The 72,089-nt window shown below is 40.1% G+C and overlaps 3 protein-coding genes across 4 annotated transcripts; 1 reads left to right on the top strand and 2 right to left on the bottom strand.

Annotated features, from left to right (window-relative positions):
* The first annotated feature begins 31,431 nt into the window (after window positions 1-31,431).
* LOC122723991 lies at window positions 31,432-32,661 on the top strand. The gene has a single exon (XM_043958137.1). The coding sequence runs from the start codon at window positions 31,432-31,434 to the stop codon at window positions 32,659-32,661; it is 1,230 nt and encodes a 409-aa protein (XP_043814072.1).
* Window positions 32,662-37,045: 4,384 nt separating this feature from the next.
* LOC122723990 lies at window positions 37,046-41,386 on the bottom strand. Its single transcript, XM_043958136.1, has 2 exons — window positions 38,227-41,386; window positions 37,046-38,155 (listed from the first exon to the last, which is right to left on the bottom strand). Exon 2 carries the CDS (start codon window positions 37,766-37,768, stop codon window positions 37,046-37,048), a length of 723 nt encoding a protein of 240 aa, XP_043814071.1. The 5' UTR covers window positions 37,769-38,155; window positions 38,227-41,386.
* An 836-nt stretch (window positions 41,387-42,222) lies between these two features.
* LOC110619664 (probable E3 ubiquitin ligase SUD1) lies at window positions 42,223-51,245 on the bottom strand. Of its 2 annotated transcripts, none has more exons than XM_021763196.2 (9): window positions 50,698-51,245; window positions 48,768-49,460; window positions 47,343-48,098; window positions 47,040-47,251; window positions 46,574-46,936; window positions 45,000-45,160; window positions 44,745-44,908; window positions 44,495-44,641; window positions 42,223-43,335 (listed from the first exon to the last, which is right to left on the bottom strand). In XM_021763196.2, exons 1-9 carry the CDS (start codon window positions 51,055-51,057, stop codon window positions 42,829-42,831), a joined length of 3,363 nt encoding a protein of 1,120 aa, XP_021618888.1. In that variant the 5' UTR covers window positions 51,058-51,245; the 3' UTR covers window positions 42,223-42,828. The 2 variants fall into 2 exon arrangements, with proteins under 2 accessions (XP_021618888.1, XP_021618889.1); XM_021763197.2 differs by having other exon boundaries at window positions 45,000-45,157; window positions 50,698-51,244.
* Between the last annotated feature and the right edge of the window lie 20,844 nt (window positions 51,246-72,089).

The following is a 72,089-nucleotide window of genomic DNA, read 5'->3' as shown; positions in this document are numbered from 1 at the left end:
GCATCAAACCATAAACATAAAAACCACCACTAGAGTCCTCATCAAATACTCTAGCGTGGTAAACAACACATGCCACCAGTTTGGTTCAAACTTAACTCAACATTAAAACATACCATACTTCATGTACAAAAAGGGACTAACCAAGCCTTAGGGCCAAGCACAATACTAATCCATAACATAACTCTACTTTATGTTACCTTACGTTACATTATCTTGCAATACATTTTATCAATTTACATTACATGTCCACACTAAAACACTAATCTATTACATAAGCTTGACATTACCCTTGACGTCTTCCTGAACTACCTCTGACCTGCAAACCTGGGGTTAGGGGAGAGGGGTGAGCTAAAAAGCCCAGTGAGCAGAACGTGGAAATCAATAATAAATCATATGCTTTCATGGAATGCGTCACAGCACAAACATTTCACATAACGGATGGACATGACCACCAAAACTCCCTCTGTCTGTAACATATCATGGTGCCCGGCCCTCAAAGGAGCTCCTCAGAACTTCTGTAACATAACATGGTGCCCAGCCCTTCGGGCTCCTCAGGACTTCATTATGCCCGGCCCTCAAAGGGGCTCCTCAGGACTTCTGTAACATATCATAGCTAGGGCTATTGGGGTCGCCTTGGTCCATCCACATCAACAGCAAATTATGCAATGCAGCACATTTGTGATTTCTGATGCAAGCAACCTACTACATATACATGGTATTCATGATGTGTGAAACATGCTTAAAATATTTGAGTTAGTTCTACTCACCTCTGGCAGACGCTGGACTGACTCTGCAACAGCTAACACTGCTGGCCTCCTCTGTCCCTCAGGTCCGATCCTACACATGTGGACTCAAATGAGGTGCCAAACACAATCTAACAAGACTCTAAACAACTCATAAATAACTCCCCAAAAACCCCCTCAAACAATCTCAAAACATGCATAGAAAACAACCATGAAAAGGCTGGACAGGGTACTTTCGGCGGCACCTTCGACGGCCGAACGTCCCTTCCAGAGCCGAAAGCCATGCAGGTTCGGGGGCACTTTCGGCGGCCGAAAGTCCTTCCAGAGCCGAAAGTCAGGCACCTTCGGCGGCAGGTTCGGCGGCCGAAGCCTCTCACAGATCCGAAAGTCCTGGCCTTCGGGGGCACGTTAGGTGGCCATAGCTGCCTTCCATGCAGGTTCGGCAGCCGAACATACCTTCAGCGGCTGAACCTGATCCCCTCTGAACAGCAGGTCCGAATCTGTCGCAAGCAAAACCAACCTCCAAACCACCCAAAACCTCACATGCTCTCACCCAAACATGCAAACACACTCCCACATGCATATAGGGCACAAACTAGCTTAAACCTCTCAACATAACATCACATAAACATACATTGGGCATAAAACCCGCATAAACCCTAACATGCATATCTACCCATACTCAAGTATTAAAACTTACTTAAAACTTACTTAAAACTTTATTAAACATAAAGGAAAGCAAGGATCTACACTTACCTCTTGAAGATCGAGGGTTGGTACGATCCTAACTTGAAGATATGGAGAATCCAAGCTCCAAAGATCTCCAAGCTCCAAAACTTCGATCTAAGCTTTAAAACTCTTCAAGACAACCATAAAACTTATAAAAACCTTGGGAGATTGAAGGAAAAACATGAAATCAGCCAAATGAGAGCATGAACACACCTGAGCTCGAGAATGGGGAGAAAACTCGCCCATTTTCGGTCTGAGGGCCTTTTATAGGTGGCCAGTCAACCACCTTCGGCGGCCTAAGCTACTTCCGCAACTTCACCAACTTCGGCAGCCTAACGTGCCTCCTAAACTATCCCATGTTTGGTGGCCGAACTTGAGGTTCGACGGTCGAACCTGGTTTGTGCCCTCAAAGCTTTCGGAGGCCTAAAGCACTCCCGAAACAGCCCCATGTTCGGCGGCCGAACTTAAGGTTCAGCGGCGAACCTGGGTCCTTCCTCCTTGGCCTATTCTTTTCGAAACTCAATTTCTTTTCTATTAAAACCATAAAATCAAGTGAAAACATTTTAGAAAACACATGCTTTACCCTTCTAGAGAGTTCCAATATCCAAGATTCCGCCGGACGGTAGGAATTCCAGTGCCGGAGTCTAGCCGGGTATTACACTTAGTAAATGGAAAGTTCTTTTTAAACTCATATCTTGCAAGATCTTGGCACTTAATGAAGTACTTCATGTACTTAATATGAGAGCTAATTTAATTTCTATAGCTCTATTGGGAAAAGTTGGCGAGTCAGGCAAAATTGTACTGACTAAAAATGATATTTTTATTGAAAAATGTTATTATAATCAAGGACTCTTTGTTCTCAATATTTCTGCAATAACAAATGAAAATGCATTTTCTTCTGCTTACTTGCTTGATTCTTTTGATTTATGGCATGTTAGATTAGGACACATTAGTACTTCTTATATTAAAAAAGTGCAATATCTTGGTATAATATCTGGTACTAGTAATGTATATTTAAATAAATGTGAGATTTGTGTAGAATCTAAGTCAACCAAAAAATCATGTTCACTACACATAGAGAATCTGAATTGTTTGGTTTAATACACATAGACTTGGGGGATTTAAAACAAATTATGACTAGAGGTGGTAAAAAATATTATGTAACTTTTATTGATAACTATTCTAGATATACTAAAGTATATTTGCTTAGAAATAAAGATGAGACATTTGATATGTTTCAATTATATAAAGTTGAAGTAGAAAATCAATTAAATAGAAAAATAAAAAGGATTAGATCAGATAGAGGTGAAGAATATATCTTATTTAATGACTTTTGTGAAAAATAAGAAATAATTCATGAATTTACTCTACCTTATTCACCTGAATCCAATGGAGTAGCAAAAACAAAAAATAGAATATTAAAAAAAATGATGAATGCTTTATTAATAAGTTTCTCCTCACCTAATAACCTTTGGGGGGAAACTTTATTATCTGCTTGTCATCTACAAAATAGGATACCCTATAAGAAAACTGATAAAACCCTTTGTGAAGTTTGGAAAGGTTATACACCTAACTTAAAATATTTAAAAGTGTGGGGGTGTCTTGCTAAAATAATGCTTTTTGATCCTAAGAAATAAAAAATAGGTTCAAAAACTTCTGATTGCATGTTTATAGGTTATGCTGAATATAGTGCTGCATATAAATTTCTTGTTTTGAAAAGTGATGTGCTTGATTATAACACTATAATTGAGATAAAAAATGTCAAATTTTTCGAACATGTTTTTCCTTTAAAAGTTGAGAAGATTTCCCATGCACCTAATGAAAATATTTATGAAAATGATTTTGGAAATAATAATGAAGATTTAAGAAGTAAAAGATAAAGAAAAGAGACTTCTTTTAGAAATGACTTTTACACTTATCTTGTTGAAAATGAACCTTTATGTTTTCTTAAATTGTTAAATCTCCCTAATCTCCTTTTTGGAAAGAAACAATTAAAGCTAAAATTGATTCTATTACTCAAAATGGTACCTGGACTTTAGTAGACTTGCCTCCAGGAGCTAAACCTATTTTGTACTAGTTTTACTGGTTTACTGGTTTTCTCAAACTACAAACCTTGGCTTTACTGGTTTTCTCTTTGCTTTTGATGATGTGATTATTTCTGTTGAAGCGTCAGTACTAGTTTGATTGGAATCACTAGTACTATTTTGGAGCATCTGACCATTTTGTGACTCCATGGTTCACCTAACAAGTAACAACAATATTCAATTAGACATAAGCTTAATAAATAATAATATAAAAAAAAGGAAAATCTTTAAACGAAAGTGTTAATGGTGTTGTCTTATCATCAAAATCTTTCCTTATAATTTCAATATGAATTTCAATGAATGGTTGTGATTGTGAGAAAGGTCTTTAAACTTGGAATAAATCAAAATTTCTAAACTTTCTATTTTTTAGAAATTATTCCCATGCTTCCCTTCAATATCATATTAATGCCTTCCAAGCCCTACCATGTGAAGTTGTAGCTAAATCCTAATTTATATTCAATTGGAAGAACTAATATATATACATATATACATATAAATAAATAAACAAAAAAAGGGAAACTGAATAAGGAAGGTAAGCATTTCTATGAAGCAGGAGTGGCACCCAATGAGAAAAAGTTTAGAAGATACATCAAAACTGTGGCGCGCGGCTGCAGGTGCAGTCTCCCCCAAAAATTCAAAAACTTTTGTTGCTGGTTTGATCCTCTTTTTATAGCTGAATAAGCTGCCCTAAGTTTCTTGATTTGGATGGAGTTCTTTTCCTATTTAGAGTTGGATTTTCTTGAAGGTAATTGAATCTTTTTGAGATTTGGCTTCCTAAATAAGTGGGATAGAGTGTTGAGTTGTCTTCACATGTTTTGGGAGGGAAAGACTTCTTCGAAAGTTTGAAATTTAAATTTTCCGCGTCTCTGCTTTAGTTTTGTTTGGGCAAACGGTCTTGGGCAAACCAGGCTTGATCTCATTTGTTCTCTTTTGAGCAGTTTTAAGGTCATTTTTACCAAATTACCCTTTTACACCATTTTCTGCAAAATAAGATCAAAACTACAAAATTAGGTAGAAAATGTGTAAATTAACATTAATAACAACATGAAAAATGGGTCTAAATTTGGCTTGATCAAATACCCCCACACCTAGCCATTTGCTTGTCCTCAAGCAAATAAATTTAGTCAAATAAGCTCTCTTTGCTATTTGATCCTTTATTTCCACGTAAGCTTCTACTCTAGACCCCTACTTTGAAGCATTGCAGTGAAGTGTGTATGCATCTAGGTTACTTTTCTTCTTTCCTTGTTTCCCTTTACCTACCATGGTTATTAATTGTTTTCCTCAATAGAGAGATTTAGTTATACATGCACATGTTCTTTGTTTATTTTAGACTCTTTCTAGCTCTCGAAGTGATTTGCCTTTACTTGAAGCACTTTATTCAGCTTTTTGCACTTTTATCCTTACCTGAAAAAGTCACCAACTTCTTAACGCGAAGCTACATATTTGTGATATCCATCCCCGGTTACTAAGTTGGTCACCTGTTCAAGTGGATACTAGCTTTGTTCATAGTCTTTGAACATTGAAATAGTTTTTATTTTGTGCTTTTGAGGTCTTTGCCTTTGCTGAATTTTCCTTTTCTCAATGATTTGGACAAATCAACACCAATTGCTAAAATAAGTCATGTTTGTTTCGCACATCTTTCATTTTATTATTCTCTTCAATGAGTAATGAAATTCATTTTTCACCATAGCAAGTTCAAAGATTCAATTGAAAAGAAAATTTCCAAAAATGAATACAACTCACTGTAATTGATTCAGCTTAGGTTTAAAGAGTCATCACATCAATGGGGTCATGGAAAGAAAGCTCATTCAACATAGCCTATGTGTTTGAGTAAAGCATACCAAAACAGAAAAAAGAAAAAATTGTGGCTACATGTGTGTAAAGATTGTGGCTGTGTGAAAGCAGAAATGAAAAAATTTCACCTAATGTATGCTAATTAAAAATTAAAATTTAAATGGATAAAAAAGAAATAAAAAAGAATGCATGAAGCATCAAAATTTAGAGATATGCACCCCCACACCTAATTCATGCATTGTCCTTAATGCAATAGAAATATTAAAGCTTAAGAGAAACTGAGTACTCCCCTAGTGTGGTTGTTTGGGCAACTGTTTAGGCAAACAGCTGACCAAACTAGGTGTCTCGGTGTGCAGATGGTAGTATGTGTTGCACCTGTAGCTGCAGCATGTCTTCCATTGCGCAAGTTGCCTCCGCTGGATTGCCTCCTTGTAGCGCCCTGGTTTAAAGTCACGGGCTGGACCTTCTCGACTTGGTCAAGGATCAAACTCTATCACCTTCAACTCCGTTGAACTGTCAGGAAAAACCCATCCTGCAAATTCATTTGCAAACTGTTCCCAAGATAGGCTGTCCAGTCTCGGGTCGATATAATTTATGAACCACTCCTTTGCCTTCTTCCATTTAAGAGTGAACCCCACCATCTGAATGGCTCTACTGTCACTAGCCCCCAATTCATCAGTTATCATTATCACCGTCTTGAGGTACTCAAACGGATCATCACCTGTTTTATACTTAGGAGCATCCAACTTCAAATAGTCCGTCATTTTCACCTTGCTCCCTGCTGATGGGTTAGGTTTGGATGGTTGAGTTTCAAAAATTTCTGGTTCTGCTGGGGGAGGAGTTGGTGCAGCATTCCCTGGATTAGGATTTGCTGGATTCTGGTAATAAAAGGGTGGAGGTGAAAACATAGGGTAAAGTGGATACGGTGGGTAATAGGGAGGATAGGGCATGTGTGAGGGGTACGGGTGGTAGCTAGAGAAATCCGATGGACCTCCCATCGGATACCCGGGTCCCCGTGGGTAGGGTGGATACTGAGGTGGATAAGCAAAACCCGAGGCCTGAGCGCCTCCTTCAGATTCTCCCATACCCTCTCCTGAACAACTCACAGCCAGACTTCCATCTCTTCTCTGATCATCCTCCACTATTTCCCTAATATCCGCAGACATCCTTCCCGAATCTGTTCTCCTCCTGTTCACATCAAAAGACCTTCTAGGGTCCCTTGACGTTTCACCTCTATTGGTCCTACTCGACCGTGCCCTTGACGGAGCAGTAGGAGGAAGGGCATCCATGCTCTCATTCTCAGGGGGAACTCCGATCAATCGTGCAGATCAACGTGAGCCTCGCATCCTGTCTTCTGAAAAACAACATATATCGCATAACATTAGCATCATATAGTTCATGTGGATACACATGAACCCACATCACTGTTAGTGTATTTGCCCTAGGCCATTATCTTGGACTTTTTTGTATGTCGTTTTGGTTATTAATAAAAGAGGTTTTTACTATCATTATTATTTGTTTGCATGTTACATAATAATAATTAACATCCCTGGTTATTTATTATTATATTGATAATAATAAAATATAACTAGTATGGTTATTGATTGATAATCATGAGATGATTATGTATATGTTGATATAATTCAATAATCATAGATACTTGTTAGAGAACAAAGTATTAGATGGACCCGCACTGAGATCACTATATGGGTTATTGTCATAAGTGAATCTCAAAGTAGTTATGTCTTAATCCTTTAACTTGAGATTGTCATAGTTTCCAACATAAGGACTGTTATGTTTTGACATAACCAAACATTCTCTTTAATCGGATAATCATAAAGTTTATGATTGAGCATAATAGAAATTATGTAGAGGATATTGAACAATCAAGATAGAATTTGTCCCTCTCTTTGAGAGAGATATCTTCTGGGCCCCTCAATAAGTGAGATTGAGAAATGCATGGCTGATAGAGCATAAATTAGTCCATTTTATATTAATATTATTGATGAATATTTACATGATTTCTGCTTAATTTATTGCTTTTAATATTATTTTGCAGAAAATGGTGTAAAAGAACAATTTGGAGAAAATCCCCCTAAAACTGCCTTATTTAGAGCAAAAGAGAGCAAGCCTGCCAAGTTGGATTCAAGTCAAGCTAAATGAGGAAAGTATTTTGAAATTTAAATCTTCAAAGCGCACTTGGACAGCCCATTCCCGCACATGGACCAAGTTCACGCACATGGGACTTCACATGGGCCAAGTTCACGCACATGGGACTTCACCTTGGGCCAGGCACATGGACCCGCACTTGGACTCGCCAGCACCTCACCGTTCAGCGCAACTTGGGACCACTTCACCGTGGACCAAGCACTTCACGTGCTCAACGCTCACGCAGCCCATTCCTACACATGGACCCGCACTTGGACCCGCCACTCACGCTCAACACTCACGCAGCCCACTCACGCCCATTCTCCCGCACATGGGACATCAACACACGTGGACAGCAATTGGCAATTAAGGCGCACACCTCTGGACCTATTTAAAGAGCCTTAAGTGGCCAACGATTGAAATTAAGCTTTCAATTCGGTAATTTCTGCAAGGCAGAAGTCGGTCTCTTCGGTTCTTCTTCTTTTCTTTTTCCTTTTATTTTTCTGTTTTTAATTCAGCTAATGAGTGGTTGATTTCTTTAATCTAGTTGAATATTGGTTGAAGCTTTAGTTGATTAATGGGTTGTGAGACTTGATCAAATATTGTTTAACTTTTGGGTGTTCAATATTCATGCAATTTCATACTTAATTTTCATATTACTTTGTTATTGAGATCTACGTTGATTTTTTATTGCAAAATAATTATTTGTTAGTTTGAATGATTTAAGTTCGTAATTGCTTAGATTATTTTTACATAAGAACACTTGGCATAAAAATCAAGGAAGTTGCATGATCTAGCATTATCTCCATACGTTTGGGTAGCTAGGAATGGATCTCTCTATTTCTTCATGCAATTAAAAATTGTTTGATGCCTAAGGCCCAAGGACGTTCCTTGGCAATTTGTTAATTAGTAATTAATTAGAAGATGTTCCCTAATTGGTTTAATCATAAGGAGAGACATGGTGGTGAGAAGCGTCTTCCATCTCCATAACTAATCTATTGAATCAACCCAAAAGAACAAAGTGTATGTGATCAATCCCAATAACTAAAGTAGATCCAATACTTCAACTAGAGCTTTCTCATTATTGATTACTTTTTATTTAATTATTTTCTTTTCATTATTATTCTCATTATTAGTTTACTACAATCAATCTCAAAACCCCCCTGTTATTTTGTTGACAGTTTTGATCCCAATTTTCAGTTTATCTCATTTGATCCCACTTTCAGTCTTTTATCTCATTTTAATTTATTATCGTTTCAGTTTATTTTATTGGTCTTGATAAGGAAAATAGATAAGTTCTCAATTTCCTGTGGATTCGATCCTTTCACCACTATCTACAGTTGTAAATTGTTGATAACCAGAAAGGTTATTTTTGACCGGCCTCGACAACCGCGATCAATGGCTGTGCTCAAATGAATTGATAGTGTGATCAATATCATTTGAATTTATCAGTCTACTTAGAGATCGAGAAATCATAAGTTTGAACATTATAAGTTTGACATTGACCATGACTTATGTTCAAACTAGATATCGTGTGACAAAGAGATTAATACATATTCTTGGATAGTCATAATGTCTTGTTAGAGGCCGCTTATGATTTATGGGTCTTGTGGGACTGGGCCTATTGCCAATTAATATGAGCCTATTGGGTCACACACAAAAGAACGTTGTTGATGTGTTATATTAATGGGCTAAAAGCCCATTAGTATAATTAATAATAATAAAGATGTTATTATTACTAATATTAATTATTATTATGAGATAATAATATTTAAAAGATCTACAGTCTATCTGTAACTGTTACAGATAAAAGATTCTTCAGTTTTCCTTATCAAAATAAACTATCACGTAAGATATTAGAGTATCTGTGAGATTGTAATAGTGGGTTATGCACACAACTCTTTTACGAAAAGAAGTGATGGAAAAACTGAAAGACTTAAAAAAATGTATATAACTCCTGCTGCGAATTGTGGGGGACACTTTTTTTTTAGAATTCATTTTGAAGCTGCAGATTGAAACAAATAGTATATCCATCAGAGAGAGCTAGCACTCTAGAAGGATAAGAGACGTTCATGTGGATACTATAGCGGCTGTTCGTTGAAAAAGCAGCACTTTGAGTCTGAGATTGTATCTTCTCGTCAAGTCCAACAGGTTAGTAGCTTATCCTTCCTTTCGAATTAAACGAAGTACACGGATCCAAGGAAGGAAATAAGAGATTTTAATTTTTTCACTGCGTGTTTGGGTTGCAGTAAATCTCTGGGTTTCTTAACAATCACGTGCATAACATATCATTAATGCACATGCATAATATCATGGCGTTACACATCATCATACATTCGTCAAGACAGGACTCTACATCCTATCCTAGTGAACATGATTTTTCCTAATGTGCTTGCCCTTCTATGACATCTATGAGCCCGACACTTTCTAGGTCCGACCATATGAACCTAGAGCTCTAATACTGTAATACCCGGCTAGACTCCGGTACCGGAATTCCTACCGTCCGGTGGAATCTCGGATGTCGGAGACCTCTAGAAGGGTAGAATCATGTTTTATAAAATGTTTTCATGTTTTTAATGGTTTTAAAGTATGAAACTAAATGAGTTTTTGCATGAAAAGTCTTTGGAGGGAAACCCAGGTTCGGCCGCCGAAAGTCAAGTTCGGCCGCCGAACATGCATGCGTTTTGGAGGCACGTTAGGCCCCCGAAAGCCTGAGTGAGGAAAGTGCAGGTTCGGCCGCCGAACCTCATGTTCGGCCGCCGAACATTGCATGGATGCGGAGGCACATTCGGCCCCCGAACGTGGCCTGGCCAGCCACTATAAAAGGGTCCCTTAGCCGAAAATGGGCGAGCTTTTTCTCCCCATTTCGGCCAAGGTGAGCATTCCGCCATCCTTCCCCAATCTTGAGTTTTTCCTTCCTTTTTCCATGATCTTTACAAGTTTATAACATTTGTTTTGAAGATTTACAAGTTTTAAGCACGTTTTGGAACTTTGAGGTTCAAGGAGCTCAATCCTCCCATCTTCGAGTCAAGGTCGTTTTCCTCTCGTTTCTTCAAGAGGTAAGGGTCGATCTTGAACTCTATTTATGTTTTAAACAAGCTTTGAGTAAGATCTATGGGGTAGAATGCATGTTTAGTTCATGATTAGGTTTATGGGTATATGTTGTGATTTTGAACAATGTGGCATGTTTGAGTATGCTTCAAGTGTTGTAGTTGGGGTATTTGATGTTTTGAGGCCCCTAGGAACTTGTATGCATGATTTGGTTGAGATATATGCATGATTGGTGAGTTTGGAGGCGGAAATGCACAAAGGAGCCAAGTTTCTGCCCTTTGGCAGAAACCAGGTTCGGCAGCCGAAGGCACGTTCGGCCGCCGAACATGGCTGGGGAGGCAGGCCTTTCGGCTGCCGAAGTTGCCCCCGAAAAGAGACCTTCGTCTCTGTCTGGCACTTTCGGCCGCCGAAGGTGCCGCCGAACCTACCTGAGTTTCGTCTCTGTCTGGGACTTTCGGCCGTCGAAGGTGCCGCCGAAAGTGCCCTGTTCAGCCACTTCATGCATATCTCTATGTGATATTTTCAAGATGCTTTAGGGGGTTTTTGGGGAATATATTAGAGTTATGTTTATGTATGTTTGGTCCCTCATTGGAGTCCACCTGTGTAGGTTCGGACCCGAGGAACCAAGGACCCCAGCAGTGAGCCAGCTGCTACAGAGTTTGTCAGAGTCAGCCAGAGGTGAGTGGAACTAAACTTAACTTTTTAAATTTAGAAATGAAATGCTTTTATCATGCTTCATGCATCATGATCATATTATAGGTTGTTTGCATTAGAATTCACGACTATGCCGCATTGTATTGTTGTGATAGATGGTAGTGGATGGACATTAGGATGATTCATTAGCCTTCTGAATACGAAGTCCTGTGGTGCCCATAATAGGGCCGGGCAATAACTCCGAGTACGAAGTCCTGTGGTGCCCATAATAGGGCCGGGCAATACGAAGTCCTGTGGTGCCCATAATAGGGCCGGGCATGGAGTTGAGGGATTTTTGAATCAGTCCATCCGTGGTGTGATTTGTTTGTGCAGTGGCGCATTTCATGATAGCATGTTTTAAATATTCTTTTTATAGTTCTACTCACTGGGCATCTAGCTCACCCCTCTCCCCTAACCCCAGGTTTGCAGGTACGGGATAGATAGAGAAGGCAAGAAGAGAAAAAGTCATATGTATGTAATAGTTAGATTGTGGACATGACAAATGTATCATGATGAAATGTAAAAATATTCAGTATGTTATGTAATGAGGTTATTGAGGATAGAGTTGTGCTTGACCACAGTGTATTGTTAATCCCTTTTGTATGAACATGATCTTATGTTATGATGTTTATGTAAACTAACTCAACACAGGTTGTTTTGCCTTTGAGGCTTGATGAGGTCCCACAGAGGGACTATGTTATGTATATGTTCAGAGTATGCACAGGTTGAGTTAGTTGATGACAGTATGTATGAAGAAAGGTTTTATCTTTTTATGTATATGGTTGATCATGTATGGGATTAAACATGTTTACAGGTTATGTTAGGCTTGCTACGGGTCCCGGCGGCCTTATGCCGATCTGGATCCTAGCGCCGGTAGAGGTCCGGATTTCCGGAGCGTTACAGAGTGGTATCAGAGCCCTAGGTTCACATGGTCGGACCTAGAGTGTCGGGCTCATAGATGTTATAAGAAGGTCGAGCACAATAGGAAAAGTCATGTCCACTAGGATAGGATGTAGAGTCCTGTCTTGATGATGATGTGATATGCCATGACTATATGAATGTGCATAAATGATATGCTATGTTTGCTATGTGTGTGATGAGGGTTCATGTGTGCCCACATGAACCATATGATGCTAATGTTTGCTTGTTATGAGCTGTTTTTCAGAGAATAGGATGAGAGGAACTCGTCGATCTGCGCGATTGACTGGAGTGCCACCTGAGGATGAGGGCACGAGCGCCCGTCCTCCTACATTGCCTAGGGCAATGTCTTGTAGAGCCAACAGAGAGAGAGTGTCAAGGGACCCTAGAAGGTCTTTTGATGCTAGCAGAAGGGGGACTGATAGAGGAGGAAGTTCTTCAGATGTGAGGGAGGTTATGGAAGAGGATCAGAGGAGGGATGGGAACCTGGATGTGAGCATGCAGGAAGAAGGGACAGGGGAGTCACAGGGAGGCGTTCAGGCCTCGGGGTATGGTTTTCCACCCCATTATCCACCCTTCCCACAGGGTTCAGGGTATCCGATGGGAGGTACATCGGATTACTCCAGCTTTAACCCCTACCCTACCTACATGCCTTATCCACCTTTCTACCCACCCTACACACAGTACCCAGCTTATCCACCCTCACCTTTCTATCCAAACCCGGCAAACCCCACCTCGGGGAATGCTGCACCTCCACCTCCACCACCTACAGAACCAGCAGCCCCAGTTACTCAACCTCCTAGACCTAGCTCAGTCGATGGGAGCAAGGTAAAGATGACAGATTACCTCAAGCTAGATGCTCCCAAATACAAGTCAGGGGATGACCCCTTTGAGTATCTGAGAGTAGTGAAGACAATAACTGATGAGCTAGGGGCAAGTGACAGTAGGGCCATTCAGATGGCAGGGTTCACTTTAAAGTGCAAGAAGGCACGGGAATGGTTCAAGTGTTATGTGGACCCGAGACTAGACGGTATGACATGGGAAGAATTTGCGAATGAGTTCGCTGGATGGGCTTTTCCAGACAGTTCTAGAGAACTGAAAATGATTGAGTTTGAGCAACTGAGGCAGTCAGAGCACATGAGTGTAGAGGAGTTCATGGATAAATTCTTGGAGCTATTGCCTTTTTCAGGGCAAGCTCTAGATTCAGATACGAAGAAAGCCAAGAAATATGTTATGAAGCTGCATTCCAGGTACTCCTCGTTGGTTCAGTCAGCTGAGAGAGAAAGTTTCCACACTGTGGTGGATATGGCTCGAAGAATGGAGGCAAGTGCTATAGTTGAAGGGTCAGTGAAGCAGTCAGTGACCCAATCTTCAGGGGTTAAGACCCCAAGCAGAGGAGGACCAGGGTTCTCTTCTCAGAGTTCAGGTAAGAAGAGGTGGGATAGCACCACCAAGAAGCCGAAGAAGAATAAGTTTTGGAACAAGTTGAAATCCGGTCTGGGATTCGGCGGTGGCTCGAGCTCAGGCTCAGATGGTACAGAATGCCAGAGATGTGGAAGACCGCACAGGGGAGTGTGTCAAGCTGGGACTAATGCATGTTTCAGATGTGGACAAGAGGGACACATAGCTCGGGATTGTCCTAGAGCGCCTTTTATGGGCCAGCCCCAGCAGACAGCTTCTGGTAGTGTGGCACAGCCAGCAGTTCCAGCCACAACTCAGGGCAGTGGCAGAGGTAGAGGGAGAGGGGCAGCCTCTTCTTCTGGTTCCCGAGGTGAAGGTCCGTCAGCTCCAGCCAGGATCTTCACCATGACACAGCAGGAGGCTAACACATCCAACACTGTGGTGTCAGGTAATCTCGTCATTGGGTGTTCTGATGTGCATGCATTAATGGACCCGGGTGCATCTCATTCATTTATTGCTCCGAGAGCCGTTGAGAGGTTAGGTCTGATAGTCTCTGGGTTAGAGTGTCCCCTATGGGTCAGTGGACCCAAGTGTGACCCATCGGTGGCAGTGTCAGTTTGCCAGTACAGTCCAGTTTTTATTGAGGGAAGATGCCTCTCCGCCGACCTTGTGGTTCTAGATTTGACAGACTTTGACGTCATTCTAGGGATGGATTGGCTATCTACCCATGGTGCTACCTTGGACTGCAGGGACAAGGTAGTCAGGTTCAGAGATCAGAACGGGTCAGAGGTCGTCTTCAGAGGAGACAAGAGGGGCACACCTAGAGGTCTGATATCAGCTCTTCAGGCTCGTAGGTTGCTTAGGAAGGGATGTCAGGGGTACTTAGCTCATGTAAGAGAGCTAGACAGTCAGGTCAGGGAGCCGGCCTCGGTGCCAGTTGTCAGAGAGTTTCAGGATGTCTTTCCTGATGAGCTTCCAGGTTTACCACCTGCTAGGGAGATAGAGTTCGAGATAGAGTTGGTGCCTGGAACTAGACCGATCTCTATCCCTCCCTACAGGATGGCTCCAGCCGAGTTAAAGGAGTTGAAAGAGCAATTGCAAGAGCTGGTAGAAAAGGGTTTCATCCGACAGAGTACCTCGCCTTGGGGTGCTCCAGTCTTGTTCGTGAGGAAGAAGGATGGATCCCTTAGACTTTGTATCGACTACAGGCAGTTGAACAAAGTCACTACCAAGAATAGGTACCCATTGCCTAGGATCGATGATCTATTCGACCAGCTAGCCGGAGCGGGTTGTTTCTCCAAAATAGATCTAAGATCGGGGTACCATCAGCTAAGGATAAGGGATGAGGATGTGCCGAAGACAGCCTTCAGGACCAGATATGGGCATTTTGAGTTCCTTGTAATGCCGTTCGGGTTAACCAACGCCCCTGCAGCATTCATGGATCTCATGAACAGAGTATTTAGCCAATACCTGGATCGCTTTGTTATTGTCTTCATAGATGATATCTTAGTGTATTCCAGGAATGCAGAGGAGCATGCCCATCATCTGCGGTTGGTCTTGCAGACTTTGAGGGAACATGGCTTGTATGCCAAGTTCTCTAAATGTGAGTTCTGGCTGAGGAGCATTTCGTTCTTGGGGCATGTAGTATCAGAGAATGGTATTGAGGTAGATCCCAATAAGACAGAAACTGTAGCTAACTGGCCTAGACCCACTTCAGTGACAGAGATTAGAAGTTTCTTGGGTTTGGCAGGTTACTACAGGAGGTTCGTTCAGGACTTCTCGAAAATAGCAGCTCCTCTGACCAGACTGACCAGGAAGAATCAGAAGTTTCTGTGGACCGACCAGTGCGAAGAGAGTTTTAAAGAGCTTAAGAAGAGGTTGACTTCAGCACCAGTGTTAGCTCTGCCATCTAGTGATGAGGACTTTATAGTCTTTTGTGATGCGTCCCGTGTGGGACTGGGTTGTGTACTGATGCAGAACGAGAGGGTGATCCCTTATGCTTCTAGGCAGCTGAAGAAGCATGAGTTGAATTACCCCACACATGACCTTGAGATGGCAGCAGTAATCTTTGCACTCAAGATGTGGAGGCACTACCTCTATGGGGTAAAATGTGAGATCTTTACAGATCATAAGAGCCTGCAGTACATCTTGAGTCAGAGGGATCTGAATCTGAGGCAGAGGAGGTGGGTAGAACTGCTGAGTGACTATGATTGCAAGATTCAGTACCATCCGGGTAAGGCGAATGTTGTGGCAGACGCCTTAAGCCGGAAATCACTCGGTAGTCTATCCCACATCGCGGCAGAGAGGAGACCAGTGGTGAAGGAGTTGTACAAGCTTATTGAGGAAGGTCTACAGATGGAGTTGTCTGGTACAGGTGCCTTGGTAGCCCAGATGAGAGTGGCACCCGTGTTTCTGGAGCAGGTGGCTCAGAAACAGCATGAGGACCCGGAGTTAGTGAAAATTGCCAGGACTGTTCAGTCGGGCAATGATAGTGAGTTCAGATTCGACAGCAAGGGAATCCTTCGCTATAGGAGCAGGATATGTGTACCAGATGACATTGGGCTAAAAGGAGACATTATGAGAGAGGCTCATAATGCAAGATACAGCATTCACCCCGGAGCCACCAAGATGTATCAAGATTTGAAGAAAGTTTATTGGTGGCCAGCGATGAAGAAAGAAGTGGCACAGTTTGTGTCCGCCTGCGAAGTATGTCAGAGGGTGAAGCTGGAACATCAGAAGCCGGCTGGAATGCTTAACCCGCTACCTATTCCAGAGTGGAAATGGGAGAATATAGCTATGGATTTCGTAGTGGGGTTACCGGCAGCGTCCAACAGAGTGGACTCCATATGGGTGATTGTGGACAGACTCACCAAATCTGCTCACTTCATTCCTGTCAGGAGTGGCTACTCTGTGGACAAGTTGGCGCAGGTATATGTGGATGAGATCGTCAGGCTGCATGGGGTTCCTGTTTCTATAGTGTCAGATAGAGGGCCCCAGTTCACCTCCAGGTTTTGGCGGAGTCTGCAGAATGCCATGGGTACTAGGTTGGACTTCAGTACTGCCTTTCACCCCCAGACTGATGGACAGTCAGAAAGGACCATCCAGACCATCGAAGATATGCTCAGAATGTGTGTGCTGGACTTTGGCGGTTCTTGGAGGCAGCATCTACCTTTGGTGGAGTTTGCCTACAACAACAGCCATCATGCTAGCATCGGGATGGCTCCATATGAAGCTTTATATGGGAGGAAGTGCAGGTCACCTGTTTGCTGGGAGGAAGTTGGAGAAAAGGCCTTGGCAAGGCCTGAGCTAGTAGAGATTACCAGCAGGGTGGTACCCATAATCAGAGAGAGAATCAAGACTGCTACCAGCAGACAGAAGAGCTATGCAGACGTCCGCAGAAGACAGTTAGAGTTTCAAGAGGGGGATCTGGTATTGCTCAAGGTGTCTCCAATGAAGGGAGTGGTTCGCTTTGGGAAGAAAGGTAAACTAGCCCCACGATACATCGGACCCTTTGAAATCTTGCAAAAGATTGGGAATGTGTCGTACAAGCTGGATTTACCTGCTTCGATGGAAAGAATCCATCCGGTTTTCCATGTTTCAATGATGAGAAAGTTTGTGTCAGATCCGAGCAAGGTTCTTAGTGAGCCTGATGTGGAGGTCCAAGAGGATCTCACCTATGTTGAACAGCCAGTGCGGATCATAGACACCCAGATCAGAAAGTTAAGAAACAAGGAAATCCCGATGGTGAAAGTCCTGTGGAACCACCACAATTTAGAGGAATGCACTTGGGAGACACGGGAGTCTATGCTCCAGCAGTACCCTCATCTCTTTTAAGGTTAGATCCCTATGTGTTGATGTGTTTATGTGTTATGTTCTTTGCCACGCTTTGTGTGCTAGTGAGGAACATTCGGGGACGAATGTTCTTAAGGGGGGGAGAATGTAATACCCGGCTAGACTCCGGTACCGGAATTCCTACCGTCCGGTGGAATCTCAGATGTCGGAGACCTCTAGAAGGGTAGAATCATGTTTTATAAAATGTTTTCATGTTTTTAATGGTTTTAAAGTATGAAACTAAATGAGTTTTTGCATGAAAAGTCTTTGGAGGGAAACCCAGGTTCGGCCGCCGAAAGTCAAGTTCGGCCGCCGAACATGCATGCGTTTTGGAGGCACGTTAGGCCCCCGAAAGCCTGAGTGAGGAAAGTGCAGGTTCGGCCGCCGAACCTCATGTTCGGCCGCCGAATATTGCATGGATGCGGAGGCACATTCGGCCCCCGAACGTGGCCTGGCCAGCCACTATAAAAGGGTCCCTTAGCCGAAAATGGGCGAGCTTTTTCTCCCCATTTCGGCCAAGGTGAGCATTCCGCCATCCTTCCCCAATCTTGAGTTTTTCCTTCCTTTTTCCATGATCTTTACAAGTTTATAACATTTGTTTTGAAGATTTACAAGTTTTAAGCACGTTTTGGAACTTTGAGGTTCAAGGAGCTCAATCCTCCCATCTTCGAGTCAAGGTCGTTTTCCTCTCGTTTCTTCAAGAGGTAAGGGTCGATCTTGAACTCTATTTATGTTTTAAACAAGCTTTGAGTAAGATCTATGGGGTAGAATGCATGTTTAGTTCATGATTAGGTTTATGGGTATATGTTGTGATTTTGAACAATGTGGCATGTTTGAGTATGCTTCAAGTGTTGTAGTTGGGGTATTTGATGTTTTGAGGCCCCTAGGAACTTGTATGCATGATTTGGTTGAGATATATGCATGATTGGTGAGTTTGGAGGCGGAAATGCACAAAGGAGCCAAGTTTCTGCCCTTTGGCAGAAACCAGGTTCGGCAGCCGAAGGCACGTTCGGCCGCCGAACATGGCTGGGGAGGCAGGCCTTTCGGCTGCCGAAGTTGCCCCCGAAAAGAGACCTTCGTCTCTGTCTGGCACTTTCGGCCGCCAAAGGTGCCGCCGAACCTACCTGAGTTTCGTCTCTGTCTGGGACTTTCGGCCGCCGAAGGTGCCGCCGAAAGTGCCCTGTTCAGCCACTTCATGCATATCTCTATGTGATATTTTCAGGATGCTTTAGGGGGTTTTTGGGGAATATATTAGAGTTATGTTTATGTATGTTTGGTCCCTCATTGGAGTCCACCTGTGTAGGTTCGGACCCGAGGAACCAAGGACCCCAGCAGTGAGCCAGCTGCTACAGAGTTTGTCAGAGTCAGCCAGAGGTGAGTGGAACTAAACTTAACTTTTTAAATTTAGAAATGAAATGCTTTTATCATGCTTCATGCATCATGATCATATTATAGGTTGTTTGCATTAGAATTCACGACTATGCTGCATTGTATTGTTGTGATAGATGGTAGTGGATGGACATTAGGATGATTCATTAGCCTTCTGAATACGAAGTCCTGTGGTGCCCATAATAGGGTCGGGCAATACGAAGTCCTGTGGTGCCCATAATAGGGCCGGGCAATAACTCCGAGTACGAAGTCCTGTGGTGCCCATAATAGGGCCGGGCAATACGAAGTCCTGTGGTGCCCATAATAGGGCCGGGCATGGAGTTGAGGGATTTTTGAATCAGTCCATCCGTGGTGTGATTTGTTTGTGCAGTGGCGCATTTCATGATAGCATGTTTTAAATATTCTTTTTATAGTTCTACTCACTGGGCATCTAGCTCACCCCTCTCCCCTAACCCCAGGTTTGCAGGTACGGGATAGATAGAGAAGGCAAGAAGAGAAAAAGTCATATGTATGTAATAGTTAGATTGTGGACATGACAAATGTATCATGATGAAATGTAAAACTATTCAGTATGTTATGTAATGAGGTTATTGAGGATAGAGTTGTGCTTGACCACAGTGCATTGTTAATCCCTTTTGTATGAACATGATCTTATGTTATGATGTTTATGTAAACTAACTCAACACAGGTTGTTTTGCCTTTGAGGCTTGATGAGGTCCCACAGAGGGACTATGTTATGTATATGTTCAGAGTATGCACAGGTTGAGTTAGTTGATGACAGTATGTATGAAGAAAGGTTTTATCTTTTTATGTATATGGTTGATCATGTATGGGATTAAACATGTTTACAGGTTATGTTAGGCTTGCTACGGGTCCCGGCGGCCTTATGCCGATCTGGATCCTAGCGCCGGTAGCGGTCCGAATTTCCGGGGCGTTACAAATACCACTCTGTAACCACCTGAAAATCGGATCGCTACCGGCGATAGAATTCAGATCGACTTAAGGTCGCCGAAACTCGTAGCAAGCCTACTATACATCCTGGGTACTTGATAAAATCCTATATATGATCATACATTATCACAAAAACTTAAATATTCCATGAAACCAAGCTCAACCTGTACATGTATCATACTAAAAACATAAAACCCATACTAGAGCTCTCATCAAATGCTCTAGTATGGTTAACATCACATGCCTCAAGCTTGGTTCAAACATAACTCATAACAAAAAATTTTACATAATGATCATGTTAATAGGGAATTACAAAGGTAAAGAAAACTAGGGCTAAGCACAATTCTAATCCTTTAAAATTTACATGTCCACACTATACTATTACAAGAACTATACCAGCTACTACGCCAACTTCCCGATGCTATCTTTGACCCTGCAAACTTGGGGTTAGGGGAAAGAGATAAGCTAAAAGAGCCTAATGAGCAGAACATAAAAATAGTGTAATAAACATATGCTCGTATAAAATGCGTCACAACACAAACAATTCACATCAAGATGAACTTGTCACCAGTAACCCTCTACATAATCCAATGTGCCCCGCCCTCGACGGAGCTCCTCAGAACTTTCGCTTAAACATAACATAACATATCTAAAATGCCAGGGGTGTAGAATAGACAAGCCCTGGTCTTTCCTTTACATCGTGCCAGGGGCGTAGAATGGGCAAGCCCTGGTCTTTCCGTATCATATCATATCATAACATCTCGAGGGCTAGTGCGTCATCCAATATCCATCCACATCAATAGTAAATTATGCAATGCATCATATTCGTGAATTCTAATGCAAACATCCTAATATATATAAACATGGCATTCGTGATGCGTGAACATGATAAAAAGTTTGATTACTTTAAAACAATATATTAGTTTAGTTCTACTCACCTCTGGCTGAAGTTTGCCTATCAATGACGCAACTAACTCACTGAAGGCCTCTACGGTCTCCCTGGTCCGATCCTACACAGATGAACTCAAATGAGAGACCAAATATAACTATTACATGACTCTAAACAACTCTCCAAAAACCCCTTTAAACATACCAAAACATGCACATTAAACAAGCAAAGGAAGTTGGGTAGGGGACTTTCGGCGGCAGGTTCGGCGGCCGAAGGTCCCTCACAGATCTGAAAGTTAGGGACTTTCGGGGGCAGGTTCTGTAACGACCCGAAAATCGGACCACTACCGGCGCTAGGATCCAGGTCGGCTTAAGGCCGCCGGGACCCGTAGCAAGCCTGACATGTAACCTGTAAACCTGTTTAATCCCATACATGATCAATAACATACATAAAAATTAAAATTTTTCTTTCATTCAAACACCAAACTCAACCTATGCATGTACTGAACATGGACATATCATAAACATCGACCCCTCTGTGGGATCTCATCAATGCCCCAATGGGCAAATACAACATATGTTGAGTTGGTTTACATAAACATCATAAAAGATCTAGGATCATGCATTAAAAGGGATACCTTACACATAGGTCAAGCACAACCTCTAATCCTCAATATCAATACATTACATAACTATTCATAACTTTACATTTTATCATGTCCACATTCTATCTATTACATACAAATGACTTCAATACTCTTGCTGACCTCCTGGTCTACCCTGTACCTGCAAACCTGGGGAATTTGGGAGAGGGGTGAGCTACTAGAGCCCAGTGAGCAGAATAATAAAGCATTTAAAACACATGCTATCATGAAATGCATCACATCACAACTAATCATATCAAGGATGAACTTGTCACCATTTAGCCCTCTACATATTCCAATCATGCCAGGGGCGTAGTGCAGGCCACACCTGGTCTTTCTCTTATACATAACATAACATACATAACCAATGGTGTCGGGGGCGTAGTGCAGGCCACATCCGGTCTTTCTCTTACATAGTGCCAGGGGCGTAGTGCAGGCCACACTTGGACTTCCATATCATATCATCACGTCATAACATATGAGGGCTAATGGATCATTCAACATTCATCCACATCAACAACATATTATGCAATGCAACATATTCGTGATTTCTAATGCAAACAGCCTAAAATATCACATGGCATCCGTGATGCATGAACATGCTCAAAACTGATTTATTTTCTTGAAACATAAAGAGTTATTCTACTCACCTCTGGCTAGCTCTGACACTGACTGAAGCAGCTGACTCACTGCTGAGGTCCTCGGTTCCTCGGGTCCGAACCTACACAGGTGGACTCAAATGAGGGACCAAACAACTAGCACATAACTCTAAAAACATCCCCCAAAAACCCTCTAAAACTCCTCAAAATATCCATGCAAAAACATGCAAAGGAAGGCTGGACAGGACACTTTCGGCGGCAGGTTCGGCGGCCGAAAGTCCCTCCAGAGCCGAAAGTCAGGCAGGTTCGGCGGCACCTTCGGCGGCCGAAACTCCCAGATAGAGGCGAAACTCATGCATGTTCGGCAGCACTTTCGGCGGCCGAAACTCCCAGACAGAGACGAAAGTCTCCTTTCGGAGGCAAGCTTCGGCAGCCAAAGACTGCCTCCACAAGCGTGTTCGGCGGCCGAAAGTTCCTTCGGCTGCCGAACCTGGTTTCTCCCTTAGTGGCAGAAACTCAGCTCTTCTATGCATATTCGCCTCCCATTCCATCCAAACATGCATAAACCTATTCTACAACACACATACACAAGCATACAAGCTCCTAGGGGCTTCAAACTATCTAAAACCCCATCTACAACACATCAAACATGCATTTGCAAGCCACATTGTTCAAAAACACAACATAACCTCATAAACCTAACCATAAGCTAAACATGCATTCTACCCCATAGATCTACTTAAAACTTACTTAAAACATGCAATGAGCTTAAGATCGGCTCGTACCTCTTGAAGATCGAGAGAGAGACGACCTAATCTTGGAGATGGGAGATTTTCAACTTCCTTAGGTCTCCAAGCTCAAAACTTGCTCAAAACTTGAAAATCTTCAAAACAAGATGAAAACTTGTGAAAATCGTGAAAGATTTGAAGGAAAAACTCAAAGATTGGTGAGAGACGGCGGAGAGCTCACCTTGGCCGAAAATGGGGAGAAAAGCTCGCCCATTTCGGATAAGGGACCCTTTTATAGTGGCTGGCCAGGCCACGTTCGGGGGCCGAACGTGCCTCCGCATGCATGCCATGTTCGGCGGCCGAACTTGAGGTTCGGCGGCCGAACTTGGACTTCCCTCACTTATGCCTTCGGGGGCCTAAGGCACACCCGAAATGCCTGCATGTTCGGCGGCCGAACTTGAGGTTCGGCGGCCGAACCTGGGTTTTCCTCCAAGGTTGTTTTCATGCAAAAACTCATTTCCTTTTCATTTAAAATCATGAAATACATTAAAACATTTTAAGAAAACATGTTTCTACCCTACTAGAGGCTTCCGACATCCGAGATTCCACCGGACGGTAGGAATTCCGATACCGGAGTCTAGCCGGGTATTACAGGTTCGGCGGCCTAAACTCCACACAGATCCGAAAGTCAGGGATTTTCGGAGGCAAGTTCGGTGGCCGAAACCTCATCACAGATCCGAAAGTCATGCTTTCAGGGGCAGGTTAGGCGGCTAAAAGGTTGCTTCCACAAGCAGGTTCGAAGGCCGAACCTTGCTTCGGCGGCCGAACCTGGGTTCTCTAGCAAGGTATAACCCGATTCTTCCCTATGCATACAGCCACCCAACTCTCCAATCCTCACATCTAACTCCTAAAAAAAAAAAAACATACTCACTCAAACATGCATAAGGGAGATGGAAACTAGTCTATTTTCCAACAAGCAACAACAAAACAACACAAGAGCAAACATTATTCATTAAAGCTAACACAAACCTTAAGACTTTTATATCTAACCATTCCATGCATTTTTAACCCCTTAACCCCTTCTTAAAACTTAATTAAAACATAAGAAAAACAAGGATCTAGGCTTACCTCTTAGAGATCTAAGGGTAGCAGCAACCCAAATTTGGAGATGAGAGAAAAACGATCTCCAGAGGTCTCCAAGGTTTAAAAACTCGGATTCAAGCTCAAATCTTCAAAAACAAGGCAAAACACATGAGTTTCTTAAGAGATTTGAAGGAAAAAACACAAAAGCATCAAAGGGGGCAAAGACTCACCTCTGCTTGCAAATGGAGAGAAAAACTCTCTCATTTTCGAGCTAAAGGCCTCTTATAGGTGGCTGGATAAACCACCTTCGGGGGCCGAAAGGGGAGGTCCTGCGACCTAGTTTTTCCCCTACCAAAACTATTTTCTTTAAAACTCTTTTCTTTCTTTCTTAAAACCTTAAAATTTTCAAAATTCATTTAATAAAAACCTTATTTTACCCTTCCTAAGGAGATTTCAGCTTCAAGATTTCAGGTTGCAACGGAGATTCCGTCAGAAGATTGAAATTTCGATGCTGGAGTCTAGCCGGATATTACATCTTTGATCTCCATATTGTTTTGAGGCTGCTGCCATGGTGGAGATTATGTCCCTTATGGCCTAAGGTGTCTTGTTCTCAATTGATCCTCCACATGCTACATCAATTAATCTCCTTTCTGAAGGTAATAAGCCTCCATAGAAATGTTCAATAAGGGATTTATCAGAGATGTCATATTGAGGGCAGCTTGTGCACAATCGATTGAATCTTTTCCAATATTCATATAGCTCTTCATAATCTTTTTGCTTGATATAATTGATCTCTCTTCTGATGCCAATAACTTTTGAGGTTGGGAAGTATTCATTCAGAAAAGCTCTTACCATACCATCCCTAGAAGTGATTGATCCAGGTGGTAGGTAGAATAACCAATCTTTGGCAAAATCATCAAGAGAAAAGGGAAAGACTCTTAATTTAACATGCTCTTCAAAAATCCCTTGAGGCCTCATTGTTGAGCATACTATGTGAAATTCTTTTAGGTGCTTGTATGGATCTTCATTCTTCAAACCTCTGAATTTTGAAAGCAGGTGAATTAATCCGGTTTTAAGCTCAAAAGGGGCTGCCAAAGGTGGGTAAGTGATGCACCATAGTGCTTGATCATCCACGGGTGTTGCTAGTTCGCGAAGAGTCCTTTCTTGCGCCATTGGAGCTCTCACCTCAACATATTCAGCTTCAAATTCAGCAAGGACAGTAGCTGGTTCAAGAGCAGCAGCTTGTGTATCAGTTGTGGATGAATTTGTCACCTCTATAGCAGATTGTGCATTAAATTCAGCAGCTGGTTTAGCAAGTTCTGTAGCTGGTTCTTGTGACAGATTCAGTAGGTACAGCAGGTGCAGCAACAAATTTTGCAAGTGCAGTAGGTATAGCGGGTGTAATAGCAGGTACTGCAGTGTTTTGTGCAGTAGATACAATAGCAGATGAAGCAAATTCAACAACAGGTGGCACAAATTGTTCTGTTTCTTGGACAGCAGTCTTGACAGTAGATGCAGAAGGTGATTCTTCAGCAGCATTGGTCTGAATGTGTTGTGCAACAAATTGAATTGCAGCTTCCAAGTTGGTGGCTGCTGTTTGATGAAGACTATTTTGAGGTTTGGTTCCTCGAATTGGCTCGTCTTAATGTGCGCTCAATTTCTGGATCGTAAAGTAGAGCTTCCTTGCATCCAGTCCTGGTCATGAAAGAAAAATAAATTAGTTAAATCAACTCCTCGGCAACTGCGCCAATTTTTTACTGTGCGGTTGTCAAAGCTGATCAAAAATAACATTTTTTATTATCCACAATTTTACAACTGTAGATAGTGGTAAAAGGATCGAATCCACAGAGAATTGATACTCACCTATTTTTCTTATCAAGACCAAGTAAATAAATAGATAATAAAAGTAAAATGGGGGGTTTTGAGATTGTTGAGCTAAACTAGAATTAAAAGCAATAAAGCAATTAATAAAGTAAAGAGAATTCAATAATGAGAAAAGCCTAGTTGAAGCTTCGGATCCACTTTAGTTGTTGGGATTGATCATTGACACTTAGGTTCTTTTATTTGACTCAATAAATTAGTTATGGGGGTGGAAGACGCTCCTCACTACCATATCCCTCCTGAATCATAGATTAACTAGGGAACGTCCTCTAATTAATCACTAATCAACAAGTTGCCAATGAACGTCCTTGGGACTTTTAGCATCATACAACTATCAATTGCATTAAGAAATAGAGAGACCTAATTCTTGCTACCCAAACGTATGGTGATCTTGCTAGATTATGCAATCTTCTTGGTTTTTACACCAAGTGTTCTTGTGTTTAAATAATTCAAGCAATTACGGACTTAAAACTACTCAAACTAACATATTATTACTTTGCAATCAAGAATCAATGGGCCCTATTGATCTAAACAACAAAGCAACAATAGAATTAAGCATGAAATTGCATAAATAGTGATAAATAAAAGATAAAAAAAACATGTGTTCAGATCTCACAATCCATAAATAAACTGAAGTTTCACCTAATCTTCAACTAGAAAAAGGGGGTTTCAACCACTCATGGCTGAAACTAACATAAAAATAAAAGAAAGAAAATCAAAAAGAAGAAGAGGAAGGAGTCGATCGGCCGGCTGGTGTGGCGCGCGGCTACAGGTGCAGTCTCCTCCAAAAATTCAAAAACTTTTGTTGCTGGTTTGATCCTCTTTTTATAGCTGAATAGGCTGCCCTAAGTTTTTTGATTTGGATGGAGTTCTTTTCCTATTTAGAGTTGGATTTTCTTGAAGGCAATTGAATCTTCTTGAGATTTGGCTTCCTAAATAGATGGGATAGAGTAATGAGTTGTCTTCACATGTTTTGAGAGGGAAAGACTTCTTCGAAAGTTTAAAATTTGAATTTCTCGCGTCTCTGCTTCAGGTTTGTTTGGGCAAACGGTCTTGGGCAAACCAGACTTGATCTCATTTGTTCTCTTTTGAGCAGTTTTAAGGTCATTTTTACCAAATTACCCTTTTACACCATTTTATGCAAAATAAGATCAAAACTACAAAATTAGATAGAAAATGTGTAAATTAATATTAATAACAACATGAAAAATGGGTCTAATTTGGCTTGATCAATTGAGATGTTCTAAAAATATGCATCATGGACTGTACTATACATCTGTACAGAAAACTAAGCATAATGACATTGCTGATGAAAAGAAAAGGAAGGGACCAACATAGAATGACATAGTGGGAAGTAATGACTCCTAAATGCTCCTAAAAACATAACCCTACAGTGGGTGGTTAGAGGAAAGGATCTGTGTAAATAACTTAAACTAGTTTGAGATTAAAGTTTCATAAATTTAAGTTGACTAGATCTACTGGTACCCACTCATCCATTTCCTAAGAAACTAGATAAAAATAAGATTTCAGAAAACATGAAAACTTAAGTTGATTAGCGCCCTTTCACCCTCGCAGAAGAAATACGAATCAAATCATTAATCATTTAAACCAATTACAACCTCTTATAGCCATCTTTCCTTGACCAATTTTCAACTAAATTTTGTTATGCACTATTAGTCAAGAACTAATAGGATAATTCACAAGTAATCATAAACAATAATATTCAAAAGTATCACTTATGGTTAATACATTCCTAAACATTTCCTACCAGCCCAAGTATTGTTGATATTAATTTTTATTTCACTCAAATCTTTGAATAAACATATAGATAAATCATAAGAATAAACTGTGAAGCCCTGGGCTTTGTAATGGTTTATGCAATTAAAAAAAAATCTCAAATCCTTGATGAACTTGGATAACAACTTAATATCATCATTTCAATTATCTGAAGTCCAAGAAATTAAAAGACAATATTAAAAAATTTGTGATCTCTTAGTATTGTTATGAAATGTCTCTTTGATAATTATTGCAATGAATGGAAGAATAGCAGTGTTGTTTCTTCAAAATTATAATACAACAAACATATAACAAGTAATCTTTAATCCCAAACTAGTTGGCTTGGCTATATGTAATAGCTTGATTCATAACATGGAATAGACTGTGAATGGAAAAGCTATCCTTGACTTTATCCAATTTTCAATTGTGAAATTGTTATTCCATAGAATACTTTTCCACAATCTCAAGATTTTTCATGGGTGCTGATGTTCTATGCTTTATGGTTGTGGCTGAATGGGTTGCTTACCTGAATATTGAAAAATGGTCTCAAATTAGTGAATTATTGTTCTATGTGCTCAGGTCAAGATAAGAATCTCAAACATAAACTCTTCTCATGTTTGAAACTCAATCTCAATAATAATATTTCTCTAACGGAAACTCAATTACAAGAATATGTAAAATAAACTCATACCTCAAATTCTAAGCCAACAGAAGAAACTAATTAGAAGAAGAAATTGATGAGCGATGACAGGACAGACGGCAGTAAATAATCACTGAAAGAGGTTGACGGTCAACGGGAAAGAGATTCAGTGGCGACACTCAGCAAATCGATAGGGAGGGAGGGAAAGAGATCGATAGGGAGCGATTTGTTCAGCAGATCGACGGGAAAGAGGTTGACGGTCAACGGGAAAGATATTGACGATCGATAGGAAGGAGATTGATGGGATTCGTTAGGGATTTCAATTTTTAGCAAGTGGATAAATAGGGTGTTCGGAAACGGGGAAAGAATGCCTAAAGGCTGAAAGTAAAGAAGGGCAGAAAGGGGGGAGGGCTTGGGCTTGGGCTGCTGGGTTGGGTACGAGCGGAGGGAAGGGGTTGGGCTTGAGCCTAGCCAGTAAAATTGGTTATTTTTGTTAGTCAGTTATTTAACGAGTTTAAATTGAACCGAATTAAAAATCGAATAATTTAAAAAATAGTAACTGAATCAAATCGAATATTTCGACTAACCGAACTGCTGAACTGAAATCGACTGGTTTGACTTAATTTTTCGATTTGAATCAAAATATATTCTCCCCTACTTATGGTGTTATATCACAAACATTTGTAATCAGACATCTATTCAGTAAATAAACTGCAGAAGCCACAGCCTCTATCCAAAAACCTTAACCTTCTTACAATTATGCTTAGCAATCACAATTACCCAAAAACCTTCACTAACCTTCACTAATCTATTTTTCTGCTATCTAACCCAAGCTCGCTCAACAGATTTTAGCAAATACTGAAAGCATTATACATTTATATTTTTTTACGGTTGTGACACTAAATATATGACTTGTATTCATATTAATAATAATTACATTTGTGATATTAAATATTAGATTTATCTTGAAAAGATTATTTATCTTTTGTTCCTTATCTAACGGTGGTTTTTCAATTTTTGTCTCTGTCTTTGAAATTCTAGCTATTTTCTACTTGGAGTAGACTCCTCCTTTTCTAAATTTACTTACTTTTAATGTTTATTTCAATATGATCGGTGATCTCATATTCATCCATGTCTCAGTAGAATTTCAATAAAACTTTTAAATCATTAAAAGTCCTAGTGTTAAGATTTTGATCTCTTAACAGTTATACTAGCTCGACAGTGTGCATAATTTTCTTAACATTTTTTTTTTCAATTTTATCACCATTATTTTTCATTGTGTTAACTATCTTTTACTTGCATGAAAATAAGTCACACACACTTTCATTTTTACCTTGTTCCATTAACTCGAATTACTTTTTTTAAAATTTTATGGCCTCTTTTTTTAATTGGATTTATGGCATACGTTTTGAGTAGAATATTTCAGACCTTCTTTATTGAAATATTTTTCTAAAATTGGTAGTTCAATAGACTAACAAATTAAACATATGGCCTCTCATTAAGTGAATAATCATGAATTAATTGTTGCATTTATTCAGATAATGGCTTTTCTTTTTTCCTTAAACCATAAAATTTTTCTAAAATTATTACTTTTCAAACAGTGCTCCATCAAATATTTCAACATTATAAAATTATTTTTTCTATTAAACTGGAAAATTTTTTATTATACCTGTTAAATTTATTATACTCTAACACTTGAACCGAAAGCTATTTTATCGTGATCCGCTCTGATTACTGCTGGATTTCCTCACCCCGGTCTAAGGGCAGGCCCATGAAGACAGCCCATAATCTGAAGACTTCTAAGTCTCCTGCAAGAGCCAAGTCCAGCCCGCTCAGTTGTAGGACCGGACTCCACCTAGATTCCTCAATCCAGTGGGCCCAGCTTTTTCGGCCCAATGATCAAGCCTCCTCTAGGCTCAACCTTAACCCCATCTTCCAGCCTGGCCTGGAAGAAGGAAAGTGGCCAGCCCATCCGACTGGTAGGTCTACTCACATGCGTGCCAGGGGAAAATTAAGTGGCCGTTACGCATGTAGCAGGAATCTGATATTCTCGTACGTCCAGATCTGTATGGCAGAGACAGGTGGCCCAATGGAAACAAGGCCGGTACACGTCATTGATAGAGGAATGAAAAGAATAAAAGGGGAGGGTCACTTTCCTTTCAGACTAAACTTTTTCTAAGTCCGCAGAACCCTTGTAAAACCCTATTTTCTGGATCTCAAATCATCAATTGGCGCCGTCTGTGGGAACAAAGGAGATCTTTTTATCGCCAGAGTTCCACTCTTATAATATCCACTGAGATCCACAATGGCCAACCATAATAAAAACAACCTTGTGAACACCCCTAATGACATGAGCTCTGCTCAGGAGGGACAACAGTTCTCTTTCTCTAGCCCCACAACCCCAAACAACCAAACACCAATCCCCTTCAACCCCTCGCCAAGCTTGGCAGGGAATACACCCGGAGTTACCTTATCCAACCAGGACCTCCAAACCATGGCCCTCCAACTACAAAATACCGCCCACTGGCTGGGGCAGATGATGCAACAGAGGGGCCTTAGCACCCCAATGAATGTGACACCCGTAGTAGAAGAACCCCAAACCAATGACCCCTAGCCTACCTTCAATCACCCACAAGCTTTCAGCCGAGAAACCGGGGAAAGGGGGCGAAGAACAGGAGGAGAAGATGAATCAGAAGCTAGAGTTCATGGAAGAAGGGTGAGGGAGCTGATAGAAAAAGACGAGGCAGACAGTTATTCTGCCGGAACAACCAGGAGAACGGGAAGTGAAGCAGGGGAAGAAGAATACCGTCTAGAGAAGAGACCCAGACAGGAGTTAGAAAGTGTAGATCAAAAGCTGCAGAAACTAAGGGAACAGCTCTTAGCCGAACTAGGAGTGAAGGACCCCAACCAAGCTCTCCTGCCCACCTCTTCACCCTTCTCGAAGTGGGTGCAGCAAGAGACCATCACCAAGAAGTTTATGATGCCTCCTATGGCAGCATACGACGGAGCTGGCAACCCGAGGGAGCACATCCTCAACTATAAGACTTTCATGGAGTTGCAGACTCTATTGGATGCCTTGATGTGCAAGGTATTCCCTACAATGCTGGCAGGGCCAGCACGGGCGTGGTTTAACAGCCTGGAGGCGGGGAGTATCAGGAGTTTCGGGGATCTGGCCAACGCCTTCATTAGCCGGTTCATAGCCGGAGTGCCAGCAGAAAGGAAGACCAGTTACCTGGAGATGGTCAGGCAGAGAAAGGGTGAATCGCTGAGGGAGTATATGGCTCGTTTCAACACGGAGGCCTTACAGATCCCCGAGCTGGATGAGAGCCGGGCGGTAGAGGCCATGCAGAAGGGGACGACCTCGCCCGAGTTCTTTGGCTCATTAAGCAGGAAACCCCCGACCTCACTAGCCGAGCTAATGAAGAGAGCGGAAAAATATATAAGGCAGGATGATGCCTTGATGACAAGCAGATTTGCCAAAGGGGCGGAAGACAGAGGAAAAACCCTCGAAGAAAGAAGGCCGGAAAGGCATGAGAAGAAACAGGGCAAGAAACCTGAGCCCTACAGGCAGCCCTGGGACCGGAGAGACCAAAGGCCTTTCCCTCCTCGGATTCCAGAGCAAAGGCCGTTTCCCCCACATATTCCGGAGAACCTGACCCCACTCAATGCCTCCAGAGCTGAGGTGCTCATGGCAGTACAGGATAAGGAGTTCCTCCAGTGGCCCCGGCCTATGAGAGCAGAAGCAAATCAGCGAGATCCTGACAAATATTATCAGTATCATCGCACACACGGCCATGACACCAACAACTGCTACCAGCTGATTATGGAGATAGAAAGGCTGATAAAGAGGGGACACCTCAAGAATTTTGTGAAGAAGCCGGAGGGACAAAGGCCTCAGCCGAACCCGGCAGCACAAATGCCCAGAAGGACGGGAGCAGGACCGATGAATGATGGATCTAGTGGGACCATCAATATGACTGTCGGAGGGACCGGAGGTCGGATGAGCCGAAGGGGGAAGAAGAGGGGTCGAGATAGAGAAGGCAGCAGCACCGAAGTCATACAGGTAGTCGAGCACTCTCCAATGATTATCACCTTCTCTCCGGAGGATGCTCAGGGAGTTCAGATGCCGCATGATGACGCCTTGGTTATTGAAGCCGTCATCCACAACTACCGGGTGAAGAAGATCTTGGTGGATGACGGGAGTAAGGTGAATCTACTGCCGTACAGGGTTTTCCAGCAGATGGGAATCCCTGAGGAGCAACTGATTCGGGACCAGGCCCCAGTCAAAGGGATAGGAGGAGTCCCAATGTCTGTGGAGGCGAATGTAAAGATGGCTCTCACTTTGGGAGAAGCACCAAGAACTCGCACTCACTATGCGGTGTTCTTAGTGGTCAAACTCCCATTGAGCTACAACGCAATACTGGGGAGACCTGCGCTGTTTGATTTCGAGGTTGTCACCAGCATCAGATACCTGGCTATGAAGTTCCCAACTGAGGCAGGAGTGGGGGTAGTCAGAGGAAGCCAGGAAGAAGCAAGAGCAATGTACCTGGCCACGGTATCAGAGCCGAACTCGGCAGGAGAGAAGCTTGACTTAGAAGTTCTGGAGGTCCGAGATGAGAAAAAAGAGGCCAGAACGAAACCGGTCGGAGAGCTGGAGACCTTTCCCCTTATCAGAAGCAGAGACAGATAAGGTCTTCAGTCTTAACGCCGGCCTCACCGAAGAGCAGAAAACGGAAGTCATGGCCCTGATCTGAGGTCATGCATCAAGCTTCGCCTGGAAGCCTTCTGATATGCCTAGGATCGACCCTGAAGTGATGACACACAAGTTGAATGTCTTCCCAGAGGCTAGGCCAATAAAACAGAAGAAGAGGGTGGTAGGAAGGGAGAAGCAACAGGCCACTAGGGAGGAGGTGCAGAAGTTAGAGGAGGCAGGCTTTATCAGGGAAGTTATGTACCCACAGTGGTTAGCAAATCCTGTATTAGTTAAAAAAGCCAATGGCAAATATAGGATGTGCATAGATTTTACTGACCTGAATCAGGCTTATCCCAAAGATTGTTATCCCCTCTCCGATATTAATAAAATAGTCGATTCTACGACCGGTTTTGATTACATGTCGTCTTTGGATGCAATGTCTGGTTATCATCAAATCCCAACGGACAGGTCGGATGAAGAAAAGACCTCGTTCATAACAGAAAATGGGACTTACTGCTATAAAGCCATGCCTTTCGGGCTGAAAAATGTCGGGGCAACATACCAAAGACTGATGAACAAAATATTCAAAGATCAAATCGGCAGGAATGTCGAAGTATATGTGGATGATATGGTGGTGAAGAGCCCGACCTTCCATCAACACTTGGTAGATCTCAGGGAGGTATTCGAAGTATTAGAGCAATACAAAATGAGGCTAAACCCGGCTAAATGCGCTTTTTTCATCAGAGGAGGAAAGTTCTTGGGATATATGGTGAGTGGAAAAGGCATTGAACCCAACCCAGAAAAAGTAGAAGCTATCCTGAATATGCCGGAGCCAACCTGTGTAAGAGATGTCCAGAGACTTACTGGGAGAGTGGAGGCGCTTAATTGGTTCATGTTGAGGTCGGCGAAGAGGTGCTTGCCGTTCTTTAAGAAGCTAAGGAAAGTGCCAACTTCGAATGGACTGAGGATTGCCGAGAGGCTTTCAAAGAGCTCAAAAGCTATCTCAGCTCACCTCATGTACTTAGCAGTCCCTTGGAAGGAGAAGAGCTCCTGATCTACTTGTCAGCCTCAGAGTAAGCAGTCAGCGTAGTGTTGGTAAGAGTAGAAAGGGGAGAGCAGAAACCAGTGTTTTACGTCAGTAAGGTACTTAAAGATGCTAAGATCAGGTACCTGAACATCGAGAAGATGGCATATGCTCTGCTACTGGCAGTTCGAAAGTTTAAGGTTTATTTGGAAAGCCATCAAGGGGTAGTCATGACAGACTAACCGTTGAAGAAAATTCTCCACAGGCCGGAAACATCAGGTCGGATGCTCGCCTTGTCCATCGAAATTAGTCCCTACTGTTTAAAGTACCGACCTCGGACCACCATAAAATCTCAAGCCTTGGCTGATTTCATAGCAGAATGTTCGTTTAGTGAAGAGCGAAGGGAATCGGATCGGTCCTCTTCGGAAGCATTGGGAAATGAGAGAGATGGGCAATCCTCTCAAGAGTTCAGGTGGAAATTGTATGTGGATGGGGCATCAGGCGTTGGGGGCAGTGGCGTGGGAATAATGTTGAGGGGACCTGAAGAATTCAAGGTTTGCTATGCCCTACGCCTAGATTTCAAGGCCTCTAATAATGAGGCAGAGTATGAAGCCCTAATAAATGGAATGCTGGTAGCATGGAGGTAGGGGCAACCGACCTCGAGGTGAATAGTGACTCATAGCTGCTGATCAATCAGATAACAGGGGCATATCAGGCTAGAGACCCTACCATGCAGAACTACCTAGCAAAGACAAAGGCTATAGAAGCCGAGCTCAAGAGTCGAGGAATCGCAGTTAGGTATCAGAGAATACCTCGGGAAGAGAATGAGGAGGCAGACCTGCTCAGCCGATTGTCTAGGGAGGAGCTAGAACAACTCCCCGACAAGGTATACATACAACACATTAGCACACCTGCCTTTGACAAAATGGCCACTGTATTGCAGGTGGGGCAGAGCCAGAGCTGGATGACCCCATACCTAGAATACTTGGAGAAGGAAAAGCTCCCTGAAGACAAGGATGAAGCAAAAAGATAGCAGATCGTGCCGCTAACTACCAAGCAGTAAGGGGAACTTTATACAGAAGGGGGAAATCCAGCCCATGGCTCCGATGTGTGAGCCCGGAGGAAGCAATAAAGATGATGGAAGAGATACACAGGGGAATGTGTGGAGCTCATGAAGGAGCAGGAACGCTAGCGAACAAGATATTCAGGCAGGGATACTACTGGCCCACTGTTAAAAAAGAGGCAGAAGAGTTCGTCCGGAGATGTGATGTATGCCAGAGGTTTGCCAATGCCATCAATGTCCCAGCCACTCCTCAGTCCATCATATCTAGCCCGTGGCCATTCTCACAGTGGGGAATAGACATCCTGGGACCTTTTCCCCAGACCACGGGGCAGAAAAAGTTCGTAGTGGTGGCTGTGGAGTACTTCTCAAAATGGCCAGAGGCGGAGGCAATCACAGCTCGAAAAATGATAGACTTCGTATGGGGCAACATCATCTGCAGATTCGGAATACCAAGGGTACTCATCTCAGATAATGGCAGACAATTCGATTGCAGTGCCTTTAGAGCGTTCACAGCAAACATGGGCATATGGCACAAGTTCTCTTCGGTGGCCCATCCACAAACCAACGGCCAGACAGAGATCACTAACAGAGCTATCCTCCAGGGATTGAAGAAGCGGCTAGATGGGGCGAAGGCGAATTGGGCAGAAGAGCTCAATAGCATCCTGTGGGCACTCCGAACTACCCCCAGAATGTCTACTAAAGAAACGCCTTTTGCACTCGCATTTGGCACGGAAGCTGTGGTTCCAATCGAGCTGCAAGTCCCTACCAATCGAGTCCAATTCAACAGTGAGAGCACCAATGACGACAAGTTAAGAAGTAACCTGGATGCTCTAGAAGAGGTCAGGGAAGAAGCTCAAGTCCGAACTGCCGCTTATCAGCAAAGAGCTGCTCGTTATTACAATCAAAGGGTCAGAGAAAGAAGCCTGAAAGTAGGAGATCTGGCCCTGAGAAACTTGGAAGCTACTGAAAAGAGAGCGGTAGTAGGAAAGTTGGCACCGACCTGGGAAGGTCCCTTCAGAATAGCAAAAGTGGTCAAGCCGGGGGTATATCGAATTGAGGACATGCAAGGAAACCCTGAGCCTCATGCCTGGAATATCCAGCATTTGAAAAGATACTTCCCCTGAGATGTTATCAAATGTAAAAGCTCAATTGTATCCTGATGCATGATAATAAAATAAGACGTTGATTATCGTCCAAACTCTCTATTTGCTATTGCTTACATTTGCTTTCGTGAAAGAAACAAAAAGAAAAATAAAACAGGTACAAAAGCCCAAGACCTCAAGAAGGTACAAGACCGGGATCCCCAAGATCTCCCGGCAATAGAAGACCGGGATCCCCAAGATCTCCTGGCACCTCAAGACCGGAATCCCCAAGATCTCTCAGCACCTCAAGACCGGGATCCCCAAGATCTCCCGGCAACAGAAGACCGGGATCCCCAAAATCTCCCGGCACCTCAACACCGGAATCCCCAAGATCTCCCGGCACCTTAAGACCAGGATCCCCAAGATCTCCTGACACCGAGCCGATAAGGTAAAAGCAGCGTAAAACCAAAAATATTGACCTGGAACACGCAAATACAAGCCCGAAAAAATAAGCAAGAAAGGGGCCGAACTCAGGAAGCTCAAGGGCAAACTGAAGCAACACACCTCTTATGATCCAAAAGGAAACCTGAAGCAGGAGTAGACAAGGCCTCAGCCTCGATCCCTATAAGAACCGAACTGAAGGCTAAAATTCAGCCCTGCTCATCACTCTAAAAGGTACATGACCCTTTTTACTTTGGTTATGTGAAGGTCATACGCCCGAGCTCATATTTATTAAATAATAAAAAGAAAAATGAGGGCGCCCTGTCAATTATTAAAAATCGAGCTGAGGATGACGACCTGATATGGTTGAATCCTGCGAAAGATTAAATAAACATATAGCTTAAAGGTTTTTATCTTTAAGGTAAATCCAGCTCGAGAAAGGCCTGCAGATAGGAAGGTCTTGGGAAGATTGAAAAAATTTATAAGTTAAAAGCTTAGTCAATTGACAAAATTTCGGTTATGACTGGCTTGAGGGCAAAAGAGGAAAAACGGTATAGTTGATTCCTTAGAAAAATTATGAAGCACATGGTTAAGTATTTCATTCTTAATATATATGGCTTAAGTATTTTATCCTTGACATTTTGGATTTTTTTCACAGCATGAGTAGTTCGGTAAAGTCTGAACAGCAAACAAAAATAGAAACAATTCAAACATAGATACAAGTAAAGATCGAATTTCATTAAATAAAGAGAAAAATTACAACTCAATCACCTACTCTACTGAAGGAAAAACAGTCCTTAAGGGACTTACACGCCTAGATACATCGTCACTATCTTTATCTACATTTACATTATCTACAACACTATTTTCTACATTATTATCTACAAAGGGGATAATCTCCTGCCCCTGAGGCCCAACATCTTCATTTCCTGGCTCGGCAACTGCCTCAGAAGGCCCAGCTGCAGTACGAGAAGCTCCTTTGGGCAAAGGTCTGTCGTCCTCCCCGTAAAGCACGTTCTCGCCATCGGAGTCTTCCTCAGCAGCTCGGAGCATGGCCAACGGGGTGGAAGGGTTGTATCTGGCATCCCTCAAGCCTCGGTTGTATCCAGAAACGAACATGCGGAAGCTTTTATTCCATATGGCGGTCTTCATCTCGCCAGAAGCTTTAAACTCCACAAGTCGCTCTTCACAGGCCTCAGCTATCTTGGTTTTAAGCTCCGAAGAGTCCTTATAGCTCTGAAGATGAGCTTCACAGGCCTGCTGGATTTCCCCTTTCAGCTCAGCCGACTCCTTATACTCCCTCAGGCGTTCCTCGCACTCTAGCTGATTCCTATCTTCAGCATGCTTGGCGTCCTCGAGCAAGGCCGCACACCTTTTCTTAAGAACCTCGACCTCCTGGCAGAGATGCTGATTTTGAAGTTTGGATGTCTCTACTGCTAGAGCCAAGTCCTTCTCATTATCGGCCCGCTTGGTCAGCTCTTGCTCGAGGACCATAACCCGAGCCAGGGCCTCTTCTCTTTGAGCCAGCAAGACATTAAAATTTATCTTCAGTGACTCGTGCTGGCGCTGGACCTCCTCCTTCTGACTCAAGGTCTCATCCCTCTCTCGCTGAATATTCTCCAAGGAGGACAGCTGCTTTAAAACTTTGTCACGTTGCTCCTTCGCCTCAGCTGTCCTCCCATCAGCCCTTTTGAGGGCCTCCAACGCAGTGTGTAGCTCTATCTAGAGGGACTTGGAATACTCTCGAGCAGCCACGAGATTACCCCTGGCGTCGCTGGTTACAGACAGGTTCTCCTCCAGGCGTGCCTCCTAAATCCGGTGATCTACAGATTCCCGGAGAGAGTGGTCGCGAGCATCCACCTCCATAAAGAGGCCCATCACCTAGTACGAAGGAAAACAGTTAGAACAAAGAAACAAAGAAAGTCAAAAAGAAAACAAAAGAGATAACTTACCATCAGGAGCATCTCCCTGATTCTATCTCCGAGCTCCCCTCGAGGTCGAAACCGGAACGCTGCCTGCTCCCTAGTGGAACTGGCTAGAAGGCCAGTGAGGGCAAGCAAGCGTGGGTCTGAAGCCTCCGTGATCCCCCCAAACATCCGCTCCCACAAGATCTCCGCTACAACGGCCGCTGGAATTTGGTGAGTAATATCCTCCGCGTTCAGAATGTCGTTGTCAAGAGCAGACAATAGGGGCACCATAGGAGCATCTTTCTTCTTTTCGAGAGAAGGGAGAGCTGGAGCCGGTCTCCTAGAAGCCCGGGATCTCTTTGGGACAGGAGTCGGGGTAGGCGCTTCGGTGGGGGTAGGACGCTTGTCCCCAACCTTCTCCCTGACACTCCCACCATCAACAAGACTGAGCTCCATCCCTTAGGAGTAGGGGCAACCCCGAGAGAGGCCTCCTAGGCACCTTCGCCCGCTGGAATGACCTCCATCCTTTTCTCCGGAGCCCTCTCTTCAACAGCAGAGGTCTCAAACCTCACCTCAGGAACCTCAACAAAAGGAAGGACAGGATCCGTCTTCGCCAGCTCGGTGCTTTCAGCTGACCTAGAAGCCACTCTCGGAACCTTTTTCACCCCTTCGGTAGGAGCCCGTGAGGACCTGGGGGCCTGAGCGGATTGAGGAGCCGAGCTCGACCTACTGCGGCTGGATGGTCGGGACGACTTGCTATGTCGGGAGCTCGGTCTAGGAGCCTAAGAGGAAACCGGAGGAGGAGGAGGTCGAGAAGCCGACCTGGAAGAAATGGCTTCGGCCACCCTTTGAGTAGCCTCCCCCATAGATCGCCTAGCCAGGAGGGCATCCAGAGCAGCATTCATGCTCTCCCGGGACAAGGTGAGGTTCTTAGGAGGCTTGATCTGGTCCATTTTCACCTCGGAAGCTGCAAAATCAAAAATCAGAGCCAGTTAGAGTAGCTCTCAACAAAAAATCATATAAACAAGACAAGACAGGTAAATGACATGTGGTACCCACATCCTTGACATCCCGAAGATTAGACGCGAACATACACTTTTCGACGTCATACTTCCTGTCAACGGAAGTCAGTCGAAGGAACCCGACCTGCTCAGTGAGACTCAGCTGAGGCAGATCGTTACAGCCTAAGAAAATATCCTCCCAGGTGAGATCGACATCCCAACCCAACCCCGTCTCTTTCTTCAATTCCGCCATCACGAAACCCTCCATCCAGCCCTTGATGGAGTCCTTATAGCCCGAAAAAATTGACAACCCTCCACGAGGGGCAAAGTAGTAAAATTTCTGGCTCGCCTTAACTAACTTGAAGAAGGCAACGAACAGAAGCACCGTGGGTGTAAACTCCCAGCTCAGACACATAGACTCAAAGGAAGACATGAAAAGAATAGAGTTAGGGGTCAACATTCGAGGGGTAATCTCGAAATATCGGAAGACCTCAATGAAGAAAGGAGAGAAAGGGAAGGATAAACCATATTCCCTTTGTTTTACAAAGAATACTAGATTCATATCCTTCTGAGGATCTATCAGACCGGGGGGAGAAGGATCAGGAAGAACGATCCTCTCATTCTAGAGAGAGGCCCAGATATGAAAAAAGGGGGTATCCAGGTATTCCCTAGAAATGAAGTTTCTAATGTTGGACGGGATAACGATAGACTTCAGGTCGACGACATCGGGGAGACTAGAGCTATCCATGGTGGGAGAAAAGACGTACCTGGAAGACAGTTAGGGCAAACGAGCGGAGGAAAGCGAAGAGAGCAAAGGACAAAATAAGCAACTCGCACAGGGAGCAAAGGAAAGCAAGAGCTTGATGAAGACGGAGAGAATTCAAAATTTGAAATGACAGTAAGGTGAACAGATATTCTGAGACAAGATGTACTTAGGCGGCACGGTCATAATGATTCTCGGTATTTACCCCCTCATTAGTCGGGCAATAACTGATGAGAAGGTAAAGGGGCAATTGATGACCACTGGATTTCTTCACCCCGGTCTAAGGCCAGGCCCATGAAGACAGCCCATAATCTGAAGACTTCTAAGTCTCTTGCAAGAGCCAAGTCCAGCCCGCTCAGTTGTAGGACCGGGCTCCACCTAGATTCCTCAATCCAGTGGGCCCAGCCTTTTCGGCCCAATGATCAGGCCTCTTCTAGGCTCAACCTTAACCCCATCTTCCAGCCCGGCCCAGAAGAAGGAAAGTGGCCAGCCCATCCGACTGGTAGGTCTACTCACATGCGTGCCAGGGGAAAATTAAGTGGCCGTTACGCATGTAGCAGGAATCTGATATTCTCGTACGTCCAAATCTGTATGGCAGAGACAGGTGGCCCAATGGAAATAAGGCCGGTACACGTCATTGACAGAGGAAGGAAAAGAATAAAAGGGGAGGGTCACTTTCCTTTCAGACTAAGCTTTTTCTAAGTCCGTAGAACTCTTTTAAAACCCTATTTTCTGGATCTCAGATCATCACGCTCTAATACTACATGTTACCAATTAAAATAAAATTGCTTGAGCAAATGGATTTAATTTTTTCATGCAAACACTAAAACTAAACCCCTCTAATATTTTTTCTCTAAGATTTTTTTTTTTTCCAACTTACCTCCCATTTCTCTCTTTGAAATTTAGGTTATCAAATGCTATAGCTTGGTCCCTTTATATAGGAGCATAAATGGATAAAGAGAGAAAAATCGTCTCCTCATCCAACAAATATTCTAATAGGTACCAGTTGGTCATTTCCTAATATTAACAACTCAAATGCAAGTGTCAAAATTTATCTTCTTCCACTCCATAGTTTGCTTAATTAAGTAAACTAATCAAGTTAGCAAAACAAGTTTACTTCCTGACGATGTGCAAATTTGTTGCCAGAGTTTGTAATAAAAGGAGAGTGTTTAATTCAGAGGACATAGAGATAAGAGGACGTCAAGGCAGGAGAGAAGGTGGCTGTAAAAGACGTCAAGATGGAGAGAGAAGATAGAAACTGTTCCATCCACGTTTGATGGCGAGGGAGTAGCGACCCTAGTTTTGTTTAACAGAAAAGTCATTTGAATATTGAGGAAACGTTTTTATTTTTGAATATTTTTCGATATGAATTAAGAAACAAAACAGAAAAGTCATTTGAATATTGAGGAAACGTTTTTATTTTTGAATATTTTTCAATATGAATTAAGAATTGAATTAAGAATTAAAACAGTCGAATATAAAATTTTTTAAATTTATTTAAATGCACTAACTATCAAATTAAATCTGTAAATACAAAACACAAATCGCGAGCTGTTTAACAGTTTTAAAAAAATTTAGCCATTAATGAAAGACTTTTGCAAATATTTTAGTCGGGAACATGATTTTGGGCTTACGCCATCCGACATATAGCACATGAAGAGTCATTCATTAGCCATGCTTAAAGAGGCGTTGATTTCAACCTTGATACATCTTTAATTTACATCTTAATTATTATTTTACTATACAATCTTAAATTATAGAGAAATAAAAAAAGCAGAGTTATTATTAAATATTATAAAGTGATCTAATATTTTTATAATTGAATTTATTAAGAAAATGTAAATGAATAAAGAATAATATTTGTATATAGTATAAAGATTAATATTTGTATACAAATTGTAACAGAGTCTAATAATTATAATAAATATATGAGATAAAAATGTCCAGAACTTCATGTTTTTTTTTATAATTTGGCAAAGCTCACACCTAAATTTTTTAATGCAACATGCCAAGTTCACACGAACTCTTCTTTATTTTTTAATAACTCATAATAGCTTGGCATAATTCAGCTTTAGTCAAAATAAATTAATCTGGCTACCAACACAAAAAAATTAAATAAATAAACTTTATAATTCAAAATTAAAAATATAGACTATAATCATAAAATTTTGGATATTTCCATCCAATAGAGCATTATAATATAAATATATTATTAATATTAGCACATAATAAATATATAATTATATTCAGAACATCTAATATATGTTAAAAAAATTAAAAAAAAAAAAATCAGTTCTCAATTTAGTTCCGGTGCATGTCCAGTACAATTTTGAAACAGTTCCAATTTGATTCTCAATGAAGAACCAAAACAGTAAAACAAACTCAGTTCGATATGATACTTAACAATTCAATATGGTTCTTCAACTAGATACGGAGCCCCAAGAATCATGCACACTTCTAGACACGAACTATTATGCATAGATATGATAGTGAGATCATAGTGTTCCCCATTCAAAAAGCAGGGCACTCGAAATGCAAGGTGATGTTTTAATCAAATACCCTATAAAAGCTTTATCTACCCAACATTCTATTTTTCACTACAAGAATTTGTGGAAGTTTTGAAGGAAGCCTACAAAAGGACTAATATGTACAAAAGCTGTTGAAAATCATATGAGAAATACCTGCAGAATTCTTGCAACCACCAACTTTAGTCTTCCATTCTTAACTACTAATTTAACACGTATATTATATGCACAAAATACCCAACTTTGAAGTTATGAGCACATATTGAGTCTCCCGATCGCATGTTCAATTAACATCTCCAAGGGTTCACAGAACCTCAATCAGATTAGAACTCCTACAAACCTGTTTGTTTCATCTGTCTCATGCACCCTGTTGATGAACTCGCCTTAGCCTCATCCCTACATCAGCTTCTTGATTGTTTAGTATCAAATCAGTGCCTTGCAAATTCGAATTTCGCACTTCAGAGGAAATTTCTGTGTCCTTTTGCTTCTCTTCAATATTTTCTCCAAAATTATGAAGCCTACGACCAATGAGATAGCGATCGTCGCGTATGGAGTTGTGAAGGTTGGTGAACCAAACATGGAACCTTTTAGCGCAGAAGCACAATGCACTTAAACAGAGACATCCCAACCAGGCAAACCGGTACACAGCAGAGTTTACTACTAATGGGTACCCAAGCACAGGAAACAACCCTCTTGCCAATACATAAGGTACACATAGTGCCGTTAGCAGCTTCATTATTATGGGGAATACAATCTCTCGTAGGACCCAAAGGCCTTGTAGCCTAGAGAAACCATCTTCTCTTACCCTTTCAAATTTTATCCGCCAACCTTCATCCACAAGTGGCATCATATGATCCAACATAACCTGTTCGAACATAAAATTGTAACACTAAATTAGAAAAAAAGGGGTTTCTCAAACCAAATTGTATTTTTAATCTTGCCCAAAATTCCACATGCAAATCAAAACCAAAGAAAATACTTGGATGCTCTATAAGATAGAAGTTCAGCATCTATTATATTATTGAGACTTTGTCACACATGTTCCACACACATTCCACTGGACCAGCATAAGGAACCTTATGTTCATCACATTCATCAATTCTACATGACTAGAACAACTTTCTTTCTAGAACCAAAACTAATGGGTTGGAAACTTGAGTGAATTGGTAAAAACCAAAAGTTTGTTATGCATAATCAAAAGAAAAACAGAAAAGGGTAACCACCATATAATTTCCCGCATATCCAACTTCATACTGTTAGAATTCTAGAAGGAAAATGATTAAAAATGAAGGCACTTTATATGCTATTTCATTTGCCCCCATCATTTTAATTTTCAGGTATAGCTATGAACTTACTTGGATCTCATCATCTCAGTACCCACTACAGCACAACCATTAGAATTTGAAAAATGTTCATGTACAGCTATATAATATCTGAACTACACAATATGTGTATATATTAAAAAGCTTTCTTTACAATAACGATAATAAAAAAAAATATTTTTCTTTTTCTTTTCAAAAAATAATAGTATTTTTACTTACCAACCATTTCAACAAAAAAGAATAAAAGAAGAATTTCTTTTTTGGAAACTTATGGAAAGAAAAATAGAAAGAAGTATTTTTCTAATCGATAATTCAAGGATATTAACAAATATAACTAGTGCTAATTGCTTATTAGTTATTAGAGGCTCCATCCGTGTGTAAATTACTCAACTTATTAAATTTACTAGTCATGATTTTAAAAAATGTTAAAGTTCAATGGTCATAATCCACAAAATTAGAAGGTTTGGCCAAAATTGAAACAGTGGGCAAACTTATAGAAATTTTATTGCTCATTTAACCAATTCTAAAAAGCCGATTCACGGGGTCACATCAATACTATTTTCAGGCTGTGATAGTGTCAGTAGAAGTGCCATTACCAACTAAGAATGGTTAAAAGTTGCGGATCTGGCTGTGAGCATCTAAGCAAAATTTTATGGTAAATTTATGATTCAAGTTAAAAACGCAACAAATTTGGCAACTCACCAGCCTGGTCCAAATCTTAAGAAAGATAAGTCCCAATGCCCAGTCCTGATACAGGAGGAAAACTGGGCTTTCGTCCACAGGCACCCTCATAGGCACAATCACCAGAAGCTCAAATAGAAGTCCAATTAATACTGGAATGACAAAAATCTAGACCACAACAGCAATAGAAAGTCAGGTTAGAGAAGTTGCTAGAAGAAGAAATAACTTCCAATGAAGAGACTCAACAAGTTATAAATAGAATCACTCATACCCATATTGATAACAGTGCAGTGCTTTTAAGAACAATGGCACACCATTTCCAGATTTGGCTAAGCAAAACAGTCACCCTATTTGTTCTAATATGTTCAATGGAATATCTGGCTCCAGCTAAAGCAGTCCAAATGACATAGCTTCCGATTATGAAAGCATAGAGATCTAAGGAAATGTACAAAGCAAATTAAATCATCACTTCTTATCTCACATATATGATGCATAAGAACTACCCAAATTCAATCAACCACATTACCATTGCATTTAATGCCATGAGTTATTGGGAGAAGAGGAACGGCATTGAAAAGGGCACGCCCAAGTGATATCGGTACAACTATCAAGGCTGAGTTAAAGACAAGTAAAGTCATCCAAGCTACAACCAGCAAGAGGACAATGCGAAGAACAAAGCTGTACCTGCTAAACACCAACTCTAAATATTAGGCGGAAACAGCACCATTCTTGAACTACTAACGATAATTAAGAGCAGGACCTAATGGAAAATGAATGACAGGGAAAATAAAATTTAAGTGTCGAGAGTGTGTGCATTATGTGTGCATATATGCACATATACGTCACGCTATTATTGGGCATAAAGCCATACGACTTTTCTCCAATCACAAAGTCCTTGCCATAAGGAAAATTTTATGGAACTGTGATCAGACCAGCTGTCTGCTCTATGGTAGAACTGGATGCTTGGCAGCAAAAACAGCATGTGCTGAAGCTAAAATAAGAGATAGAAATGTGAATATACAAGAATTAATCAGAATTTTAAAAAATGAATAAATACTATTCAGTTCCCATGGTTTAATGAAACTAACTCCTTAGTTCCTCTATTTTCAAAAATACATTAATTAGTCCCTTTTTTTAAACCCTCAACTATTAGTCACTCATGTTAACTGTATGGCTAAATAATGTGAATTTGAAATGTGGAGACTGAATAGTTGTGATTTTGAAATTGCAAAGGTTGAATAGTAGTGCTTTCAAATTGCATGATTAATTAGATAAGGACACATTTTAGTCATTTCATACATTATAACAACTTAAACAAAACAAGAACTAAATAGTAACTATTTGAAAAAAATAAGGACTAACAAATGTATTTTTAAAAAATAAAGGGACTAAATAGTTAATTTCATTAAACCACAGGACTAGATAGTAATTTTCCCTTAAAAAGTACATTCAGCAGCAGGTGGAGGTTGCAGCATTAAGGACAAATTGAGGGAGGTTAGGATGATATGCTTGGTCCATAACAAATCTAAACATATAGATGTACTGACCCAAAAGCAAGTGGATTGGAAGTGGTAAGAGGAGGAAAACTAGACCTAAAATGCGATGGATTGAAGTGATAAAAAGAGCTTAATATCAACATTTTTTGTGAAGTATGACCTCAAAAGGTTGAACGGGGGCAAAAATTACATATTTCAATTCCAACTAAACTAGAACTGAACGTTGGTTCAATTGAATTGAATTGGATTGAACAATACATGCTAGCGGCAGGAAGTGGAGATATCATGAGAAAACAAAGCAACAACTAGGCAGCGGTAATTAGAATACTCTTAGACAAGCACTAGGATAATAGATTTCCTTATTCCAATTTTAGCTAAAATGTTGACAACAAATAATATTAATTACAAAAATAAGAAATAGAAAGAAATAAAACAGAGATAAATAATAAACATTACTGATAAGATAAAGTCAAACTGATAAAGCTGCTAATCCCTTGCCCCTTCCTCCTCCACACACAAACGCATTGTAAAAAGGAAAAAGAAGTGATAATCAATGGACAATGATGTAATCCAGATAAACTCAAATGCTTAAAATAATACATACTCTGAATCAGATTGTTCCTCACTATCATACTCCTCAGCATTAGAGTTTTCTCTGGCAAGAAGACCTCTATTGGGATCATCAGCAGCGGCAATTGCCACCAAAGCTTGATCCTGTGCACCTAGCGGCACTGCTGGAAGTCTGTCTTGTCTTCCTGGCTCTGGATTTACATTGTCCTGGCCACCATTGTCCTCAGGTCTGGGCAGCAAATAATCCGTTAAACCAAGTGCCCAGCCAACTACTGTAAACCAATAGCGAAGGAGGCACTTGATTGTGGTCCGCAATTTAAAATGCTCAATGGCAAATGGAATGCATATTTGGAAAAGAAGCATGTCAGCTGGTATCTCAGTAAACGGATCAGACACCCTGTAAGAGATGTGGATCCAAATGTCAGAGAATACAAAGAAAAAATATGAAAAAAAGTGATGAATCAGCATAAGGCAGGCATAAGCATATGATCAATGCTCACGATATATCCAGAGGAAAAATGGAGGGTGCCATCCGCATCGCAAGTTTGACAGGTAAAAATACCAGCATCACAATTAAACTTCCATACACAGCAACAGACAACAAAACCCTGCGGGCATGCTTGTGCACAGGATCATCAATTAAATCACGGAATGGGTTATAGTTTGGATCGGCTGGATCTCGAAGAAAATAAAGAACTCCCTGACGTAAAACCTACAGACAGAAGTAAAAGATAAACTATTAATTTAATCCCACCACGTATTTACAGAAATTTCCTTTGTGATAAGGTTGTTAAGAAAGATACCCCTCGAAGAAGACTGACAAAGATGCTTATTTGTAACATGTAGACAATTCCTACGACCCAATGAACCAATGAGCAAGCTAAAGGAGAAACTGAAAAGAATTGAACTCTTTGAGCCATGGACTTCCCAAACATCCTTATAGTACAAACATCCAACCACCATCCACACATCAAAGGAAATACGCCAAGCTCAATAACCAGAAGAAAGGCAACCTTAATCATTGTCATCAAATGCCTCATTGCTGCCAGGGACTGTCTGAAAAGTGATGGAATTGTTTCTGCTATAGAAGCAATACCATAAAATCTCCCTGTGGTCAAAGGCTCGCCCTTTGTGTATCTAATCAATGCAACAATACCAAGGTAGAAGAAGACAAGAGAAAATATGAACATGTATCCAATAGCAAGAGTTGCAACATCAGAAAGCCGTGATATGCCAATGTTTGTCCCTTTTAAGAGATCTGCCGACAGAGGAGTGCTTGTGTTCTTTGAGATATCATTTAGTCCGCTAGCATTTACTTTTAACATATCTGCAACCTGACCAAAAAGTCCACCATCTTGGCCTTCAGATGTCAAATTCACAACAGCAGCTAATGTATAATTTGCTATAGAAAGGGCGGTATCTGTCAGTGGCATAACTGTTGACAACAATGGACCACTTGCAGAAGAGAAAAGCCATGACACGTAGTAGAGTATAATTCGTCCTAACGAAAAGGGCAAGAATATTACAACACCAAGGAATATCATATTGCTAGCCAGAACCTGCAGATAAATAAAGCCAGAATGAATGCACTCTCTAAAAAATGTAAACGAGAGGTGGAACTTTATAAATTTCTTTTCACCTTATTCAACTAAACATCGAAAGAGCAAAAGAAGCCACCCATCACCACAGAGAGAAAAAATAGACAGGGAGAGAGAGAGAAAGAGAGAGAGAGAGAGAGAGAGAGAGAGAGAGAGAGGATTTCTTGCATAGTAGATATCAGTGCTCTGATAAATGGAATAGAGCAACCAGTGGGACTAGTCAAACCAGAACCAGACCAATGATTGGCTTGGTGCAGTTCAGTTTGGTTTTTTAATTTTTTTAAATTTTACATGAAAAATTACTGATATTTTAATTTTCAAAAACCATTTAATCATGCTTAATATTTTTTTTTTGGCAAAAACACAGGAGGCAATGAGAAATGCATTTGGAAAAAAAATATTATAAGAAAACAATAAAACTGAGAATGCATGTCTGATGTCCCAGCAAAAGGGACAGAAGTACCAGGAGAAGAAGCATAGAGTTCTGATTCAGATTTAATGAATGATGAAAAGGAAGGTCAAATGCCTAACATGTTAACAGTATCATCGACAAAACACGATTGTGCTAAAATTTTCAACATCTATCCCAGGACTCCCAGCAAAAGATAACAGGAGAGAAATTATACTCACAGTGAATGCATTTTCAACTAAATGGAATACAGGACCCTGCATGCCAACAAGTTCATCAAAGGGGACATCCTCTGCACCATCAGCATCATCTAAACCATCAAATATTTGTTCAACATGAGCCTCAAGACGAGCTGCCTGCATCTCCCACCGAACAGCAACATTCTCCGCATTTCTTCGGATTATTTGACCAGCCCCAGCAACTCCTTGTCCTCCACCAGCATCTTCAGCATTTGCCTCACCAGCAAAATTTCTATTAGCTTGTCCAGGTGGCCGTCTTGCAGCACGAGCACCATTTCTGTCACCTTCATCCTCTCTCTCAGCATCCTGGCCTCCAAGCTCCCTTAAATGCCTAAAGTAATCTCTTAATGAAGTAGCCCCAAGAAAAATGAAGACGATGCTAGCAGAAAGTAGAAAGCCATGCAGACAATCAGTAAGAATAACTGTAGTAGTGATATGACTTAAAAATAATCTCTGAGCTTCACCAAAACTCCTCACAAAAGCCAAACGCCATATCCAAAATGTTAGGAAAGGTATAATGAGGAGCCAAACAGACAGTACAAAACTGAGGCGCAAAAAGAATTGCAGAACATGGCAGGTCTTCAATGCCATCCCAACTACAAACTCCTGAAAAGGAAGCCTTGCTGGGGCATTCTCAGCATAAACAGGAGAGAAAGAGAATGCATACTTGCAAACCTGAAAAAAAGGAAAGATGCCACCAAAATTAAATAAATACAGAAGTGCCACAAAAATTATATAAATACGTCTGTAATTGCATACAGGTATGATTGGAAGCTCAAAGGATTACAAAGCTGTAAAAACACAATGCAGCTCACTAGATAAACTGACGACTGCCCAACTGCAGACAAGGTCTTCTTTTACACTCCCTCTGTCCCACACAAATAAGCTGGTATTACTTCTTTTACCCGTCCCAAATTATAGGCTAATTTCCTATTTGAAATAGTATTTATGAATTAGCTTCCTAATATATCTCCTATTTGGAATAGTATTTATGAATTAGCTTCCTAATATACTCTACTAAATATGCATTGGAAAAATAAAAGTTATTAGTGCCAAGAATAATTTCATAATAGAGAAATATAAGTGGGGAGCATATTAGGAAAGATAAAATAAATTTTATTGCTTTAACTACATTAACTATATTTTTTTAATCCATATGAAAATGATTATAGACTTATCTTAGTGGGAAGGACGGAATGATCTTTAAATAATAATAATAATAACAATAATAATAATAATAATAATAATAATAATAATAATAACAACAGAAGAAAAGCACCAGCAGTCTGACTAAAGGCAACAAGATCATTTGTATGTGGCACTGATCTCTTTCCTTAAACCATGAGTAACATGAAAAATCCACATTCATATTTACAGACCAAAAACCATGGCTTTCACATATCCAGTTCACATGCTACTTCTCTTTAACATAAAAGTAAGGGCATCTTCATCTGGCGTCATCCACTTCATCCGTTCTATTAAAACTTTAATTCCAAAAATATGAGCTAGAACTTTAAAATTACTATGAGGGTTGTATAGCCATCCAAAACACCTTCTGGCACCTACCAGATCGTCTTATCTTAGTTACAAGGTATCTTGATACAACCAAATGCCATATCTTTGAGTATTATAAAACATAGTACAAAGCATTAGACAGAAGCAATAAAGGAAACCATTTTCCCCAATACAAAACAGGCCCAAGAAAACGGAAGAGTAATTCACAGCTCCCAAAGCTTCTATGCTGGCTTCAATAAGAACGCCGAAAATAAAAGAACGTCAAAATTAAAACTTATTCGATCAACTTTGATCATGATAACACCATTCAAATCCACAGCAACCGTTTCTGGTAAAATTTGTAAAATCCCCAAATCAACAAATCCATCTATTCATATGCAAACAAATTAACAAGTACCTCGCACTGGCGAGCGTTGCTGTGATTAAGCCACTGCAGTAGGCAATCCTGGTGCACGAACTTGATACTTCCGCTACAGGCGCACGGATACCGTAAAGGATTCTCCGCATCACCCGGGTTCCTACAGATCCGGCACACATCCTCCTCCTCGTCATCGTCCTCATACCTCGACGACGATGCAGCCGCCGAAGCCGACACAGACGACGACGACGAAGCTCCATTACTTTCATCCTTTTCGATCAAATCACGATTCGTCGCAGTAAAGCTTGAGGAAGACGAGGATAGAGACAGCGGTCTTATAGAGTCGCTAGATTCTCCGTCACTCGGTGGTGGTGGCGCCGCCGCGGAGGCGATCTCCATCAGGAAATGTTAAATTTCAGAGGAAGGAGCACAGCGAGTCGGGCGCGGATCGACTCAATGAGATCAGAAAACGAATTGGGATTTTGGAGAAGGGAACAGCACCGGATCGAAAGGCAACACGGGATTCATTAAGTTTGCGCACGTGGTCCCATCGGAGTATCAGATTTTATGGTGACAGTTGCCTCCTTGTGATGATAAAATGGCGGTCGGTTTCTAGAAGACGATTGATGACGTGGATTTTTGTTTATTGGTGCTTCCTGGTTCTGTAATAATATTACTAAAATCCAACCATCCAGTAAAACTTGTAGAATCCTATTTTGCACAAGTTTTTTTTTTTTCCTAATATATCCGATTTCGCAATCATCAAACCTATTAAATATGTAAAATATCCCCTCTTAAATAATGTCTTTTTTTATTAAATTATATTTGAATTACTGAATTTTAATATAATTAACACATTAATTTTTTTATTTTTAAAATTTAATACTTAAATTTTTATATTTTTACTCTATTTAAATATATTTTATTTTAAAATTTATTAAAAAAATAATTTAAATTTCATAAACGGTCTTATTATACATCAAAAGACTTATTTTATTTCTTTTTTATTGTCTATTTTTTCTATGAATTCAAACCATTTCATTTTTCTCATCAATTTTACCGATGAGATGCATCACATTTTCTTATGTTACATGAAGTTGAGGAAGCATGGAACCATCTATATTTATCAAGTCTTTATGATATCAACAAGGAACCCACTTGTCCGTCTCCTTTTATCTTCAATTTTGAACAAATTTTGCTGAATGAAGAAGACACGAGAGAGCTTATATTTGCAAAATCTTTGAACTTCAACCCAGATGTCATGCTTGAGTAATATATCACCAGCATTTATTTATCCTTTTGTCCATTGTTTGATTTCTTTTGGAAAACTATCACTTTGCAGTATATATGTGATGAAGTTCTCTGTAACCAGAGTAGAGAAGCCAGGGAGATGGGTTCTCTATTCTCATGTATATAAGAGTGGAATGAGATTTTATTCATGGTTTTATTGAGGATGCTTGGATTCAGTGTATTTGAGAATCCATCACGCAATAAGGTTGCTGTGCATCAACAAAGGCTACATATCTCCCAGCCTTCTATATGTTTTTGTTGTGGTTTGTATATTGTCAACTAGAAAAAATAGGGAGAAGAAGATGAAGAGAATGAAAGAAAATGAAATAAGTCCTTTGATTAGGGTTATAATCGAACCGAATCAAGACAAACTGAGTTTTGATAAGTTCAGACTCAATTAGAAAATAAATTTAAAAATTTGAGTTCGAACTCGATTTTGACTCGAGTTTCATTTATAAGTTTAAGCTTGATTCATAAAATAAATATTAAACTCAAATTCGATTCGAACTCGATTCCTAATAAGCTCATTTATTACATTAACGAGTCAACTCAAACTCCATTCAAAAAGTTCGAATTTGAGTTCATTTAGGTTCAAATTTGAGTTCATTTAGGTTCGAATTTGATTTCGATTATATTATAAACAAGCTTAATATAATTCAAATTCATTTAAATTAAAATAATATTTAAATTATAAGACCATTAAAAGACTTTTAAATTAAATTTTTTTATTTAATTGAAGTCTTTCAAAACCAAAAGTAATGAAAAAGAATGTAGAAAGATTGTCATTTTATAGAGAAGTTACAATCCTCCATATTCCTTCAACTTTCGATGTGGAATTGGTGTTGGCGAACAAGTATGCTCACACGAGCTTGTTCGCAAATCTGTTCACGAGTTAGCTCACGAGCTTTGTTCATAAACTTGAAAATGAGCCGAACTCACGAGTCTAAACGAGTCGAATGCTAGTAAACTCAAACTCAGCTCGTCTATTAAATGAGCCTAAAAAGTGAGCTCGAGTTCGACTCGTTTAGAAAATAAATCGAGCCCGATCGAGTTTTTATCGAACCAAGTCTCAAATAGCTCACCAACAGTTTAATTCGTTTACACTCCTACTTTTAATGTATAATAAAGGTGTGTATAGAATTTAAATTATTTCTCTCTCATGTTTCACATATTTTAGGACGAAAGGGCTTTCGGTTTGAACGGAATAAAAATATATGAGTTTAAGTATTCAGTTTTATAAATAGAGAGACTGATTTATTAATTCTATCAAAATTTAAGGATTAAAATGTAATTTATCCTAATAATTTTTAACATATAAAGTTTGCCTTTAAACCATCCAAATAAGAGTATAAATAAATTAAATTATTAGTATTTATTTAAAATTCGACTCAATAAAAAATTTATCGGATTCGTCTCATTTTTTAAATGAGTCGAGTTCAAACTCAATTTTTAAGAGTTTGAGTTTAATAATATTTGATTAGTTAATACTCGCAAACCGGTTAATTAAGAGGATTATAAATTAGTTCGTCGAACATGTAGCGACCTAATTCATTAAGTATGCTTGCAAAGCTAAATTTCATTTATAAGACTCATAAATTAATTTAATAATAGTCTTGGTTATAAACTCATTAAATATAAATATTATAAAAATATATATTTATAAAATATAATAAAATTATATAATTTTTTTTTAGATTTCCAATAGAAAAACAAATGAATGCTATCGCTGTAGATAGGAAAAAATTAATATATCAGAAAAAAAATAAATTTAATATAAAATAATAAATATTACTAATAAATATTAAATAATATCTCTTAAAACGTTAAGTAATAGAAAAGTTATGAATACTCTATTTTTAATATTTATTTGTATTATTTTGTCTCACTTTTTTAATTTTTAAATTTTTAAAAAATTACATAATACTAAATTATTTAATTATATATATTATTAGTTTATATATCTACATCTCTTTACTGTATAACTATACTATTAATTTATATATTTATTTTTCATTTTATATCTCTTTAAATTGGTACTCTTTATATACCTTTAAAAGATATTTTCATTAATTTTCTTTTAATCGGTTATTGTTATTATTACTATTTCATATGCTTATAATTATTTACTACTTAATATTATCAGTTTAATTTTATAAATTAAAAATTTTATATAATTTAAATACAAATCAATACAATATTATTGATGAATTTTTAGTATAATTGATGTTGTTGGAACTAGAATTATGACGTAGCCGGACCGGAACTATGCTGTGATTGGCTTGACCTGCAAGAAGGAGAAAGTGAGGTGGTTGGCAGCCACTCTAATGCTCAAGTCAGTAAACTGAAGAATAAGGCGAGAGTAAGGAATTGTTTAGAATTCAGAGTATTGGTATAAGAGAATAACGTGCATTTTGCCTCTATGATTGTTTCTTTTTTATAATGTAAGTAAATGGAGATAAATCTAGTATTTTCCTGATAATCTGGTGGTGATGTGGCTGGTTTGTTGGTTAAGGGATCTTCACCAGCTAATTGGTCAAAAATCTTGTGATTGCATGCATAAATAGGATCTATTGGATTATAGTTGTTTAATGGTAACTTCCTTATGAAGACCTGCCCTGATGTTTGAGAAGGCGAGTCTATCTGACCTAAAGCCAACCTATCCTGAGGGCGGGTCTTTTCTCTTGGATCTAAGTATAATGGTCCTCCGAGTCTTGGTTAGGAGTCGGTCTACGGGTGGGGCCACTTATCACCTTGCCACGTGGTCCTATCTTATAGTGACAACTTTCAGCTTACTTTGGAAAATTCTTATGTAGTATCAGAGGTTCCCCCTGCTAGTCTTCGATTCTTTAGATTCGAAGGTGATAGTTGTCTTCATGATGTGGGTCATTTTGATTTGTTTGTCCGGGTTGAGCGCATGATATCCTTGCTTTCTTCTTGCTTGCCATGCCGATCAGTTAGGTTTTAGATCTTTTCTTGGCAAAAATTAATTTGAGTGATATAATAATGCCTTGATAAATCCCGGGCGTTTTTCAGCCCTTACGAGATCCTGGGTCTTTTGCAGCCTTGTCGTACTTCTAGACATTTTCCAGCCTTAGCGTGGCTTTCTCTAACCTTGATGAACTTTTTGGTATTAAATACCTTGAGGAGGTTACATGTATTTTTACAGCCTTGACGAACTTTCGAGCATTTTCTCAAGCCTGACGAGCTCCTTGACTTTTTACAGTCCTAACGGGCTTCTGGGCATTTTCTAGCATTGACAGGCTTACATGTGTTTTTATAGTCTTAACGAGCTTCCAAGCATTTTCTTAGCCTTGACGAGCTCCTTGGCTTTTTATAGCCTTAAGGCTTCCTAGCCTTTTACAATCCAAATGAGCTTTTGGCATCAAATACCTTGGAATCTTTTCGTGAAGCGGGATTAACACTCGGAAGGTCCCTTCAGACCTGTCATTAAATGCCTTAGAACCTTCTAATGATGCGGGACTAACACCCAGTTATCAAATGTCTTGTTATGCGGGATTACCGATCGCATGGCCTTGTGGCCTTTTAGTGGGATTGACACTCAGATGGTCTAGTGGAACTCGCCTTGTGACCTGGTATGAGATGCCTTATTATGCGGAACCCCTACCTAAATGGTCTTGTGGCCGTTTATGAATGTTTGTTTCCACAGACCAACACCTAGAATATATGCGGGACCCATGCCTAGTCCATGATCCTGTTAGTATAAGCTCTAGTCCCATGTACATTGTAAAGACATTTTATCTACAATAAATAAAGACGAGGCATTTATTTTATCATTTTGTTTATTACTGTGCATATTAAATTGATAAAACATCCTTGAATATTGGGTCTGTTCAAGTTATAAAGTGTGAGGCACTTAGTAGTAAAATCTTGAAACTTTAAAAAACAACATTCTAAACTTTCCTAGTCAATCATTGTCATGGGAGTGACATTGAACTAAGACTAGTATGGTCTCTATGAGATGATCATGTTTTACGAGTAATAGGGTATTGGATATCAATCAGAGAATATAAATACAAGTTAAGAATGTTGTATTTGAAAATGATCCACTTACGAGAACACTACATGGTTGAAAGTCATAAGTGTCTCTCTAATGATACTTGTACTAGAAGTCTTTAGACCGAAAATCTCTATGGATGCCTAAATGAGTCCTAGTATGCTTTGACTTACACCTAACACGCCCGTAAATGGGTTGGCAAGTTCGGGTATAATTGGGTATACTATGATTCATACTAGGCAACATGAGAGAAGTGAAGGGATTGCATCTCTTGAAGAAAGAGAAAATATCATCGGCCACTTAACTAGTGAAACTGATAAGAGTGTTGCCACACTCAAGTTGTATGATAAGAGTTATTATCAATTTGATTGATTCAGTATTACTAATAGGTCAACGAAAATAATTTAGTAATGAGTAAGAATGACTTGTTCCATGTCTTATGCAAATCATGATATCTTATGGCAAAAAATTATATTAATTCACTAGTAGGGTGATTTTCTAAGCAAATTCATAACTATTTAATTTGGATAATTATAATGTTTTGCTAGAGACTAATTATAATTTATGGATCTTGAAAATCCATTGCTAACATTGAATAGTCCTACAAGATCGAACACAATGAAATTTGGACAAAGGGTATTTTGGTCTTTTTCTTATCAGGCCATTAAGTGTTCTTGTTTAAAATATTATCAATGAACTCATGTGAAATTTGGCATACATCCTTAGGCCCACTTAATGTGACTTAAGGTCTGATATAATTAGTTAATTAAAAGGTTTAATTAATTAGTTAAAAAAAAGATAGAGTTCTAATAGGACTAGGGCTTATTTTAAGGAAGTTTATTTTGAATTAAATATCAATATCTAATTAGATTTGAATTCAAATTCAATCAAAACTTTCTCTCCAGGTTTTCCACTCCCTTGGCTAAATTAGAGTTTCTAAAATATGGAAAAGTAAAACCCTAATAAGACTTTGAAGATGTGGCTATATATAGGTGAGAAAAAGGAGAAAGAAAAACACACTTCTTCCACCCCTACTCTTTGGTCGAATCTCTTAGAGAAAATAAGAGATTTTTCTCCTACTTACTCTTAAGTTTTTGGCACTAAACACATCAGGGATCGATAGAGATTAGATCTCCAATCTCTACCTAAACCAAATTCACAAAACCAAAAAGGAAGAGACAAACATTTAAGGTGCTAGCACACTTCCTTTGGCTGAGAATTTCAGTGTGTGAAATTGTAGAAGGGAGTCGCTATTGGGTAGTCCCTTGGTCATGTTTTGCTGCTGGAGAGGAGATCAAAAAGGTGATTTTTGATTCATTTCGTTTTGGTCTAGTCTTGCAAACGATTCAACAAAGGTAACTCTTACTCCTTTAATGCCATTGTTGCATGCATCGACTCTTGTTTGATCTTGTGGCTTAAATTGTTTTGTTTTCCACTACACCAATATGATATTAAGCTCATAAGATTTCCAATAAACCCATGCTCGAATGGCCTTGTGGCCTTTATTTTTGCTTCCACGTTTTCATCCATCCAACATTTCTGGTAAAAGAAAAGATTTACATCATAGTTTTTTTTATAACATTTTTCATGAATTACCTTCTTTCAGGAGTAGAACAAAAGACTCGGTCATCTAACTTGACCAATGTCAAAACCTTGGGGTTTGACTCGGGGGTTGAATGTTTGTGACACTCTCCTTGTGGCTACCCCTATTAACACTCGGTCCTCCTACAATCACATGAATAATCTCCCATAGGTTCACTGTCAAGGATGGTTTTAGGAATTGTTAACTTGAGCTGGGGCCTCCTATTTTTTCTACCCTTTCTGATAAACTTCCAAAGTGTGTCGTTCTCTATTAAACTTTCAATCTCGTCTTTCAATTGTTAGCACTCTTCCGTTACGTGTCTGTAGTCTTTATGAAAATGACAGTACCTGGTCCTATCTCATTTTTCAGCTTTCATAGGATTGAGTTCGAGAGGCTACCCCTTGGCTAAATTAGAGTTTCTAAAATAAGGAAAAGTAAAACCCTAATAAGACTTTGAAGATGTGGCTATATATAGGTGAGAAAAAGGAGAAAGAAAAACACGCTTCTTCCACCCCCTCTCATTGGCCGAATCTCTTAGAGAAAATAAGAGATTTTTCTCCTACATACTCTTAAGTTTTTGGCATTAAACACATCAGGGATTGATAGAGATTAGATCTTCAGTCTCTACCTAAACTGAATTCACAAAACTAAAAAGGAAGAGACAAACATTCAAGGAGCTAGCACATTTCCTTTGGCCGAAAACTTCAGTGTGTGAAATTGTAGAAGGGAGTCGCTATTGGGAAGTCCCTTGGTCATGTTTTGCTATTGGAGAGGAGATCAAAAAGGTGATTTTTGATTCGTTTCGTTTTGGTCTAGCCTTGCAAATGATTCAACAAAGGTAACTCTTACTCCTTTAATGCCATTGTTACATGCATTAACTCTTGTTTGATCTTGTGGCTTAAATTGTTTTGTTTTCCGCTGTGCCAATATGATATTAAGCTCATAAGATTTCCAATAAACCTATGCCCGAATGGCCTTGTGGCCTTTATTTTTGTTTCCACGTTTTCATTCATCCAACGTTTCTGGTAAAAGAAAAGATTTACATCATAGTTTTTTTTTTATAACATTTTTCATGAATTACCTTCTTTCAGAAATAGAACAAAAGACTCGGTCATCTAACTTGACCAATGTCAAAACCTCAGGGTTTGACTCGGGGGTTGAATGTTTGTGACACTCTCCTTATGGCTACCCCTATTAACACTCGGTCCTCCTACAATCACATGAATAATTTCCTATAGGTTCAAGGATGGTTTTAGGAATTGTTAACTTGAGCTAGGGCCTCTTATTTTTTCTACCCTTTCCGATAAACTTCCAAAGTGTGTCGTTCTCTATTAATCTTTCAATCTCATCTTTCAATTGTCAGCACTCTTCCGTTACGTGTCTATGGTCTTTATGAAAATGGCAGTACCTGGTCCTATCTTGTTTTTCAGCTTTCTTATGATTGAGTTCGAGAGGCTACCTGATCCTCTTGTTATTTTTCCTAATCCACATTAGAATATGCGTTCATGAGTCATTCAATGGAGTATATTTCGTATACTTACCTCGGCTATTACTTCCTCGGGAAATCAAATAACTTATGTGGTCTCCCTCATACCCTTACTTCTCTGGCTTTTGACCTTACTTCTGACCTGTCCTTTTGTCCTCGTGCCATCCTTCCTGGCACCTTTAGGTTGCCCGTCCTAGCTTCTAGCCAGCATTCTTAGGAACATCATCTGATGGCACTCCTTTCTCGAACTTGTCCTTCCCTTTAGACCATGCTTGGACTGCCTCCGTCCGAGTCCCTAGGGTATCTTCGGAGACTTCTTCCCTTCCTCTAGGAGCCACGAGTGACACCTCTTTCCGATTTTTTTATTGCTTGAAAATCACCTGCAACCTTCTAACGTACTGGAGTATTTGCTCAATGCTCAAATTGTTGAAATATGCTTCGTTGACCATAGAAGCCGTGTTTTGTCCACTATCAAGAGTGGGAGAAAACATCTTCATCGGTAGCAGCCTTATCAGCAGCTCGTAAATTCTCGATCATTAAAGATAAAAGAGGGATTTCTTTTTAAGAGAGAAAGGGATAAGAGACCGGTTTTAATCCAAATGAACAGAGAGAATTCAATGGAGCCTCCCGCAGTGGAACCAATAATGTTGCTAGAACTAGAATTATGATGTGGTCGAATCGGAGTTGTGCTGTAATTGACTTGACCTGCAAGAAGGAGAAAGTGAGATGGTTGGCGCCTATGGCATCTACTCCGATGCTCAAGTCAATAAACTGAAGAATAAGGCAGGAGTAAGAAATTGCTTAGAATTTTAGTATTGGTGTGAGAGAAGAGCGTACATTTTGCCTCTGTGATCGTTCACCATTTATAATGTAAGTAGGTGGAGATAAATCTAGCATTTCCTGATGATCCGGCGATGATGTGGCCGGCCTATTAGTTAAGGGATCTTTACCGGCTAATTGATTAGAAATCTCATGATCGCAGGCATAAAGGGGATTTGCTGGATTATAGTTGTTTAGTGGTAACTTGCTTATGGAGATCCACCCTAACATTTGAGAGGAGAAGTCTATCCGACCTAAAGCCGACCTGTCTTGAGGCCGAGTCTTTTGTCTTGGATCCTAGCATAATGGTCGTCTAAGTCTTGATTAGGAGCTGGTCTGCGGGTGGAACCACTTCTCAACTTGACACATGGCCTTATCTTATGGTGATAACTTGCAACTTATTTTAAAAAATTTTTACATAGTATCAATAATATATATATATATATATATATATATATATATATATAATTATGTAATTTAAGGTGATCACTTATATTAATATATTTATTTTATATAATATTTTACATTTTTTTGTATGTATAGTATTTTTTATATAATATAAAATAATTTAATATAAATTATATATTTAAATTAAAACTAAACAATAATATATGAATAATCAAATGGTAATATATTAATAAATTTAATATAAAAATGTCTATTGGTATTAGTAATAAAATTATTTAATTTTAATCAAAACTATATCACTTCAATTAATTTTACATAAAATATTATATAAATTTTTGAACGAATAATTATTAAACTCAATATTATATCGTTGGTTTTATATTAAATGTAATTTATATAATTAATTAAAAAATTTATAATTAGTATTTAATAAAAAAATATTTAGTTCTAAATGAATAAATAAATATTAAACCTTAAAATGTTTTAAATATTTAATATATTTTCATATAATATGTTTTTACCTAAATAATAAAAAAATAATAAAAATCGGAATCAAACCCAAAACCAAGAAAGGAAACTAGCATTAGTGATACTCGTAAATAAAATCCGAAAATAACACGAGTTTTGATATAAAGTCCAAGATTTCGGTATCATAACCCAAAAAGGACTCAGAAAAATTCTATTTAAGAAGACTGAATATCCCTTAGGATTCGACAAGGCCAACTAAATCCTAAGGGATTCAACAAAGGTAGCTAGATTCGACAAAGGTAAGAGAACCAATCAAAGCTGAGCTCTCCAGTCTTGGAGTCAATGCTAAATCAAATCTTCAAGAAGCACTCCAAAATAGCAAAAAGATGACTAAAAGAGTCCGTATTCCCAATGGAGCCACTTGGATTACAAGACAATATCATGATAGCCTACATGAAGTGAGCATCTCAAGTACGTGATGCTCTCAAGTAATTTTTCTCATAACCTTATTATCATACATCAGATACTGACTTAAGCATCTGAGAGGTTGTCAAGCCAACCTAACTGACATTCTCTTTGCTCTTGCAGGTTCATATCCGACATCTCAACCCGGAAAAGAGAGCATAACAACATTATTGGCGCCATCTGTGGGAACCCTCCTTTTGGAAATCTCATGAAACAAAAAATGAATTTTTGTGATTGTTGTTCTATTTTCCACAATGGCATCTAACCCAGTTGATTTCTCTACCAGCAACATGAATCATCCCAACAGCAATCAAACCACTATTACTCATAAATTTCCCAACCAAGAAAACATAGAGAAAGTACAGCATGATGACTCTTTATCTAGATAACAACTCCTAGAGAAATTGAGGGTTATACTAGCAGAGCTCCGTAGGAGGGAGAGGCCTGATAACCCTTTAAGCGTTCAAAACTTGAGGGAGGCTAAATATATCGCAAGTGAGAAGCACACGGAGAATGGAAAGTAGAAGGTTGGCCCTTGGATATAGCTTAGGCGACGGAAGGCATTCATAGTTAGATGCTAAATTACTAGATTCAATGAAAAGAATCCAAAGGGAGTACCAGGATGAAGATTTTGGTGTCGGAGATGCTTCCCTTTTGTTGGTTGAAGTACTAGCCGAACCCTTCCTTCCCAAATTTAAGCTGACAAACTTGAAAAAATATGATAGGAAAATTAAACCCAGAAGCCACCTAGCCAACTTTCGCACAACCATGCTACTCCAAGTTATTAATGACTTGGTCTTATATATAGTCTTTCCTTCCATCTTAATCGGACTAGCCCAGAAATGGTACCAGCACCTCCCACCTTACTCCATTCACAATTTCAAATAGTTAGCCTAAAACTTCAAACAACGATTTATCACCTGCATTCCCTTTAAGAAGTTGTCATTAGACCTCCAGAAAGTCCAAAAAAATGAGAAGGAATCACTCCGAAGTTACAATGACAAGTGGAATACTGAAGCCATTTAGGTAGACAATTTGAACATTGAAACAACCTATGAAACAATTAAAAAAGGATGCTGAAATTTCAAGTTTGTAGAATCCCAAATGAAAAAACCCTACTCGTGTTTATTTCCAATTGATAGAGAAAGCGCAAAAATACATTAGGCTGGATGATAGAAGGCAATCTCTTCAGGCAGAACAAAAAGAAAAAAGAGGACCAGGGTACAACACAAAGGGAAACCCTTATGAGAAGGAAAAGAGCTACGAAGTAATGGACAGGGACAGATACAAAAATTACACCCCTCTTACTGATTCTAGAGCCCAAATCCTGATGTGGATATAGATGAATAGAGAGCATATCAAATACTCGAAATAGTTAAATCCTTAAAAAGCTACAACAAGAGACAAAGATAAGTATTGTGACTTCTACAAAGATTATGACCACACCACTGAGGAATGTAGACACCTTAAAGATGAGATTGAAAGGCTAATCCGGAAGGGGTCTCTAAAGCACTTCATCATATACAATCGTGGTAATAAAGCACCACGCTAGAAGGAAGAAATATCTTCCCAACCAGCAGAAAGAAAAGTAGATAAAGATCCCATAGGAATAATCAACATAATTGCAAGAGGACCAGAGCAAACTAAGCAAGATAAAAAGCAAGGAAAACAAGTGGTGGAGTTAAGTAGAATCTTAGCTATGGAAAAAATATGTCAGTTGCCGATTACCTTTAGTGTAACGACCCGAAAATCGGACCGCTACCGGCGCTAGGATCCAGATCGGCTTAAGGCCGCCAGGACCCGTAGCAAGCCTAACATGCATCCTGTATACCTATTTAATCCCATACATGATCAACATATACATAAAAATTTTGAATTTTCTCATTCATTCACCAAGCTTAACCTGTGCATGCACAACTCATAACCATAAACATCAAACCCCACACTGGAGCCCTCAACAAATGCTCCAATGGGGTAACATATCATACATAAAACCTGGTTTACATAAACATTGATAAAACATTTTATAGATCATGTACAAAGGGATTAACCAACATACTAGGGTCAAGCACAATTCTAAACCTCATTAAAAATCATTACATTACATTACTGTACTATACTTTACATTACATCATTTTCATGTCCACAGCTAACTATTACATAAAACATGACTTCTTATTCTTGCTGACCTCCTGATTCTATCCTGTACCTGCAACCTGGGGGATTAAGGGAATGGGGTGAGCTACTAGAGCCCAGTAAGTAGAATAACAAAACATTATATTTAAAGTTCATGCTTTCATGAAATGCATCACATCACAAACAAATCACCTTAAGGATGAACTTGTCACTAATAGCCCTCTACACAATCCAATAATGCCAGGGGCGTAGTGCAGGCCACACCTGGTCTTTCTCTTACACATAACATAACATACATATCCATTCGTGCCGGGGGCATAGTGCAGGCCACACCCGAACTTTCTCTTACATTATGCCAGGGGCGTAGTGTAGGCCACACCTGGACTTCCATACCATAACATCATCATATCATATCATGACATACGAGGGCTAATGGATCATTCAATGTTCATCCGCATCAATATCATATTATGCAATGCAACATATTCGTGAATTCTAATGCAAACAACCTAATATATCTCATGGCATTCGTGATGCATGAACATGCTCAAAACTGATTTATTTACTTGAAACATAAAGAGTTATTCTACTCACCTCAGGCTAGCTCTGAAAGACACTGAAGCAGCTAACTCACTGCTGGGGTCTTCGGTTCCTCGGGTCCAAACCTACACAGGTGGACTCAAATGAGGGACCAAACATACATGAACATGACTCTAAAATACTCCCCAAAAACCCCCTAAAACACCTTAAAACAATCATAGGAATCATGCAAAGGAAGGCTGAACAGGGCACTTTCGGCGGCAGGTTCGGCAGCTGAAAGTCCCTTCAGAGCCGAAACTCAGCCACTTTCGGCGGCACCTTCGGCGGCCGAAACTCCCCTCCAGATCCGAAAGTCCAACTTTCGGGGGCAGGGTTCGGCAGCCAAAGGCTTGCCTCCACAGGTAGATTCGGCGGCCGAAAGTCCTTCGACTGCCGAACCTGAGTTCTTCCAAAGGGCAGAACTCAGCCTCCACAATGCACATTTGCTTCCCAACACCTTCCAACTCAAAACCAACACTTCCACAACATGCATACACATATACATAAGCTCATAAGGGCCTCAAACTATCCTAAACCCCAACTACAACACATCAAACATACATATCCAACACACATTGCTCAAAAACTCAACATTAACCCAAAAACTCAATATTAACCTAAACATGCATTTCTACCCCATAAACTTTCATAAAACTTGTTTAAAACATGAAATGAGCTAAGGATCTACTCTTACCTCTTGGAGATCGAAAGGAGAGACGATCCAACTCGGAGATGGGAGAGATCGAGCTTCTGGGGTCTCCAAGTTACCAACTTCACTCTTTTTGCTCAAATATCTTCAAACCAAGATAAAACTTGTTAAAACTCGAAAGATTGGAGGAAAATCAACAAAACCAACCATGGGAGAGCATGGACTCACCGTTGGCCAAAAATAGGGGAGAAAACTCGCTCGTTTTCGACCATGGAGCCCTTTTATAGGGGCTGGCCAGACCACCTTCGGAAGCCTAAAGTACCTCCAAAACTCATGCAAGTTCGGCGACCGAACATGGGATTCGGCGGCCGAACCTGAGCCACTTTTGGAAGCCTAACTTGCCCCCCTAAACTATCCAATGTTCAGCGGCCGAACCTGGAAATGCCTCCATGGTCTTTTTCATTCAAAACTCAACTTCTTTCTTACATAAAATCATAAAATACATTAAAACATTTTATAAAAACATGATTTTACCCTTCTAGAGGTTTTCGACATCCGAGATTCCACCGGACGGTAGGAATTCCGATACCGGAATCTAGCCGGGTATTACATTTAGCAACACCGAAGGAGGAGCGGTAACATTCCCCCACAATGACCCACTTGTCATCTCTGCACGAATGAATACGTTCCCAGTTACAAGAATTCTAATAGATACGGGGAGTTCATTGAATCTCATAACTTGTGATGTTTACGAAAAGTTGGGATTGCAAAAGAAGGATCTGATGAAGGTGCCATACCCACTTATTGGTATGGGTGACAAGACAGTTCCCGTACTTGGAACCATCAATTTATTAGTATTGATTGGAGGTGAGCTCTTCAAAAGAGAGATGTATGTCAAATTCGTAGTAGTAGACATCCCTCTATCCTACAATGCCATTCTCAGACGTCTCGTTCTCAATAATTGTGGAGCAGTAATAAGGATGGGGATGCTTTGTTTGAAAATACCAGCAGTAGGAGGGATTGCAGTGGCCAAGGGAAGTTAGAAGTTAGCCTAAGATTGTTATAGGCATTCTACTAAGATGATTTCACACACTTCTCTACCTATTGATCTTTTAGAAAGCCTAAAGAAGTCATGTTCTCCAGAATTAGAAGCTTGCTTAAGTCCATAAATGGACCTTTGCAATTTGCATACCCTGTTAGGAAATTTCTTCAAAACCTTCAGATTGTGTCATATACACATTCTCAAGAAGATTCCCATTTAGAAATATTGTTTTGACATTCATTTGCTAAATTTCATAATCATAGTATGCAACTATCGCAAGTAAGATCCTTATGGATTTAAGCATAGTTACTAGTAAAAAGGTTTTAATAAAGTCAATGCCTTGTCTTTGTCTGTAACCTTTAGCAATTATCCTGGCTTTGTATGTTTTTACATTGCCTTCCATGTCAGTTTTTCTTTTAAAAGCCCACTTCCACCCAATAGATTTTATCCCTTCAGGTGCATCAACCAAAGTGCATACTTGATTAGTGTACATGAAATCCATTTCAGATTTCATTGCTTCAAGCCAATCTGAAGAATCAATGTTAGAAATTACTTCCTCATAGCTATTAGGCTCATTAGGGATGATTGAAATGTCATTATGAGTCTCCACAAGAAGGTCTAGCCTCATTGGAGCTCTACTTGTCCTAACATATCTACACGATAGTACTTTAACTTGGTTTTCATAGTATACATTACAGTCTCTCATTTTTATACCACTTGGATGTCAGTTTGTGGTTCTTGAACTTTTTTAAGTTCTATTTGACTCTCAGTGCTTTTTTTAAGGAAAAACTATTTTTTTTGAAAATGTAGCATATTTTAAGACAAATACTTTTCTTTCAATGGGATGATAGAAATAGTATATAATAGTTTCTTTTAGACATTCCACAAACTTACATTTATCTGATTTAGCTCCCAACTTATCAGATATCAAATGCTTCATATAAGTGTCATATCCCCAAATCTTTATATGTGATAAGACTAGTCTTTTGTTAGTTCACATCTCATATGGAGTCTTATCAACAGATTTGGATGGAACTATATTAATAAGGTGTATCGCAGTTTGCAAGGCATAATCTCAAAAGGACAAAGGTTAGTCTATAAGACTCATCATGGACCATGTCATATCTAATAAGTACGATTTCTCCTTTCTGAAACTCTATTGTATTGTGGTGTTTTGTGAGAGAATCACATTCTCTGTTAGACAATCACGAAACTCCTGACTCAAGTATTTACTGCCTCAATCGGATCTAAGTGATTTAATACTTTTACTAGAGTTTTTCAACTTCAACTTTGAATTCTTTGAACTTTTTCCAAAATATTCAGATTTGTCTTTCATTAAATACACATAACCATATCTAATATAGTCATTAGTGAATGTAATAAAATATCAATATCCATCTATAGCTTGGATAGTCATTGGTCCACATATATCTGTATACATAAGACTCAATAATTCTTGTGACCTTTCACCTTTTTTTTTTTAAGAGGTGTTTTGGACATTTTACCCATTAAACAAGATTTACAAGTTTCATATGATTCATAATCAAAAGGATCAAGATATATTTCTTTATGTAACTTAGTGATTTTTATCTTATTTATGTGACCAAGTCTACAATGTCAAAGATAAGATAAAAGTTGATTATCTATTTTAAATTTCTTCTTATTTATATTGAGAATAGGCCTTTCAAAAGATAAAATAAAAGTCTACAATGCCAAAGATAATCAACTTATATTGAGAATAGGCCTTTCAGAAGAAACATTATATAGACCATCTATATAAATTTTAGTTCTCTAATAAATATCTTTATATAAAAAGAATAAGTATTATTCTCAATAATAAATTTGAATTCATTATTCAAAACTAAATATGAAACTAAAATAATATTTCTATAAAGTACTAAAATAAAATAATAATTATTTAACTCTAATACTAAGCCTTTGGGTAAAGGTAGATAATAAGTCCCTACAACTAATGCAACAACTCTTACTCCACTTACCACTCGTAGTTCCACCTCTCATTTCCTCAACTCTCTACTAATTTTTAGTTTCTACATATCATTACAAATGTGAAATGCACATTCGGTATCAAATACCTAAGTATAGGAATTAAATGTAGAAAGATTAATCTCAATCATAAATATAACTGAAGTAGAAGCTTCACCAAGCTCTTTGCCTCCATGGTAGTAAGATACTTCTTGCAATTTCTCCTCCAATGACCTGCTTTGCCACAATGATGGCAGGTATCCTTATCTTTCTTGACACCTCTAGTAGGCTTTAATATTGTATCTCCTTTCTTCTTGTTCTACTTCTTCTTAGGCTTCTTTTTCTTTGCCTTAAAAGATTAAACCAAAATACTTGATATTTTTTCCTTCTTAAGGAATTTCTCAACAGCTACAAGCATATTTACTAACTCAGATAGTTCAACATCTAGCTTATGCATGTTAAAATTCATAATCAACTGAGCACAGCTAGGTGGCAATGACTGCAAGACCAAGTCAACGCTTAACTCATGGTCCATAGACAAAACCTAATCAATCCAATTTTTCTATGTACCCAATCATCTTCAGACCATGGGCAAACATAACATATGTAATACCCGGCTAGACTCCGGTATCGGAATTCCTACCGTCCGATGGAATCTCGGATGTTGGAAACCTCTAGTAGGGTAGAATCATGTTTTCATAAAATGTTTTAAGGTTTTTCATGGTTTTAAGTATAATGGAAATGAGTTTTTGCATAAAAACAACCTTGAAGGAAAACTCAGGTTCGGCCGCCGAACCTCAAGTTCGGCCGCCGAACATGCATGCCTTCGGGAGCGCCTTTAGGCCCCCGAAAGCATAAGTGAGGAAAGTCCAGGTTCGGCCGCCGAACATGGCATGCATGCGGAGGCACTTTCGGCCCCCGAACGTGGCCTGGCCAGCCACTATAAAAGGGTCCCTTAGCCGAAAATGGGCGAGCTTTTTCCCCATTTCCGGCCAAGGTAGCTTTCCGCCACCCCTCACCGATCTTGAGTCTTTTCCTTCAGATCTTTCAAGTTTTTCACTAGTTTTCATCTTGTTTTGAAGATTTCCGAGTTTTGAACAAGTTTTGGAGCTTTGAGGTTCAAGAACTCAAATCTCTCCCAACTTCAAGTTAGATCGCCTCCACCCTCGATCTTCAAGAGGTAAGAGTCGATCTCTAGCTTACATTATGTTTTAAGTAAGTTTTATGAAGTTCATGGGGATAGAATGCATGTTTAGCTCATGGTTAGGTTTATGGGTTTTATTTGTGTTTTTGGACAATGTGAGTTGCTTGTGTGTTGTTGTAGTTGGGGTTTTTGGTGGTTTAATGCCCCTAGGAACTTGTATGTTTGCTTGTGTATGTTTGAGGAATGTTGTAGAATAGGTTTATGCATGTTTGGATGAGATAGGAGGCATAAATGCATAAGGGAGCTGAGTTTCTGCCATTCTGGGAGAAACCAGGTTCAGCAGCCGAAGGAACTTTCGGCCGCCGAACGTGCTTGTGGAGGCAGCCTTCGGCTGCCGAAGCTTGCCCCCGAAAGGAGACTTTCGTCTCTGTCTGGGACTTTCGACCGCCGAAGGTGCCGCCGAACATGCATGAGTTTCACCTCTGTCTGGGAGTTTCGGCCGCCGAACCTGCCGCTTAAAGTGCCCTGTCCAGCCCTTTCTTGCATGTGTTTCTATGATTATTCCATGATGTTTTAGGGGGTTTTTGGGGGATAGTTTAGAGTTATGTTCATGTATGTTTGGTCCCTCATTTGAGTCCACCTGTGTAGGTTCGGACCCGAGGAACCGAGGACCCCATCAGTGAGTCTATTGCCCCAGTGTCTGGTCAGAGCTATCCAGAGGTGAGTGGAATAAACCTTTACGTTTAAAGTAAATAAATTTCAAAGTTTTGAGCATTGTTCATGCATCATGAATGCCATGTGATGAATTAGGTTGCTTGCATTAGAATTCACGAATATGTTGCATTGCACATTTTGATGTTGATGTGGATGAATGTTGAATGATCCATAGCCCTCGATCTATGATATGACGATATGATATGTACGGTACGGAAAGTAAGACCAGTGGGACCCATTCTACGTTCGCTGGCACTATGTAAGGGAAAGACCAGGACCCATTCTACGTTCTGGCACAGTTGGACACTGTTATGTTATGATATGTAAGGGAAAGACCAGGACCCATTCTACGTTCTGGCACAGTTGGACCATGTAGAGGGCTATTGGTGACAAGTTCATCCTTGATGTGATTAGCTGTGAGGTGATGCATTTCATGTTAGCATATGTTTTAAGTGTTTTATTATTCTGCTCACTGGGCTCTAGTAGCTCACCCCTCTCCCAAATTTTCCCCAGGATTGCAGGTACAGGGTAGACCAGGAGGTTTACAGGAGTAATGAAGTCACGTGTATGTAATAGTTAGTGTGGACATGATAGATGTATTAATGTTATGTAAAATACAGTTTCAGTCATGTAATGATATTGAGGATTAGATATTGTGCTTGACATTGTGTATGATGTATCCCTTTTATTACATGATCAAAAATGTTTTATTATGTTCATGAAAGCCAACTCATCTTATGATGTATCGCCCATTGGGGCATTGATGAGATCCCACAGAGGGATCATGTTTATGATTATGAGTATGTTCAGTGCATGCACAGGTTGAGTTTGGCTTATGAGTGAAAGAAAAGTTTTAAATTTTTATGTATGTTGCGATCATGTATGGGATTAAACAGGTTTTCAGGTTGCAAGTTGTAACGACCCCAAAATGGACCGTCACCAGCGCTAGGACTCAGGTCGGCTTAAGGCCGCCAGAACCCGTAGCAAGCCTGCTATACTCTCTGTGTACCTGGAAAACTCATACATGATCATACATTTGCTGTGAAATTTTCTGAATCAAGGCTTAACCTGTGCATGCACTATCTCTGTACACTGTACTCTGTACTCTGTACTCTGTACCCCTGGCTAGAGCTTGCTCTAGATGGGTTAACTCATACCTGTTAAGCCTGGTTTTTCACATACTCTGTAAACCATATACATATACAGATCATGTACATAACAACAGATTTACATCACAAACTACTAAGTCAAGCACATCTGTAACTGAAAACATAACTATTACATCTCTTTAACATTACATGTCCACTCTACACTATTACACATCTCTTTACTCTTTCTGTATCCTGCTGGACTGTCCCTGTACCCTGTCTACTGAACCTGCAAAACTGGGGTTAAGGGAGTGGGATGAGCTCTATAGCCCAGTGAGTAGAACAGTAAAACATCTCAGTAAAACATGATCTCATGGCATGCGTCATAACACAGACAAGCCACATCAAGAGTAAACCTGTCACCACATAGTCCCAGTAGCTCTGTGCCAGGGCGTAGAATCGAGCACCTGGTCTTCCTATCATATATGTATATGTGTATATAACACCTCTGTACTTACCATTGCCAGGGCGTAGTCAAAGGCTCCTGGTCTTTGCTATACCTGCCAGGGCGTAGTCAAAGGCTCCTGGACTTGCTATACCTGCCAGGGCGTAGTCAAAGGCTCCTGGACTTCCTGTCTGTGACTATGGGATCATTCAGCATTTACCCACATCAACAAATAACAATGCAATGCAACATATTCGTGGATACTAATGCAATCAACCTAAGGCATAATCATGATGCATGAGATATGCTAAAACATTCCATTAGTCATTTAAAAGCATTAAGTTTAATTCCACTCACCTCCGGCTATCTGGACTGACTGACTCTGCAGGCTCTGAAACTCTGCAGTAGTACTCACTGCTGCTCTCTCTGGTTCCTCTGATCTGTACCTATACAGATGGACTTATATGAGGGACCAAACAAGCGTATGAATAACTCTATGAAACTCCCCAAGAATCCCTTGCAACTCACTCTAACATCGATGCAAAGCATGCAAAAGAAAGCTGGACAGAACACTTTCGGCGGCAGGTTCGGCGGCCGAAAGTCCTTTCCAGAGACGAAACTCAAGCACCTTCGGCGGCCGAATCTCAAGCTTCGGCGGCCGAACCCTTTCGGGGGCACGTTTCGGGGGCCAAAAGGCACTCCAGAGACGAAAGTCTCTAACCTTCGGCGGCCGAATCCCCCAAACAGAGCCGAACATTCAAAACTCGCGGGGGCAAGCTGTGGCAGCCTAAGCCACCATGCAAGAGGTTCGGCGGCCGAATGAACCTTCGGCTGCCGAACCTGAGTTCATCCAGAACTCAGCCCCGACGGCAAACAAGCTCCTCCATCCCTTCAATCTCTCAAAACATGCACACTTCAACTCCTCAACACACATATACTCATGTATATGTAGACAGGGGTCCAAAACTACCTAAACACCCCAACAAAACACATCAAACATAACACATAATCATGCTTACAAGCTAAACCATAAAAAAAACACCCTTTGTCACCTAAGCATGCATCTCTACCCAAACCTTCATAACACTTCTGTAAAAAAGTAAAACATGTTCAAGATC

This window comes from Manihot esculenta, chromosome 7 (assembly GCF_001659605.2).
Source record: "Manihot esculenta cultivar AM560-2 chromosome 7, M.esculenta_v8, whole genome shotgun sequence".
Taxonomy (NCBI): Eukaryota; Viridiplantae; Streptophyta; class Magnoliopsida; order Malpighiales; family Euphorbiaceae; genus Manihot; species Manihot esculenta.
Note: the sequence above shows the minus strand (reverse complement) of the source record. Positions and strands in the feature narration are given on the sequence as shown.

Coding starts and splice junctions, on each gene's coding strand:
- LOC122723990 (XM_043958136.1), bottom strand. CDS start 37,768: ATGGTCCTCGAGCAAGAGCTGACCAAGCGGGCCGATAATGAGAAGGAC.
- LOC110619664 (XM_021763196.2), bottom strand. CDS start 51,057: ATGGAGATCGCCTCCGCGGCGGCGCCACCACCACCGAGTGACGGAGAA. Junction 47,252..47,342: donor TTGTCAGTCTTCTTCGAGGG/GTATCTTTCTTA, acceptor TTCTGTCTGTAG/GTTTTACGTCAGGGAGTTCT. Junction 44,642..44,744: donor CTGCACTGTTATCAATATGG/GTATGAGTGATT, acceptor GTTGTGGTCTAG/ATTTTTGTCATTCCAGTATT.
- LOC122723991 (XM_043958137.1), top strand. CDS start 31,432: ATGACAAGCAGATTTGCCAAAGGGGCGGAAGACAGAGGAAAAACCCTC.